The following is a 72089-nucleotide window of genomic DNA, read 5'->3' on the forward strand; positions in this document are numbered from 1 at the left end:
AAATAGGCAACCATTATTTCAAATAGCATACTAACTATGAGACTTTAGGGCACACATTCCAACAATCTCCCACTTGTACTAAAGCCAATGAGACATGTATCCTAGGACATACTTTATACCTAACATGCTCTCCCACTTACCCTAGCGCACTAGTGACATGCCTCGTAGTCCTAGACATTCTAGGAGATCATCTCACACTTTATCCTAGAGAATCCTTTTATATAATTTAACTGTTATGTCAATAAATATCATCTAGTCAATTTCGAATTGTGAAAATGAATGGATTATGAATATGAATGGACTTTCGATTCAAGTTGTTTTAATTAAATGACAGGTGATAAGAGAAATTTTAAAAACACGAGTACAAAGGAAGCCAAATTATTGTAACTGCAAGCAACTCGAAGTTGCCAATAGCCTATGTTGACAAAACTCTAATAATGCCTTATTCCAATTCCAATCGAGTGGAGTTGGAGAATGTATTTTATGTGCCTGGAATAAAAAAGAATTTAGTGTCAGTATCTCAATTGACATCAGCAGGTAACTTTTTCATGTTTGGACCTAATGGTTTCAAGGTGTATCAAGATCTCAATGTCAGTGGTGTTGGGATTGATGACCTAAATCTCTTTGTTTTTGTAGTTTTTAAACTTGTACAAACAAATTGTTATTAATAAAATATATGTTTTTTTTGTGCATTAACTCAATCTACTAAACTAAGATCCAAAGTTATTTTATGTAACTTAAACATGTATATGGTTGACATACAGGTGAATTCCAGCAGCTAAGGTGGCGTAGTGACAGGTGAGAACAATAACAACAGTATGTTTAAGAGATAACCTAAATGGTATGTAGTACATGGATAAGGTTGGGTGTCTTATCCTGGTGAATCTACAGATATGACCCACTTCGTAATTGTTAAAATTGTTGTAAAGTGTTACAAATGATTCGATCCTAATTGTTCATGTGGAGACATGTGAGTGGGGGTATCCTATACAAAAAGTTTGTAAAAGACCAGACTGTGAAATGTTTAGTCTCTCTTTATAATACCGTTACTTGAAGAAATTAGTATTTCAATAGGATGACCATAGGTGACTTGACCTTAATCCTGAGTGAGTTGTGAACTCCTGTCTATGAGGGCAATCCTTTGATTTATATGGGTGAGAGTGGCAAGTTTCGCCGACTCAATATACCTACAATTTTGAGGATTTGTCTGAGTAGGGAGCTAGGAACATAACTACACAAGATGAAATTGACTCATTCTTGGTTCTAGGGTAAGTAGATAAATTTCTCCCTTAACGAATGATTTTAAGTCTTGAACAATGAGAGCTCTCACCCTCTTTTGCCAGAGACGGGTCTAGTTTGTAGTTTGACTATAACTAATTATTCATTAGAAGAATCAGTGATACTTAAGGAGTTAGATGTAACTATAAGGGTAAAACGATAATTTGACCCGTTGTAGTTACGAGCAATTCGTGAAGGGTCGACTTATTGTTAATTGGTTATATTTGTAGATACAGAAATATATCTATAGTGCAAAAGTGCAGTTGTCGGTCTTTAATGGAGTGACGATAGTTAATGAATGTTTGTTAATTAATTGAAGAGTTTAATTCATTAATCTTATACCATTGGAGCTTTTAATTTGTAGGTCCATAAGGTCCCCTTGCTAGCTCACTAAAGATTAAAAAAAAAAAAGGATAATTGTTTTTGGAAGAAATCAAATTGATCAAATTATTTAAGGAAAATTTTATATTAATATGATTAATATAAAGTATAGTGTATATTAATACATTATAGTTAATTATGAATATGATGCATATTGGTACCTTATAGTTAATTATGAATATATTCATAATTAATAAGAAAGATAAATGTCACACCCGCACTGAGCCCACCTTCCGGACTCGAGGAGAGGCGTGAGGGATAGCAAATACCACCTTTTTGTGATACCTACCATCCATCTGAAACCCTTTACTATACTCAGTAAACTTCAAGCAAAAGATGTAATCAATAATTATTTGACTAACTCATTTTATTACCAATAGCACAACGTTTATACAACTCTCAAGTTTAACTACAAAGTTTACATTAACAAATCTAAAGCTCAGTGAGTGGGTGTTTTATACAAACATAGGTTTAATTTCAGAAATTCATTTTTGGGAATACAATTCCATAATAAAAAACAATCACATAACAAAATGTAATCTCCCTAGCCTGTCAGTTGGACAACCTTGGCATGATCATGTATCTTTCCCAGGTATTCTCCACGAATAACTCGCGATGACCAACGTGGACACAAGCTCAATACCCTATAACCCGCCGACTGTGCACATGTTGACATTTCTTGTTAGACATGTTTAGGTATGCTGGCAATCCCAACCAGATGCTCTGACAATCCCAACCAAGCGTCCACCAAGCATGCTATGCTCTCATTTCTTGATGCAAATATACATGCATTGTGACAACAATAATCAAATCTAGATAAAACACATTTCTCGATCATGCCAATATTTCAAATACAACCTATATATATAGTCATATATATATAGAAATCAATCATACAAACGATGGAACAACCACTCACCTTGGTTGGTTAGGAACTTTCCTCTCCAAAGTACCTCAGGTTTCCTTGGTTTCCCTCTTTGGACCCTAAATTTCAGATTCAATTATAAGCTTAGATTACTCATAGTTCCAGATCTTATTTTAAGATAATTCCTTTTGTAAACATGTTCCAAATTGTCTTAGGAAGCTTACCTTAAAATATTAGCTCAGAAATCTTTGTCATTTGGCCGAAATTCTCAAATTATTAAGACTGGCCCAAGCTTACTCGAGAGCTCAACCATTCTATCTTTTCCTGACTCTCCAGCCCGATTCCTTGGAGTTTATTCTTCGAAAGCCCTACCCTAAAAACTAGACTCTCAGATTTCCAGTGGCTTTAGAATAACTCCAAACGCACAAGTATTTTGGGAGAACTCCTCGTTCCAATTTGATGTTACTTCCAGACTTCATTGTCCGATAGCATCTCCTCCTCTTGGAATCTCTTGACCAACGCATGGTCTTGCTACCAATGCATAGTCTCCTCCCAATCAGCCCTTATACACTCTTGATAATGGATAGAAATGCACGTTATTACAACGCAAAGATATAAAACAATGTGGGAATGCGATGGTAAAATTATGCAAAATCGTGTCCAAAAGCATTAAGTTGAGAATATTGTGATCGCATGCATCCATCGCATTAAAGCAACTAATTTTCTTATTTTGTGCAGGAAAATGCAATGGCACAAAGTAAATTGCGATCCAAGAAATTGGCGCCCGGGCGCATTAGAAGATTGCAACTGCAAAGTTATGTGACTGTATGCACTCGCAAAGATCTGTTCAAGAAGGTGGCCGCATAAAGACGGCGCATCGAGGTGAAAGCTTAATAAATCATGACGGGACAGAAAGCTGATGATGATCGAATCAGAATTTAGTTGACAAGCCGTTAACGACACACTGTAGCAAGTACATTCAACTTTTCGGTGACCATTAATCGGCGCATCAGACAGAGATTTAATGGCCTCCCATCATTGCAATCATTTGAGAGAAAAGCTTTTTTACCTTGAAGCTCTATAAATATCGAAGGCCGCCACTGATAAACAAGTTCTAGTTTTTTCTAGTTCAAAATATACATAGTTCACCATATATAGAGAGATAGATCATAGATAGCCATAGTCTATAATTCTTATACTTAGAAGGCAGAGGCGAGCGAAGAGAGAAGATGACAAAAGACCATTCCTGGTTAGCTTGAGAGATTGTCGAAAATCACTGAGAATGGAGAGAAGGTTGACTCTTGCGAAAGCAAGAACATTCTTTTGGGCAGAGTAGAGTAAAACACAGTGTAAAAGCCTCGGGAAGCAAGACATTGTTACCAGGCTCCCTATCCCTACTTTCCATTGGCATTTTGTATTCTGATTTTATTTATAAAATGGAATTTACATCTTTACATCTATTCAATCTTTTCACATTACGCATGAGTAACTAAACTTCTAAATGGGTTGAGAAGCATTTAGCTAGCATGACCTAAGTTCTTCATTTTATGCGATCATCTTGTCTTATGTATGCGTCCATCACCCTTTAAGATACGTGAGAGAGTAATCTAAAGAAAGAACCTAGACTTGAGAGAGTTAGTTTAGAATCTAGGCTTGACAAAGTCAGATTAGAACCGCATAAGCAAAAGATAGAAACTTAGAGATAAGTTCTGTTTGCTATCATGCATCGCGTGAACCCTAGAAATAGGATATGATAGTATGTGGTCACCTTGTGTATGTGTGTATTATTCATCATCACATAGACAAGAATAGAGGCTTAGACATAAGTCTTACAGACATTATCGTATACATCGCATGCATCCTAAAATTAGGAACTATAACATTTGCATTGAGAGATGACATGCTATTGTATGTATGTAGCATGATCGCATAATTTGAATGCAATCTTAGGAAGTGTTAGTTAAATCCCTTCTCAACCCATTCCCTGCATACTCATTGTAACTTTCGCTGTCATTAACTCTTTACTCAACTCCGCCACATAGGATTCATACTGAACAAACATACCAGCCAACTTATTATTTTTGTCACCGCAAAGGAATCAAAACTTACCGTCGCATATTGTCTCAAGTAGTCCTTGTGTTCGACCCTGGACTTACCAGGCAACCTAGTAGGATTTATACTTGGATTATACTAGGAAAACTTGCATGTGCAGCGCATACATCGCCATCACAAAATACATCATTATTTCATCACATTCACAAAGCATCATGTTTTTGGCGTCGTTGTCGGGGACTACGACAGTACATATTGCGCTAATGGTAACTTTTTGATTTTCTTTGCAGCTTTCCATCTCTATGCACTGCCTCTCCTTTGGTAAAGGAAGAAGCGGGCATGGTATGAGCGAAGGACAAGTTCCGGAGCCCAATTACGGCCCAGAGATTGAGAGAAATTTCCAAAGAAGAAGATGAAACAACCACCGACAACAACAAGAGAGAAATCCCAACATGGCAGAACAACCAGAAGACAGAGCAGGAAATGCAAATAATATCATGGCGAACCCCATTCTCTTGGCGAACGATCGCAATAGGCCCATCATAAGGCCAGCCCTGGACAGATCAAGGTTTGAGATGAAACCGGTTATGTTGCAGATGATTCAATCTGCCGGACAGTTCGGCGGTAGGCGTGGCGAGGATTCGCACGCCCATCTCCGAAGTTTTATTGAAATCTGCAATACTATTATGTTTCCAAACATCTCTACTGAGGAGGTTCGACTAACACTGTTCCCATTTTCGCTGTGTGACCAAACACAAAAGTGGGCTTATTCTTTCGAACTAGGGGAGATCACATCGTGGGAACAGGTAGTTAAGAAGTTCATGAAGAAGTACTTCCCCTCGACAGAGAACGTAAGAAGGAGGAAGTTGATTACTAATTTTGAACAAGATATTGACGAATCGCTCAGTGACGCCTGGGTAAGGTTTAAAAGACTGGTGCGAGATTTTTCGCACAATGGCTTACCCGTTTGTCTCCAAATAAAAATTTTCTATCATGGTTTGAACCCTACATCGCAGGCGGCTGCCAATGCAGTAGCAATTGGAGGTCTGCTCAAGAAAACATATGACGAGGCTAAGAATATACTTGATCGCATTTCGAAGAATCACGAAGACTGGAGAGAAAGCGATCAACGACTGAGAATTAAAGATAGTGACGCAAGTAATGGGGCCATCACAAACCTACAAAACCAAATGAATGCGATGATGAATCTAATACAATGCATCACAATCAATAGCCCAGGAACGCATAGGGGGCAAGTTAACACAATCGATCAAACGAGCACAAGTTGTGCCACTTACGGAGAAGCCCATCCAATGGAAGAGTGTCCGAGGAATCCACAATCTGTTTACTTCGTAAAGAATAACCCTTTCTCTAATACTTACAACTCTGGGTGGAGAAACCACACCAATTTTGCGTGGAAAAATCAACAACAAATTTTGAATCGATGGCGCAAAAAGAAGGGCCACCAGGATTTTTCCCGTGAACAAACGGTCAATCACAAAATCAAGCTATCAGTTCGTAGGCGCCACAATGTTCATCTTTGGAGAGCTTACTAAAGTAGTATATTGAGAAGAACGAAATAGTACTCCATAATCAGGCGACATTAATCCGCAATCTCGAAATTCAGATAGGATAGCTTGCGGGCAAACTCAAAAGTAGACCGCAAGGGGCGTGCCGAGTTCAACTAAGCTCCCGTGCAACCCAGGGAGTACGGGAAAGGAGCAATGTCAAGTTGTGACTTTGCGAAGTGGAAAAACAGTGGCGAAAGAGAAGAAAAAGCCAAGTCGAACTATTCCAGTTGCCATGGAATCCCAGACCCCGTTGACTCAAGAGGAACCAGAAGAACAGGAGACGATGGAACCAAAAGTTGCGTCCACTTCTAAGTCTGTGGAATAGGGAACCGTGAAAATACAGCTGCCACCATTTCCTCAGAGACTTAAGAAAAAGAAAAATGATGAAGTGAAGTATCATCGCTTCATGGACATGCTGAAACAGTTACTTATCAACATCCCCTTCACTGAAGCAATTGAACAAATGCCAAAATATGCGAAGGTTTTGAAGGACATGGTGACGAAGAAAAGAAGCACAGGTAAGTTCGCAACGTGGCATTAACACAAAGTTCAAAAACCATAATTCCACCGAAAATGCGCGACCCCGGAAGTTTCACAATACCCTATTCAATTGGCGGGATATATATTGGTCAAGCGCTTTGCGATCTCGGGGCCAGTATCAACTTAATGCCCCTTTCAGTTTTTAAGCAGCCGAATGTGGGGTAGTGGCGCCCACGATGATGACTCTCTAGCTAACTGACAGGTCTCTTGTTCATTCAGAAGAGAAGGTGAAGGATGTCCTGGTCTCCATTGACAAATTTATCTTACCGGTGGACTTCATCATACTCGATTATGAAGCAGACAAGGATGTACCCATCATTTTGGGACGACCATTTTTATCCACTGGTCGCACTCAAATTGATGTGTACATGGGAGAGATCACACTAAGCGTGAATGGAAATAAGATCAGGTTTGATATTATCAGAGCCATGAAGTATCCAGAAGAAGAAGATCTAATAGATTCCGACAATGAACCCAGTTTGTATGAAGAAGAAAAGTCTGAAGATGAAGATGAAAGAGAGGATTCGACCGCATCAATAGTAACCTTCAATGCGAACGTGGAAAAATTAACCAATGAAGAAAAACTTGCGTTGAATGAAGAGAGAAAAACACAAAAACCATCCTTGGAACAACCACCTACAGTAGAATTGAAAACCTTGCCAAACCACCTGAAGTATGCTTTTCTGGGGCAAAATGAAACTTTACCAGTAATAATTTCCACTACGCTTCAAGAAGATCAAGAAAATGCGCTTGTGAGCATCCTGAAAAAGTACATAAAAGCAATAGGATGGATGCTAGCAGACATAGAGGAATCAGCCCCGTATATTGTATGCATAGGATACGTCTCGAGGAAAATAAAAAAGGATTGATCGAACAACAACGCAGGCTAAACCCTGCGATGAAGGAGGTCGTGAAAAAGAAGATAATCAAATGGTAGGATGCAGGCATTATCTATCCAATCGCCGACAGCACGTGGGTCAGCCCCGTGTAATGTGTGCCCAAGAAGGGAAGGATGACAGTAGTCCCAAATGCAAATAATGAATTAATACCAATAAGGACCGTCACTGGCTGGCGAATCTGCATGGACTACCGCAAACTGAATGTGGCGATGAAGAAGGATCATTTCCCTTTACTTTTTATTGATTAGATGCTAGATCGCCTAGCAGGAAATGATTACTTCTGCTTTTTGGATGGATATACAGGCTACAACCAAATCATGATTGCTCCTGAAGACCAAGAGAAAACCACATTCACCTGTGCCTACGAAACGTTTGCGTTTCGACGCATGCCGTTTGGCTTATGCAATGCGCCAAGCACATTCCAGAGGTGTATGATGGCCATCTTTTCTAAGTATCTTGAAGATTCAGTAGAAATTTTCATGGAAGACTTCTCAGTGTACGGGCAAAAATACGAAGTTTGTCTCAATAATCTAGAGAAGATACTAAGAAGATGTGAAGAGATGAACCTTATGCTAAACTGGGAGAAGTGCCACTTCATGGTGAAGGAAGGTATTGTGCTCGGGCACAAAGTCTCCAAGGATGGGCTGGAGGTGGATAAGGTGAAGATTGAGGCCATTGAAAAGCTCCTATCTCCAACAAATGTGAAGGCTATCAGAAGCTTTCTAGGGCATGCATGTCACACCCCGCAAGGAGCCCACACTCCTAAGCCCAAGGAGAGGCATGAGGGACTACAGATACCACCCTTTTGTGATACCTACTGTCCAACTGAACCTTTTTACTACACTCAATAAACTTTAAGTGAAGAAGATACCAACAACTGATTAAGTAGACCCATTTTATATTATAACAATATAGGATTAAGTAGGCCTATTTTATTACAACCCTGTAATGTTTATACAACTCCAAGACTTAATTACAAAGTTTACAACAACCATTCTTTAAACCCTCCGGAAGTGTAATTGTGGCTTATGGCAAACCTTGACCTTAGCAGCACCCTGGAACTCCTCATCTTCTGCTACTTGGGGGGGGGGGGGACATAAAACATAGAAAACATGAGCTACAAAGCTTAGTGAGTGGCAGCTTTAAACAAACATAAGTTTGATTTTAGAAATTCATCTTTGGGAAAACAATTCCACAATCAACAATAATCACATAGCAAAATGTAATCTTCCCAGCCTGTCAGCTGGACAATTCCTGGCATGATTATGCATTTTTTTCCTGGGTATTCTCCGCGAATGACCCATGATGACCAATGTGGACACAAGCTCAACACCCTAAGCATTCTAACAATATCTTCGGGTATGAATCCCATTTCCTAATGCAAATATACGTGCATTGTGACAACAATACAACAATCAAATCTAGGCAAAACACATTTTCCGGTCATGACAATATTTCAAATACAACCTATATACATAATCAATATATATAGAAATTAACCATACAAATGATGGAACAACCACTCACCTTGGTTGGTTAGGAACTTTCCTTTCCGAAGTTCCTTAGGTTTCCTTCGTTTCCCTTTTGAACCCTAAATTCCATATTCAATTATCAGCTTAGATTACTCATAGTTATAGAACTTATTTTAAGATACTTCCTTCCGAAAACATGTTCTAAAATGTCTCAAGAATCTTACCCTAAAATATTAGCTCAGAACTTTTCGTGATTTGGCCAGAATCATCAAAACATCAAGGCTAGCTCAAGCTTATCCGACAGCTCGAACCTTCTGTATTTTGCTCATTTTCCAGCCCGATTCCTTGGAGCTTCTTCATCGACAGCCATACCTTGAAAACTAGACTCTTAGAGTTTTCAGGTGGCTTTGGAATCATTCTAAATGCATGAGTATTCTGGGAGAACTTTTTGTCCCAAGTTGTTGTTACTTCCAGACCTTCCTGTCCGACAGCATCTCCTTCTCTTGGAATTTCATGACCGACGCATGGTTTTTGCTACCAACGCATGCGTTCTTCCATCAACGCATAGTTCCTCCGACTCGACGCTCGTACGCTCTTCCTAATGTCCTATGAAGAGAATTCGAGTTATCATCTGAAGTCCTTGGCCCTACTTATAAGCATCCAAAATCTCTCCAAGGCCGACACATCCTACATGGCCGTATATCCAAGTGTCCTTTCCTTACGCTATTAACGCAATCTTTACGTCATTGCAATCCAAGGTGTCTTCCTCCCCTTTTACCAACACATAGCCCTCAAATTCGCATGTCTTCTTGTGCATCCACCTCATTTGCTTAAGGTCTGAGATTTCTTCCCAACAAGCCACATGCCCAAATGAGACCTTGAATGCGATCATCCAATCTCATATGCGTCCATCTAACCACATTGTATCCATCTAACTTCATACACATCCATCCTTCGTATTTGTCCATCCCATCCTTGTGCCCTTGAGGTGTCTTTTTAACATAACACCTTTCAAGCCATTGCCGCCTAGTACCTTTCTCCATATGCGACCTACTAACCTTGAAAATGAGAAAGAGATACCCTCAACTTTTCAAATGACATATTAGGTAAAATTTCGAGGACGAAATTTCTTTTAAGGGGGGATGATTGTAAACCCCCGAACTTAGGTTCCCTAGATAAACATGTTTAGCCAACGGAATGTTATATTACATATTTATTAAATAGACATTCATGTTGTTTATAGGAATTATGAAGGAAAGGAAAAAAAATATATATCAAATGAAGAAACTCAATCATTAGTCTGCTGGAGACACTAAGTGTGGAGTGACGTGGCAATTAATTCTTTGAAATCAGGAAGCGGCAGAAAGATTAAAAAGGGAAGTGAAACTTCAATAGCATGATTTTGGAAATTGACAAGAGCAAATTTAGCGAATTCATTGCCATTTGAAAGCTGGGAGAATCTAGTTTTCAAGGTTATCCTGCTGGAGAAAGATTGCAAGAGGAGAAGAACAAAAGTGGAGAATTTGCATAAGAGGCAGAATCACAGATTAATCAAGGCCTGAGGTGAATTTTGGAAGTTCTAAGCCAAACTATAAGAAATTCTAGGCTGAAATTTTAAGATAAGGAAGTAACTCAAATCTAAACAAGTTTGTAGAAGGAAGTTTCTTGAAAAGAGCTCTGGATTTTGAGTTATGAATTTTTGAAGTTATAACAGGGAATTGGTGCATAAGCACACAGCTGCTTGTGAGGAACAAGGAAACAGTTCATCAGGGAGAATTATAGTGAGATTTGAGCATGAGGATCTCGTTTATAAAGGAAATCTCACTGATTTTGTAAGGAGGATGTCGCTCTAGGGGGAAACTCGCTAGGAATTGAGGTGAGTATCGCTAAGAATTTCACAGGAAAAGCTTGATCTCGCTCTAAAGGATCTCGCTGGTCTCGCTCTAGAAGATCTCACTAGCATCGCTCTAGAGGATCTCGCTAGCATCGCTCTAGAGGATCTCGCTAGCATCGCTCAGGGGGATCTCGTTGACCTCGCTCAGGGGGATCTCGCTAGTAAAGTTGTCTGTATTGATGGAAGTTCCTTTAATAAATGAATTATCCAAGATATTTTACTAGGAATTCTAAGTAGTTTAATCGGGAATTATATCTTTTTAGGGCAAGAAGAGCTAGGGGAAGCGTATAAACTAATAGGAGTCTGACGAACAGTGAGTGACTCAGTAAACTTAAGATTTCCAATACTCATGCATATATGATCAAGTAAAGCACAGTGACATTAATGATGTATTTAAATTTCCTCAAGCAACAAATGGTTGGAGAATAACTTAATGCATATTTCCCCGCTTGTATGTGTGTAACAGGCCAAGGTATGGTGTATAACCATTATAAAAGCTGTGTTTCTGATTTTGATATATGGTTCCTAGAGGAAGGCTATGAGAGAATGAGTTTTTGTGTAAATGAGTGGCAATGGAACAACTCTTGTGTAAATACTAGGAAATGGAACTTAATTTTGTGTTACAAAATACATATTTGATACCGAAGAACGTTAAAAAGGTATCTAACCAATTAGGTACTGAAGAACATTTGAGAAGGTACCTGGCCAATTTGATATTGAAGGACATTTGAGAAGGTATCTGGCCAATTTGATACCGAAGGACATATGAGAAGGTATCATAGTAGCTCGATAGTGAAGGAAAAATTTGAGAAGGTATCTGAGTGGAATACCTAAAATATGATGGTACTTAGTGTGACCACGTGCACGTAGGCAGTTATGAATGAGAAACCGAAGTATGGGTTTCTTGGTCGGTAAAAAAATGTTTGGGAGCTAGAGCGTTTAGGCTCGTTCTCAACTAGGGTATAATAATGTTTAATGATGTCTGAGAATGGTCTACAGCTACATATAGGCAAATGCTTGAGATTATGCATTGGTATATTTACATGTTTATAGTGATGCTACGCTTGTTGCTTTACGATTCTATAGTCACTCATTGAACTTTTAGCTCACATAATTTCTTTGTTTTCTCTTTTCAGGTACCAGTCAGTTTCCTCAAGATTGATCCTGCTGCTGCTTACCACCGAAAGACTTGGCTTATTAAAAGACTTAGGTTGATAATCCGTTTATGTACACATGTTTTGTGTGGGACTAGGGTGTCTGTAGAAATGTTTGGGCCACCTGTGAATATATATATTTTATTATAAAAGTGATGTCTTGGCTGTATGCTTGTAATTATGTAATATTTGTAAGAACTTAAGGGGGAGGTTAGCTATTTGCGTATATTACTAATAAAATGAACAGTTTGGTATCTAGATTAGAAGGCTTGGGTGGTGAGTGCTAGCAGTAGGGCTAGTAGCTACCACAGTCATATCCTCTTCCTGAATAAAAGGGTAATCTGGGAGGGGGTGTGACAAGTTGGTATCAGAGCATAAGGTTTTGGGAATGAGAGGGAAGTTTATGCATAAGTCTAAGTCCCTAAGTGTGAGTCCCTAACATGTGTACAATTTATTAGGTAAAATGCCGAGGCAACGTGGCAGACTGAGTAAACAGATAGGTGGCTGGAACATTGACCCTACCAATAGGGGCTCGGAGGTTGGGGAGAACCGACCGGATGGCAAAAAGAAGGTGAATGATCCAGTGGGTCAGGAGACGATGTCCGAGGGAGAGTCTAGTACTCCTCAAGCAAGGGCAAATTCGCAGCTAGAAGATACAGTGTTTGACAGGATAGTGCAGAGGTTAATAGCCAGTGTGGGCTCTACATGAGCCGACCCAGAAAAGAAATATGGTATTGAGAGGTTTAAAGCCCTAGGGGCTGTGACATTTGAAGGTACAACAGATCCAACTGAAGCTGAGTTGTGGCTGGATGTAGTTGAAAAATGTTTCAATGTTATAAGTTGTCCAAAGGATAGGAAAGTGGGATTAGGCACCTTTCTACTACAGAAAGAAGCAGAGAAATGGTGGAAAGTGATATCCGCCAGACGAGTCAATACAGATGTGATGTTATGGCCTGAGTTCAGGAAGGCCTTTTAAGATAAGTATTACCCCAACTCGTTTCGAGATGCAAAAAGGGATAAGTTTCTCAGATTAACACAGGGAACGATGTCGGAGGCAAAATATGAGTAGAAATTTACAGAGTTATCACAGTATGCCCCGCCGATTATTGCTGAGGAAAGAGATAGATGCAGGAAATTTGAACAAGGTTTGAGGAAGGAAATCAGAACTCCGGTGATGTCTATGGCTAATTGGCTAGATTTTAACCAGTTAGTAGAAACGGTAATACGAGTCGAGTAGAGTTTGGCAGATGTTGAGCAATTGCCAAGAGGCAGTGAGGTTGTAGTAGGGCCTAGAGACAGGGGATTCAGATCTCCAGTGGCAACCCAGACTAGTGGAAACCATTTTAAGGGAACCAATTGGCAGGGATCCAAGAAAAGGAAAACGAGACCTTCGGCCGGTGCAGTTAGTCGATCAGAGATGCCACAAGCTGGTGAGTCGGTAGCCAGCACAGACAGAAGACCGACATGCCCTAGTTGTGGCAAGAGGCATTTTGGGGCATGCTATAGTGGCAAAAGTGCATGTTTCCAATGCGGACAAACAGGGCTTTTCAAGAGGGACTGTCCTCAGATGAACAGGGACGTTACAACAGCACAACAACCGACCTCCCAGACAGTTAACCAACCAAAGAGTGCCGAAAATCGGGACGAAGGGTCAAGTGTTGTCAAGCAGAAGAATGTCGTAGGTCGACCCCAGTAGTAGGGGCGAGTGTATATCGTGACACACCAGGAGGCAGCGGAGTCTCTAGATATTGTGACCGGTAATGTTATGTTATGTGGGCAGTCTACTTATGTTTTATTTGATCCTAGTGCCACACATTCATTTATATCTAGCATGTATGCACTTAGTATAGATAGGTTGGTTAAACCTATGCCTGAAGAGTTATTTATCTCTACCCCTTTGGGAGATGTGATAGTAATAGATAGATGTTATAATCATTGTGAGATACTGATCAATGATCAAAACTTCTATGCTGATTTACTTACTTTAGAACTATTGGAGTTTGATGCTATCATGGGGATGGATTTTCTAAGTAAGTATCATGCTTCAGTAGACTGTTACAAGAATGAGGTAGTGCTCAGAAAAGTAAATGGCCAAGATGCAATGCTGACAGGAAGCAAACGATTGGTCGTGGGGAATTTGATATCGACAGTGAAAGTTCGGAAGCTATTGAGCAAGGGATATAAAGCCTATCTGGCTCATGTGATGGTTGTTCAAGGGAAAGAGCTGAACCCAGCAGATGTCCCAGTGGTAAATGAATTTTGGGATGTATTTCCTGAAAAATTATCGGGATTACCACCCGACAGGGAGGTGGAGTTTACTACTGACTTAATTCCAGGAACAACTCCTATATCGTAGGCACCGTATAGAATGACACCGACTGAGTTGAAAGAATTAAAGGCTTAGTTGCAAGAGTTAATTGACAAGGGATACATTTAACCTAGTGTATTGCCTTGGGGAGCTCTGGTATTATTTGTGAGGAAGAAAGACGGTACACTTAGATTGTGTATCGACTATAGGTAGCTAAAATTAAGGTAACGATTAAGAATAAATATCCATTACCACACATTGATGATTTGTTTGATCAACTATGAGGAACCACGGTGTTTTCAAAGATAGACCTGAGATTGGGTTATCATCAACTGAAAGTGAGAGAAGCCGATATCCCCAAAATCGTATTTAGAACGAGATATGGACATTATGAATTCCGGGTAATGCCTTTCGGATTGACAAATGCCCCTACGGTATTTATGGATCTCATGAACATGATATTTCATCCCTACTTGGACCAGTTCGTAATAGTATTCATTGATGATATACTGGTGTATTCTGGTAGTAGGGAGGATCATATTACCCACCTGAGGATAGTATTGCAGACGTTGCGAGATAGGTAGTTGTATGCTAAATTCAGTAAATGCGATTTTTGGCTAGATTGGGTAGTATTTCTTGGGCATGTTGTTTCAGCAAGGGGCATTAGTGTAGATACCCAGAAGATGGAAGCAATACTTACTTGGGAACGACCCACAACCATTTCAGAAATACGCAGTTTCCTAGGGTTGGCAGGTTATTATCGAAGGTTTGTGGAGTGTTTCTCTAAGAAAGCCCTTCTATTGACGAACCTGAACAAGAAAGGCGTGAGGTTTGAATAGTCGTTGGAGTGTGAACATAGTTTCCAGGAGCTGAAACTGAAACTAGTATCAGCACCAGTGCTTACTTTGCCTATTCCAGGTAAGAAATTTGAGATTTATTGTGACGCATCCCGACAAGGATTAGGATGTGTGTTGATGTAGGATGGGAAGGTGATTGCATCTGCCTCTCGTCAACTTAAGAAACACGAGGGCATTTATCCCACGCATGATCTGGAATTGGGAGCAGTTGTTTTAGCTCTGAAGTTGTGGAGACATTACCTATTTGGAGAGCACTGCAGGATATTTACAGATAACAAAAGCTTAAAATATATCTTTGATAAAAAAGAGTTGAATCTGGACAACGAAGATGGATTGAATTGATTAAAGATTATGACTGTTCCATCGAATATCACCCTGGTAAGGCTAATGTTGTGGCAGATGCACTAAGTAGAAAATCCTCGGGACCCAAGGCCATTATTTTTTCAATAAGAGGAATGCTATTGCAGGAGTTCAGGAATTCCAGAACCGCCTTATCAGTGGAACCGTCAGGAGAATTGATAGCTACTTTTCAGATAAGGTCGACCTTAGTAGAAAACCTTAAGCGGGATCAGTTGAAAGACCCTGATTTGCAAAAGATTGCTGATGACGTGAGTAAGGGCATCAGGGTTGACTTCCAACTGAGGGTAGATATTGTGCTAGAAAAGGAGGGGAGAATGTTTGTGCCTAACAAGCTACAGCTTAAACAAGCCATTTTAGAGGAAACACATGGTTTCGCTTATGCCATGCATCAAGGTAGCACCAAGATGTATAAAACTTTGAAGAAATCTTACTAGTGGCCTGGGATGAAGAGAGATATAGTAGAATATGTGGGTCGATGTATAGTCTGTCAACAAGTAAAACCTGAGAGACAAAGACCAGCAGGATTACTCAATCCACTTCCCGTGCCTGAGTGGAAGTGGGAGCATGTGACAATGGACTTCCTTTTTGGTTTGCTTGAGACACCCTTAGGTTTTGATGGCATTTGGGTAATAGTCGATAGACTAACTAAGACTGCCAAGTTCATACCAGTAAAAGTTACTTTTACACTAGATCATCTAGCTAAGATTTATGTGTATAAATAATCAGTCAATATGGAGCCCCAGTGTTGATAGTGTCGGATCGGGATTTGAGGTTCACTTCAAAATTTTGGCCTAGTTTACAGAAGGCTATGGGCAATAAATTGCATTTCAGTATGGCTTTTCATCTGCAAATAGGTGGACAGTCGGAAAGAACTATACAGACACTGGAAGATATGCTAAGAGCTTGTGTACTACAATTCAAAGGATGTTGGGATACACACTTATCGTTGATTGAATTTGCCTACAACAATAGCTACCATTCTATTATCGGAATGGCTCCCTATGAAGCATTACGACCTTGCAGGACTCTAGTATGCTGGAACGAAGTTAGAGAACGATAATTACTGGGTCCAGAGTTAGTTCAACAAACAACAGAGAATGTGAAACTTATCAGGGATAATCTTAAGGCGGCTCGCGATAGACAAAAGAGCTACGCCGATAAACGAAGAAGAGAACTAGAATTTGGAGTCAGAGAACAGATATTTCTCCGGCTATTCTCATGGAAAGGAATTCTCCAGTTTGGGAGAAAGGGAAGTTAAGTCCACGATACATTGGACCATATGAAATTGTGGAACGAGTTGGTTCAGCAGCTTATAGGTTGCAATTGCTGATGGAGCTAGCTCGTATACGCGACGTATTTCATGTGTCGATGCTAAGGAAATACGTGCTTGATCTTATGCACATACTGATAACACAACTGGTGCAGCTCAAAGAAGATTTATCTTATGAGGAAGAGGCCATCGAAATTTTGGACAAGAAAGATCAAGTACTCAGAACTAAGACGATTCCTTTGCTGAAAGTGTTATGGCGTAATCATGGGATCGAGGAAACAACCTAGGAACCTGGAGAGAAAATGAGAAAGAGATACCCTCAACTTTTCAAATGACATATTAGGTAAAATTTCGAGGACGAAATTTCTTTTAAGGGGGGATGATTGTAAACCCCCGAACTTAGGTTCCCTAGATAAACATGTTTAGCCAACGGAATGTTATATTACATATTTATTAAATAGACATTCATGTTGTTTATAGGAATTATGAAGGAAAGGAAAAAAATATATATCAAATGAAGAAACTCAATCATTAGTCTGCTGGAGACACTAAGTGTGGAGTGACGTGGCAATTAATTCTTTGAACTCACGAAGCGGCAGAAAGATTAAAAAGGGAAGTGAAACTTCAAAAGTATGGTTTTGGCAATTGACAAGAGCAAATTTAGCGAATTTAGTGCCATTTGAAAGCTGGGAGAATCTAGTTTTCAAGGTTGTCCTGCTAGAGAACGATTGCAAAAGGAGAAGAACAAAAGTAGAGAAATTGCAGAAGAGGCAGAAGCACAGATTAATCAGGGCTCGAGGTGAAGTTTGCAAGTTCCAAGCCAAACTATAAGGAATTTTGAGTTGAAATTTTAAGGTAAGGAAGTTAATCAAATCTAAACATGTTTGTAGAAGGAAGTTTCTTGAAAAGAGCTCTGGATTTTGAGTTATGAATTTTTGAATTTATAACAGGGAATTGGTGCATAAGCACACAGCTGCTTGTGAGAAACAAGCAAGCAGATCATCAGGGAGAATTATAGCGAGATTTGGGCATGAGGATCTCGTTTATAAAGGAAATCTTGCTGATTTTGTAAGGAGGATGTCGCTCTAGGGGGAAATCTCGCTAGGAATTGAGGTGAGTATCGCTAAAAATTTCACAGGAAAAGCTTGATCTCGCTGATCTCGCTCTAGAGGATCTCCCTGGTCTCACTCTAGAGGATCTCGCTAGCATCGCTCAGGTGATCTCACTGACCTCGCTCAGGGGGATCTTGCCAGTAAAGTTGTTTGTATTGGTGGAAGTTCCTTTAATAAATGAATTATTTGAGATATTTTACTAGGAATTCTAAGTAGTTTAATCGGGAATTATATCTTTTCAGGCCAAGAAGAGCTAGGGGAAGCGTATAAACCAATAAGAGCCTGACGAACAGTGAGCAACTCTTAAGGTTTCCAATACTCATGCATATATGATCAAGTAAAGCACAGTGACATTAATGATGTATTTAAATTTCCTCAAGCAATAAATGGTTAGAGAATAACTTAATGCATGTTTCCCAGCTTGTATGTGTGTAACACAGACCAAGGTATGTTGTATAACCATTACAAAAGCTATGTCTCTGATTTTGATTTATGGTTCCTAGAGGAAGGCTATGAGAGAATGAGTTTTTGTGTAAATGAGTGGCAATGGAACAACTCTTGTGTAAATACTAGGCAATGGAACTTAATTTGGTGTTACAAAATACACATAATTTGGTGTTACAAAATACACATTTGATATTGAAGGATGTTGAGAAGGTATCTAACCAATTAGGTACCGAAGGACATTTGAGAAGGTAGCTGGCCAATTTGATACCGGAGTATATTTGAGAAGGTATCTGGCCAATTTGATACCGAAGGACATATGAGAAGGTATCATAGTAGCTCGATACTGAAAGACAAATTTGAGAAAGTATCTGAGCGGAAGTACCTAAAATATGATGGTACTTAGTGTGGCCACGTGCACGTAGGTAGTTATGAATGAGAAACCGAAGTATGGGTTTCTTGGTCGGTAAAAAAATGTTTGGGAGTTAGAGCATTTAGGCTTGTTCTCAACTAGGGTATAATAATGTTTAATGATGCCTGAGAATGGTTTATAGCTACATATAGAGGCAAATGCCTGAGTTTATGCATTGGTATATTTACATGTTTATAGTGATGCTAGGCTTGTTGCTTTACGATTCTATAGTCATTCACTGAGCTTTTGGCTCACATAATTTATGTGTTTTCTCTTTTCAGGTAGCAGTCAGTTTCCTCAAGGTTGATCCTACTGCTGCTTGCCACCGAAAGAATCAGCTTATTAAAAGACTTAGGTCGATAATCCATTTATGTACATGTTTTGTTAAGGACTAGGGTTTCTGTAGAAATGTTTGGGCCACCTGTGAATATATATATATATATATATATATATATATTTTACAAAAGTGATGTCTTGGCTGTATGCTTGTAATTATGTAATCTTCGTAAGAACTTAAGGGGGAGGTTAGTTGTTTGCGTATATTACTAATAAAATGAATAGGTTGGTATCTAGATTAGAAGGCTTGGGTGGTGAGTGCTGGCAGTAGGGCTAGTAGCTACCACGGTCATATCCTCTTCCAAAATAAAAGGGTAATTTGGGAGGGGGTGTGACAACGACCAACCCTCTTCAATGCATACTATTTGCTCAAGCCTTGTCCTATGCGCCCACATGCCCTCGGATGTCCAACGCATATAGCACATCTCCAACGCATGTCAACCCTTGAGTCAAGCTAAGTCTCAGCTCAACGCCTCATGGTATAACTTACCATCGCCTAGCCTATTGCCAACGCATCCCTCATGACCATCGCATGTATGTGTAACACCCGGATCCTTAAACCTTATGATCCGACTGCTACGACATGCATACTTAGACTTTTCTATCATGAGATGAGTTTTGGTTGAAATTTCAAAGAACATATCTAAATTTTATTAATTAGATAGAAAAACTATATAGAAATTTATTTATCAAAACACCAGGATCCATAAAACATTAGCGTGGTGGTACAAAATGCATGTGCCTATAATAGTGAGTTTGATGGTTGGCCATTTGAGTGACGTCCAACTCTGCCCTCTACGCTGTGTTCTTAACTAAAAAGTCTGTAAAAATATAGGATGAGTACATAATATACCCAGTAAGTAGTTCTCACGTAGGGTAGTGACCAAATGCACAATCACAAGCAACATGTCATGAAAACATATGATTGGGACCGAAAACGTATAATAACATGTGGTGGTCGGTTATGCTTCCAACATAAATCTCTCCGCCCGGATAGGAAGATGAGGACCTAAGCGAAACTAACCCATCTGATGATTAGCGGGTCATGCAGTCAGTAAGGCCAGAGTCGCATCCAACATCAACCATTAGCATAAACATTATGCTTCCAACACAAATCTTTCCGCCCTGATAGGAAGATGAGGACTTAAGCGGAAACTAACCTATTTGATGATTAGCGGGTCATGCAGACAGTAGGGCCAGAGTCGCATCCAACATCAACCATTAGCATAAACATTATGCTTCCAACATAAATCTCTCCGCCTTGATAGGAAGATGAGGACTTAAGCGGAAACTAACCCATCTAATGATTAGCGGGTCATGCAGTCAGTAGGGCCAGAGTCATATCCAACATCAACCATTAGCATAAACGTTATGCTTCCAACATAAATCTCTCCGCCCTGATAGGAAGGTGAGGACTTAAGTGGAAATTAACCCATCTGATGATTAGCGGGTCATGTAGTCAGTAGGGCCAAAATCGCATCCAACATCAACCATTAACATAACCATAAGATTAGACTGGAAGCATAACTTACACCTAATTAAAACTTGGTTTTAACGTAATCGTGAACAAATATAATGCATGGGGTCCCTTGTAGAGAAACGTGTTCTAAACATGTAATGCAATTTAACAATTAACATAACCATGCAACATAATAAAGGTACACTACCATAGAACATTTAAAGAGAGGGTGAGATAAACTACTTACCTTGACTGTGATCTAATTATTCCTTATTATTCTTTATGATTTTATCAGCAGAGTTTTCCCTTTTTAAATCAAAAGAAGAAATTTGGGCAGCACTTTACCCGAGCTTTTCTCTTCTTCACAGAACTTCCTCACTCACACTTACTTTTTCACACGATACTATGTTACTGAGATTTGTTTGAGAATGGGTTAAATCTTCGGCAAAGGGTCCTATTTATAGTAGTTTTCAGCTCTTCTCAGTGTGACAAATCATCGTACAGGTGGCTTCTTTAAAATTACTTATGGTTTATGGATTCCTCTCAATAAGACACCTAATTTTGGCTAATGTTTGCCCTTACGTCATCATTCTTTGTTTGTATTCAATTTTAGGGTTTTTCCATGTATAATCTATAAGATTGTGGCCAAATTCAACGCATAATTCGCGCTTCTGTCCAAATCTCGCTCACTCTGCTCTTAAAATCTCGCTCTCTCCCGTTTTCTCGCTAGGAATTTACTCTGGAGCTTTCTTGCTAAAATTCTTGCTCTCTCCACTCTCGCTCTCAAATTTTCTCTTCCGTCTCGCTCTCGCTCTTTCCAGCTTTCTGGTTCTTGCTCTCGCTCCCGCTTCCGCTCTCACTCTCGCTCTCGCTCCCGCTCTCGCTCTCTCGCTCCCGCTCCCGCTCGCTCCCGCTCTTTCCTACTGTCTCGCTAAGAATAGCTCTCTTTACTCTCGCTCTCTCCAAGTTTCCTTCAATCTCGCTCTCCAATTCTTCCTTCGATCACGCAGCTCCCTTCTCAGAATCTCGTTTTCTCCAGTTTTCTCGCTGGTGTGGCTCTCGCTCTCTTATTCATTATCTTTTGGATAATGAATAAGTTTCCAATTTCCAATTTATTTATTATTATTATTATTATTTTTATTTTTTCTAAATTTCCACCCCTTTAAATAAAATTTCATCCTGCTTATTATTTGATATTTAATTTCCTGTATGCATACAGCTCTGGGTCGTTACAGTATGTCCTTGTTGCTTGTCAACGTCCTTAGTCTCTTGCTCAAGACCAATGCAACTAACCTTATAAACCTTATGTACCCAAGCCTTAGCAACGCAAGATGTTTCACTATGCGTCCACCATGGCTTGTCTCATCACCGCATAGCTCATCATCTAGTACTACTGCCGCATAGCACCATTGCATAACATTGCTGCATAGCACCATTGCATAGTGTTGCCGCATAGTACCATCGCATAGTGTTGTTGCATAGCACCATCACATAGTGTTGTCGCATAACTCTTGCTCATCGTGTAGCGCTGATGCCCATCGTCTAGCGAAGCTCGACTATTGTCTAGTGCTATCGTTTAGCGCTATCTCCTAGCTTCCACGCTTATCGTCAAGTGCATACACTGATCGTTTAGTACTTTGTCTATCATATAGCCCGATTGTCCAGTGCCCGCCTATAAGATCGCCGACCTCATCGTGTAGCTCCCCGCTTTACTACACGATCGTCTAGTGCCGCCTACACGATCGCCTACCTCATCTTGTAGCTCCATTCACTTACTAAATGATCCTATTCCTCATCGTGTAGCGCTGCTCATTTGATACATGATCATATACTTCATCGTGTATCACTGCTTATTTGTTACACGATCAACCAGTGCACGCCACTCCAACGCCCAGTGCCCATGTCTGTGCAACTTGAGGCTGCCGCATGCTTTGTTAAACTTTCAAGGCATTTGCTGCCGCATGCTTGTCAACACTTAGCCTTCCTCTAGGCCATACTTTAGCCTCTTTCAACGCCCAAATAACCTCTCAAATATTCATGGCCAATGCATGGCATAACACCAACGCTTAACACAAGTGCGACGCATTGTCTAATACTTAACTACTTTTCCTAGCCTCCAACGCATAGTTCTGTTTTGATTCATACTTTACCAAATTTTCACTAGTTAGGGCTTATTTCAAAGCTACTAAATTTTCACTAGTTAAGACTTATTTCAAAGCTACTAAAGAAATCTATTTTAACACTTAGAAATTTCCTTCACTTCAACATAGGATTTAACTTTCATTTAGTTAATCCCTTTTATTTCCTGCTTAAGTAGGGAAAATGGATATTCAGGTTTCACAATGCAGGATTTTATCGACGTTTTGTGAAGGACTTTTCGAAGATTGCGCGACCATTGAATGCATTGCTAGAGGCAGAAAGAATGTTTGACTTTGATGAACAATGCCTCAACGCATTCAAGACACTAAAGAACACATTAATAATAGCACTGTGTTAGTCACACCAAACTGGACGAAGCCATTTGAATTGATGTGCGACGCAAGCGGTTATGCGATGGGGGCGGTGCTGGCACAAAAGAAGAAAACAATGCTACACCTCATCGCATATGCAAGTAGAACCTTGAACCCTGCCCAAACAAATTATACTACCATAGAAAAATAACTGCTTACGGTGATCTTTGCGCTGGAGAAATTCAAAGCTTACTTGCTGGGATCCAAAGTGATCGTTCACACTGACCACTCGACAACCAAATATTTGATGACAAAGAAAGATGCAATGCCAAGGTTAATTCGATGGGTTCTCCTCCTTCAAGAATTCAACATGGAAATCATTGATCGCATGGGGACGGAGAACCAGGTTGTAGACTATTTATCAAGATTAGAAAATCCGAAAGTCAATCGCAACCAGTCCGAGGTGAACGCAACTTTCCCATATGAACAGTTTTTTAAAATTGAAGAGCTACCATGGTATGCAGACGTGGTCAATTTTCTGGTTTATGAACAATTTCTTGAGAACTACACAACCCACTAAAAGAGGTAGCTCAGAACGAATGTAAATCAAATTATTGGGACGAGCCAAATCTTTACAAGAGTGGGTCTGATCAGATTTTGCGCTTATGCTTACTAGAAGCTGCTCACCAGCGCATACTATCTCAATGCCATGACTCGCCATATGGTGGACATTTTGGAGGCCAACGCACAGCAGCAAAGGTGTTGCAAAGTGGATATTTTTGGCCAACTTTATTCAAGGACACAAGAGACTACTCAATGAAATGCGACCGGTGCCAACGCACGGGCAACATTTCATGGAAGAATGCGATGCCCATGAATATCATCTTAGAATTGGAGCTATTCGACGTATGGGGCATAGACTTTATGGGACCATTTCCACCATCCAATGGTCACAAATACATTCTATTAGCTATCAATTATGTTTCAAAATGGGTAGAAGTGGTATCGTGCGTCGCAAGCGATGCGGCAATAGTCTTCAAGTTCTTGAGGAAAAATATTTTCACTCGTTTTGGCACTCCACGTGCCATAATAAGTGATGAAGGCTCTCACTTTGTTAATAACATCATCAACAAATTGCTGCTCAAGTATAATATCCACCATAAGGTAGCCACCGCATACCATCCACAAATAAATGGTCAAGTTGAAGTGTCCAATAGGGAAATCAAGCTGATATTAGAGAAGGTGGTGAAGCCTTCATGCAAGGATTAGGCAATGAAGCTGAACGATGCCTTGTGGGCATACAGGACCACCTATAAAACACCTATAGGCATGTCCTTGTATGCGCTGGTGTTTGGAAAGGCATGCCACTTATCGCTTGAATTGGAGCATAAAGCAATGTGGGTAGTGAAAAAGCTCAATTTTGATTTAAAGATCGCAGGGGAGGCAAGGAAACTTCAGTTGGTCAAGCTTGATGAATGGAGAACTCAAGCATATGAGAATGCCAAAATCTACAAGAAACGCGCAAAACGTTGGCATGACAAACAACTATGCTAGAAGAATCTCCAAGTCGGACAGAAGGTCTTGTTGTGCAATTCTCGGCTACAACTTTTTCCCAGAAAGTTAAAATCACGATGGTCTGGTCCATTTATAATCAAAGAGGTATTCCCGCATAGAGCGTTTGAGTTATCTAATGAGGACGGGACCAACACATTCAAAGTCAATTGGAAAAGAGTCAAAATATATCACGGAGAAGACTTGCATCGCGAGAAAACCTCTGTGGACCTGAGGAATTTCGACTAAAGAAGAAGTGGGTAGTCCCTGCACAATCTTACAATTCAAACTCATTAGGGACGCAATATTTTTGAAGTATCCTTTGAAATCTTCAGTTCATGAACTCAATCTACCTTTTGATATCCTTTATCATTTTTATATTCTTTTTGCATAAACAAATAATAAAAAAGTAAAAAAAAAAATTACTCTGTCTTTTATATTTTTTACCCTTTCGATGTTTTTTTGCAACGATCGTGGTGAACGATTGTGGGGGAGCTAGATAACTGAAAAATGCGACTAGTTCATTCCGCTATCATAATCGAAGAAATTGGCTCACCGCAAAGAAGGATGCGATCATAGATGATGTGGGCAACAGAGCAAATTTGGGGGTTGTATCTTTCCTTGACTCTGTTTATTCCAAATTTTGCATTCTTGTATCTCATTTTTAACTTTGATAATTTTATCATCGCATCTCTTTAGTTGGTGCAATCATTAAATATTGATTACTTTTGTTAGTCACCGCACCGTTTTTCGTACCAATTATGATTCCAATGATGAAACACATGCCTTTATTTCTCATCACATGTACTAGAACCAACTTAATTTTAGGACAGTCAATTCATGAAATATTTCTAGAAGTTAGTGGTCCACCAACTTTCTTTCAAACTAACTTTTACGAAACTTCCTCAGAGCATCGCATGAATTCTTTCAGTCTTTCAAGAATGAGAACATTGCTGTGTTTAAATTTGAGGGTGACGGTATTTATTTTCAACCTTGCTTGCCTTAGAAATTTCTAAAAAAAAAAATACCATAATGTTGAGATCGGATCCTACTCGTAGTTGGATGTCCGCATGACACCCGTGGAGACAAACCAAAACGAAGGTAGGAATCGTGATCAACGCATAAATAAAGTGATCGCAACTCCGCTGCCAAATAGGCATGAGTCTAGACTGAGAAAGAGTGCCTTGCTCGTAGTTGGATGCTGGCACGACACCCGTGGGGGCAAGCCAAAACGAAGGCTATGCACTTTAATTAGTGCAAGGTCATAGAAAGAATATCTAAACTACGCAAGGATAAAAATCATTTGGAAACACCCTAGTTAAAAAAGTTTTTGAAATAAATCATGCGATGTCCTAGAAACAAGTAAGGTCTTTTTGAAGGTTAAACTTGTGGCTCCTAAGTTTTAGAAATATTTAAGAAGAGACCAGGATAGAAATTAAGGGGATTTTGGTTCATAAGATTTGAATAAGGCACCTCGAGAAATCTAGGTAAGAAAAAGTTGGCTGACTCTCTAAGGGAAAATCTTTAGTTTATGCTTGAGAACATGCATTGTTTTAAATTTAGGGGTGTGATAACGGGCAAAAAATGCACGTTATTAAAATGCAAAGATATAAAACAATGTGGGAATGCGACGATAAAATTTTGCAAAATCGTGTCCAAAAGCATTAAGTTGAGAATATTGCGATCGTATGCACCCATCGCATTAAAGAAACTAATTTTCTTATTTTGTGTAGGAAAATGCATTGGTGCAAAGCAAATTGCGATCCATGAAATTCGGTGCCCGGGCACATTAGAAAATTGCAACCGCAAAGTTATGCGATTGTATGCGCTCGCAAAGATTTGTTCAAGAAGGTGGCCGCATAAAGACGGCACATCGAGGTGAAAGTTTAATAAATCATGATGGGACAGAAAGCTGATGACGATCGAATCTGAATTTAGTTGACAAGCCATTAATGACACACTGTAGCAAGTACATTCAACTTTTCGATGACCATTAATCGGCGCATCAGACAGAGATTTAATGACCTCCCATCATTGCAATCATTTGAGAGAAAAGCTTCTTTACCTTGAACCTCTATAAATACCAAAGGCCGCCATTGATAAACGACTTCTAGTTCCAGTTTTTGCTAGTTCGAAATATACATAGTTCACCATATATAGAGAGATAGATCATAGATAGCCATAGTCTGTAATTCTTATACTTAGAAGGCGGAGGCGAGCGAAGAGAGAAGATGCCGAAAGACCATTCCTGTTAGCTCGAGAGACTGTCGGGAAGCGTTGAGAACGGAGAGAGGGTCGACTCTTGCGAAAGCAAGAACATTCTTTTGGGTAGAGTAGAGTAAAACACAATGTAAAAGCCTCGGGAAGCAAGACATTGCTACCAGGCTCCCTATCCCTACTTTCCATTGGCATTCTTTATTCTAATTTTATTTATAAAATGGAATTTGCATCTCTACATCTGTTCAATCTCTTCACATTATGCATGAGTAACTAAACTTCTGAATGGGTTGAGAAGCACTTAGGTAGCATGACCTAAGATCTTCATTTTATGCGATCATCTTGTCTTATGCATGCGTCCATCACCCTTTAGAGATACTTGAAAGAGTAGTCTAAAGAAAGAACCTAGACTTGAGAAAGTTAGGTTAGAATCTAGGCTTGAGAAAGTCAGATTAGAACCGCATAAGCAAGAGATATAAACTTAGAGATAAGTTCTATTTGCTATCATGCATGGCATGCACCCTAAACATAGGATATGATAGTATGTGGTCGCCTGTGTATGTGTGTATTATTCATCATTGCATGGACAAGAATAGAGGCTTAGATATAAGTCCTACAGACATTATCGTATAGATCGCATGCATCCTAAAATTAGGAACTATAGCATTTGCATTGGGAGATGACATGCTGTTGTATGTGTGTAGCATGATCGCATAACTTGAACGCAATCTTAGGAAGTGTTAGCTAACTCCCTTCTCAACTCGTTCCCCGCATACTCATTGTAACTTCGCTGTCATCAACTCTTTACTCAACTCCATCGCATAGGATTCATACTCTAAACAAACATACCAACCAACTTATTGTTTTTGTCACCGCAAAGGAATCAAAACTTACCGTCGTATATTGTCTCAAGTAGCCCCTGTGTTCGACCCTGGACTTACCAGGAAACCTAGTAGGATTTATACTTGGATTATGCTAGGAAAACTTGCATGTGCAGCGCATACGCCATCATCACAAAATACATCATTATTTCATCACATTCACAAAGCATCAACTCTTCCTAATGTTCTTTGAAGAGATTTCGAGTTATGATCTAAAGAGAAGTCCTTGGCCCTATTTATAGGCATCCAAAGTCTCTCCAAGGCCGACACCTCCTACTTGGCTGCATGTCCAGGTGTCCCCTCTTCCTTATGCCAACATAGCTTCTCTGCCATATCCATCTTGAAGTGTTAGCTTCTCCTTCATCCAGCTCAACCTAATTGGTTTGCAAGCTCCTTAGTGCATCCACCTCCTACTTTGAGTTGTCCTCCTCATGCACACTTCCTTTGCATGAAGTCCACCTCTTACTAACTTAAACTTAACCCTTTCTCGGTTAGCCATCATCAACCCATGGCTTTCTCATCAACGCATTACTTGAGTCATACTAAACTCAAGACATTGTAAGTCCTTGGCCGCATATCCTTCTCTTTCGCATGGCTTACCTTTGGCTCATGCGCTCAACTAGGATTATGACCAACACTCTTCCAATGCATACTATTTGCTCAAGCCTTGTCCTATGCGCCCACATGCCCTCAGATGTCCCTAGCACATAGCACTTCACTAACGTATAACAACCCTTGGGTTAAGCTAGGTCTCAACTCAACGCCTCATGGTGTATCTTACCATCGCCTAGCCTCTTGCTAATGCATCCCTTATGACTAACACTAGTATGTCCTTGTTGCTTGTCAATGCCCTTAGTCTCTTGCTCAAAACAAACACACACTAACCTCATAAGCCTTATGTACTGCTAGCCTTAGTAACACATAGACACTCCACCATGCGCCCACCATGGCTTGTCCTGTCGACTAGCTCATCGCTTAGCTCTTCTGCTCATCGCCTAGCTCATCGTCTAATATTTCAGTCGCTCATCATCCAACGCACAACCATTGCATAGCACCTGCGCCTATCGCATAACACACTACCTACCGCACAACTCTTGCTCCTCGTGTAGATCTCGTTAATGCCCAGAGTGTAGTGCTGACACCCATCATCTAGCACATCACAACTATCATCTAGTGCCCATGCCCATCGTGTAGTGCCAACACCCATCGTCATCGTCTAACACTGATGCCGATCGTGCAGTGCCAACGCTCCATCGCTTAACACTATTGCCCACTGCATAGTACTATCGTTTAGTGCGAGTCTCTGCATCGTCTAGCATCGTATCTTGTTGCACGATCGCTTTCCGCATCGCTGAGCTCCGCGCCTTTGCTACACAATTTCCTACCCCATCGCTTAGCTCTGTGCATTGCCACACGATCGCCTACCTCATCATGTAGCACCGCTCATTTGCTACACGATCGACTACCTCATTATGTAGCGCCACTCATTTGCTACAGGATTATCGAGCATGCACAACCCCAACGCCCAATGCCCATGCTTGCACACACTTGAGGCTGCCGCATGCTTTGCTAACCTTTCAAGACTTTGGCTACCGCATGCTTGTTCACGCATAGCCTTTCCTCTCGGCAACACTTTGGCTTCCTTCAATGCCTAAATAACCTCACAAATGAGCATGGCTAACGCATGGCAACACTAACGCTTAGCACAAGGCCAACACATTGACAAATACTTAGCCATTTTTCTAGCTTCCAATGCATGTGTTATGCTTAGCCAAACTTTTACTAGTTAAGGCTTATCTCAAAGCTACCAAACAATCTATTTAAACATTTAGAATTTCCTTCTTTTTAACATGGGATTTAACTTACACTTAGTTAATTCCCTTAGCAACCTTATTAAGAAGGGAAATTGAAATCCAGGTTTCACAATAAATATTTGAATAAGATTCAATGAGAGTACAAGGTGATGGAGATGAACAGAACGTGAAAATTCAAGAGAAAAATTCTCTCAATCTTTTTCAATTTTCTTTGTACTCCCTCTGCTAAAAACGTTTTGGAGCCCACACATTCATCTCGTCTCTGAAGGAAATCTAAACAGAGATCTCCATGAGCAGTGGAAGTGGATCGTTCCAAATCCCATTGAGAATTAACACAAAAAAATTACAGTCTTAAATGGAAACGAATAGGTTATGCATAAATAGAAATTACAGCATGCTGCAAGAAGATACAAGAGATAGAGTATGTATACCTTTGGAGAACTCTTCTTCAAGTATCCCTCGATCGATTTCCAATGCGTCCAAGCACTCGAATGCAACAAACGGAAAAGCCAACAACACAAACAACTAGATGCACCTCGAACCTAATCGAGTCCAACTCGATCCATGAACTGAACAGGAACACCACTACAAGTATTACCTTTGTATTCTCGGTGTGAGAATCCATGAGTTGTGGGCTCTGTATGATCTTGGATTGAGGAAACCAGGAGGTAGACAATCAAGCAAGTGGGAGAAGAACACGGTCTATCGTATAAACAATGTACTCGATCGTTTAGAAGATGAAGCCTATCGTATAGACTTTGCTACTCGATCGTGTAGCAGCGATCAATGAGTAACTATCATATAGTCAACTCATAGCTTGATTGTGTATGCTCTGAATGCTATCGTTTAGTAAAAACACTTTTTACATGATAGTCTTTTCCGTGAGATTTTTCTGTCACACCCCCTCCCAGATTACCCTTTTATTCTGGAAGAGGATATGACCATGGTAGTTACTAGCCCTACTGCCAGCACCCACCTCCCAAGCCTTCTAATCTAAATACCAACCTGATGAAAACATTAGTAATATATGCATACAATAAACCTCCCTTAAAGTTCTACAAAGATTACATAAATACATGCATACAGCCAAGACATTACATTTACAGAAAAATATTCACAGATGGACCAAACATTCCTAAAGAAGCCCTAGTCCCTCTCGAAACATGTGTACATAAACAGATCATCAACCTAAGTCTTCTTAATAAGCCGAGTCTTTCAGTGGCAAGCAGTAGCAGGAATCAACCTTGAGGAAACTGATCACTACCTGAGAAGAAAAAACACAGAGGTTTCGTGAGCTTAAAGCCCAGTGAGTGACTATAAAATCGTATAACATTATGCATCACATTATTATAAACATGTAAATATATTAATGAGTGTTTCAAGAAATTGTCTCTAAATTTAGCTTTAAACCATTCTTAGATATCATCAAACATCATTATTCCCTAGTTGAGAACAAGCCTAAATGCTCTAGCTCCCAAGGTTTATTACTGACCAAGAGACCCATATTTCGGCCTCTCATTCAGAACTGCCTACGTGCACGTGGCCATACTAAGTACCGTCATACCTTAGGTACTTCCGCTCAGATACCTTCTCAAATCTGTCCTTCAGTATCGAGCTACTAAGATACCTTCTCAAATGTCCTTCGGTATCAAGTTTGTAGGTACCTTCTCAAATGTCCTTCGGTACTGGGGTATTTGGTATCATTAAGTTAAGTTCTGTTGCCTACCATCTACACAAGAACTCATTCTCTCATTGCCTTCCTAGAATTTAACACTAGAACTTAACTGTTGAAATGACTAAATAACATACCTTGGCCCGTGCTACGCATATACAAGCCGTGGAACATGCATTAAGTTATTCTCCATCTATTTGTTGCTTGAGGAAGTATAAATTCATCACTAATGTCACTGTAACTTACTTGATCTTATAAGCATAGGTACTGGAGACATTAATTCACTTAGTCACTCACTGTTCATCAAGCTCTTAATGGTTTATACGCCTCTCCTAGTTCTTCTTGGCCTGAAAGGACATAATTTCCGGTTAAACTACTTAGAATTCTTAGTAAAATACCTTAATTAATTCATTTATTAAAGGAACTTTCATCCACACAGACAGCTTTACTGGCGAGATCCTCCTGAGCGAGGTTAGTGAGATCCTCTAGAGCGATGCTAGCGAGATCCTCTAGAGCGATACCAGCGAGATCCTCTAGAGCGAGATCAAGCTTTTCCTGGCAAATTTTCATCCTAGCGATACTCACCCCAATTCCTGGCGAGATTTTCTTTTAGAGTGAGATTGGCATGATCCTCTAGAGCGAGATCAGCGAGATTTCCTCTATAGGTGAGATCCTCATCCCCACATCTCGCTATAACTCCCACGGTGAACTGGTTGTTTGTTCAACCCAAGCAGCTGTCTGCTTATGCACCGTTTCCCTGCTACAACTTTAAAAATTCATAACTCGAAATTTAGATCTTTTTTCAAGAAACTTCCTTCTACAAAATTTTTAGAATTGAGTCAGCTTTCTTACCTTAAAATTTCAGCCAAGAATACGTTATGCCTCCTCTCCCAAGGTTCTGCCTCCTCTATTCTTTCATCACTTCTTGTTCTTCTCCTTGTGCAACCTTCCTCTGGCAAGACAACCTCGCAAACTAGCTTCTCTCAGTTTTCGAATGGCACTGATTTCACTAAATTTGCTCATGTCAATTGCGGAAACCACGCTTTTGAAGTTCTTTTTCCAAAAACTTCCCACCACCTCCAGAGTTCAAGGATTAACTGCCACGTCACCCCTCATTTAGTATGTTTTTCCTTCCCTTCCATCATAACTCCTATAGACAAACAAGAATTGCTACTTAATAAATTTATAATATGACATTCCTTTGGCTAAACATGCTTATCTAGGAAACCTAGAGTTCGGGGTTTACAATCATTCCCCCTAAAAGAAATTTCGTCCTCGAAATTTACCTGATATGTCATTTGAAAAGTTGAGGATATCTCTTTCTCATTTGCTCTTCAGGTTCCCAGTTAGCTTCCTCAATTCCATGGTTATGCCATAGCACCTTTACCAAAGGAATCGTCTTATTTCTGAGTACCTGGTCTTTCCTGTACAAAATCTCGATGGCCTCTTCCTCGTAAGATAAATCTTCTTTGAGCTGTACCGGTTGTGTTACTAGTATGTGCATAGAATCAGGCACATATTTCCTTAGCATCGACATATGAAATACGTCGTGAATACGAGCTAGCTCCATCGGCAACTGCAACCTATAAGCTACTGGACCAACCCGTTCCACAATTTCATATGGTTCGATATATCGTGGACATAACTTCCCTTTTCTCCCAAACCGAAGAATTCCTTTCCATGGGGATAGCCGAAAAAATACCCATTCTCCGACTTCAAATTCTAGTTCTCTTTTTCGCTTATCAGCGTAGCTCTTCTGTCTATCGCGAGCCACCTTAAGATTATCCCTGATAAGTTTCACATTCTCTATTGTTTGTTGAACTAATTCTGGACCCAATAATTGTCGTTCTCCGACTTCGTTCCAGCATACTGGGGTCCTGCAAGGTCGACCGTACAATGCTTTATAGGGAGCCATTCTGATACTAGAATAGTAGCTATTGTTGTAGGAAAATTCAATCAACGATAAGTGTGTATCCTAACTTCCTTTGAATTGTAGTACACAAGCTCCTGGTGAAAGATGCCTCTTCTTTTCATTTATTACGGTTCTTTTTTCACGAGTATTGTAATTTGAATAGTCTTAGTACTTCAAAAAAATTGATTTCTTTTTTTTTCAAAAAGAAATCGAAGATTAGTCTTGTTCCTATACAATTCTTATGTATGTGAATACGAATCCATTTTCCTTTTTCTACGTAATCAATCTTCTCATATACGATTAACTTCTTATAGGGACCTTTTTTAGCGAATATATTTCTATGGAAAAATAGAACATCTTGTCAAAGTGTTTGCTAATTATTTTTCGTCTATCTTACGGGTCTTCAAGGATCCTTTCATGCATTATGTTCGATATCAAGGAAAATCTATTCTGGTTTCAAAAGATACAATCTTCCAGTGTCTGTATAGTTCTTTCCGACTGTCCATCTATTTGTGGATGAAAAGCCGTACTGAAATGCAATTTAGTGCCCATAGCCTTTTGTAAATTAGGCCAAAATTTTGATGTAAACTCCGAGTCTCGATCTGACACTATTGACACTGGGGCTCCATATTGACTGATTATTCTATCCACATAAATCTTAGCTAGACGGTCTAGTGTAAAAGTAACTTTTACTGTATGAACTTGGCCGTTTTGGTTAGTCTATCGACTATTACCCAAATGCTATCAAATCCTGAGGGTGTCTTAGGCAATCCAAATAGAAAGTCCATTGTCACATGCTCCCACTTCCACTCAGGCACTGGAAGTGGATTGAGTAATCCTGCTGGTCTTTGTCTCTCAGGTTTTACTTGTTGACAGAATATACACCGATCCACATATTCTTCATCCCAGGCCACCAGTAAGATTTCTTCAAATTTCTATACATCTTGGTGCAATATCCGGTCCACATATTTTTACTTGATAGTCTTTTTCGTGATATTTTTCTGTCACACCCCCTCCCAGATTACCTTTTTATTCTAGAAGAGGATATGACCGTGGTAGTTACTAGCCCTACTACCAGCACCCACCTCCCAAGCCTTCTAATCTAAATACCAACCTGATGAAAACATTAGTAATATATGCATACAACAAACCTCCCTTAAGGTTCTACAAAGATTACATAAATACATGCATACAACCAAGACATTACATTTACAGAAAAATATTCACAGATGGCCCAAACATTCCTAAGGAAGCTCTAGTCCCTCTCGAAACATGTGTACATAAACAGATCATCAACCTAAGTCTTCTTAATAAGCCGAGTCTTTCAGTGGCAAGCAGTAGCAGGAATCAACCTTGAGGAAACTGACCGCTACCTAAGAAGGGAAAACACAGAGGTTAAAGCCCAGTGAGTGACTATAAAATCGTATAATATTATGCACCACATTACTATAAACATGTAAATATATTAATGAGTGTTTCAAGCAATTGTTTTTAAATGTAGCTTTAAACCATTCTTAAATATCATCAAATATCATTATTCCCTAGTTGAGAACAAGCCTAAATACTCTAGCTCCCAACGCTTATTACTGACCAAGAGACCCATATTTCGGCCTCTCATTCAGAACTGCCTACATGCACATGGCCATACTAAGTACTGTCATACCTTTGGTACTTCTGCTTAGATACCTTTTCAAATATGTCCTTCAATATCAAGCTACTAAGATACCTTCTCAAATGTCCTTCGGTATCAAGTTGGTAGGTACCTTCTTAAATGTCCTTCGGTACCGAGGTATTTGGTATCATTAAGTTAAGTTCTGTTGCCTACCATCTACACAAGAACTCATTCTCTCATTGCCTTCCTTTAGGAAGAATATTTAACACTAGAGCGAGATTGACAAGATTCTCTAGAGCGAGATCAGCGAGATTTCCTCTATAGGCGAGATCCTCATCCCCACATCTTGCTATAACTCCCACGGTGAACTGGTTCTTTGTTCAACCCAAGCAGCTGTCTGCTTATGCACTGTTTCCCTGTTACAATTTTAAAAATTCATAACTCGAAATTCATAGCTCTTTTCAAGAAACTTCCTTCTACAAACTTATTTAGAATTGAGTCACTTTCTTTCCTTAAAGTTTCAGCCAAGAATTTCTTCTAGTTTTGCTTGGAACTTCCAATCTTCACCTCGGGCCTTGATTAACCCAAGGTTCTGCCTCCTCTATCTTTTCTTCACTTCTTATTCTTCTCCTTGTGCAATCTTCCTCCGACAAGACAACCTCGCAAACTAGCTTCTCTCAGTTTTCGAATGTCACTGATTTCACTAAATTTGCTCATGTCAATTGCCGAAACTACGATTTTGAATTTCATCTTCCAAAAACTTCCCGCCGCCTTCAGAGTTCAAGGATTAACTGCCGCGTCACCCCTCATTTAGTATGTTTTTTCTTCCCTTCCATCATAACTCCTATAGATAAACATGAATTGCTACTTAATAAATTTATAATATGACATTCTTTTGGCTAAACATGCTTATCTAGGAAACCTAGAATTCAGAGTTTACATTTTCGAATGAATCAACTTCTAATTTTGGAAAATAATTTTCTTTTTTATCTCACGGTTACCATAAAACTTCTAATAACCTCCCACTCAATCGAGTTATTAGAGAAAAAGAATAAATTATCATATAATTAATATATTATAAATAAATATGATACAAACTTATCATATTATATTTATAATCTATAGTTTTAATATTTCATCATATGAAACATATAAACCATAGTTCTTTTTGTATTTTATGATATTTAATATGAATCATATTTATATTAATTCCTCTAATTAATGTATCTAATACATCATATCAATTATATCACATATAATTGAATTTTCTCTTGTTAATTTGAGCACTTCAAATCAACCCAAAATCAAATTCTCAACTTGAACCCATTGAGCTACCAAAGGGACCTCATGGACCTCTAGAAAAGTGAGTGAGTGTTAGAGAATAAAAAGTGTTCATCTTTATTCTTTCTTCAATAAAATTTTATTTCTTCCAAGATTGTCTCTCTTCCTTCTGTACCAAATTCTTCAACAGAGAATTGATGTTAGTGTAATATGGAGTATGCGACCAACTTTGGTTCACTGCCAAAGGAGCATTTCATTTCCATTCCATTGAACTCATTGACAAATGGTCTAGTAGGGAATGATTCGTGTATATAATAATACATTTTGATGTGGCATGCAGAACATGATCATCATTGTTGGTTTTGATGGATGATTGGGTTCTCATTGGGATACATTTTGGCTATGTTACATGGTTTTTGTTACAGAAAGAACTGAAGACAAGAATCGAAGTTGCAGGCAGTTGAATGTTGTCGTCTTCTTTCTGTTATGTTGTTGTAACCACCAGAGCTTCTTCGTTGACCATGAGTGCCTGTATAAAAAGAAAACGAATGTGAGAATAACATACGAGAGAGAGAAAAGGCATTTGTTCTATAATAAGTTTGAAGAAGAACTAATAAAAGAGACCCTCCCGATTTGCACAGTAGATGTAAGCCTTTGGTCGAACCACTTAAATACTTGTGTTCTTTCTTTCTTACTCTACGATCGTCTTGCATTTACTTAAGTATCGTGTATACGATCATTCAGTTCCTATCATATTGTTTACACGATCGTTTAGCTCTGCATCGCATCGTCTATACGATTGTCTAGTTTCTAAGCTATCATCTATACAATCGTTTAACTCCACTCAATTGTCGTCTGAGACAACAGTTTAGAGTATTATTATAAATCCTTTGTGTTCTTAGGCCATCGCTATTTATGAGAGCCTTCGCTTGGTGAATGATTGAAGCTACCTCGGGTTTTAGTACGTCGGATTCTTTGGTTGTAATTTAGATGATTAATGGCACTACTAATTCTCATGTGGAAGTGGCTAATGTTAGGAAGATGGTTCACTCGGTCACTTTTCAGTATGTGCCTCGTTCGCAGCCCATGTTAGCTGGCGTGGAATTTCCAAATTGAGTGTGTTGTGACTTAATTGTTTCCCTCCTTGGGTTGCCTTGTGGTTGTTGTTAATGTTCACTTGTTCTAAGAGAAAAGAAAAACTCTGACTTTTAGTGTACACTAATTATAGTTCTGATATCCATAAAATATTTAGCATCTAAAATCAACATGGATATCATTAAAAGCTAAGGGCCCTTTGATAAATTCCTATCTCTTGTTTTCTAGTTTTTAAGAACTACAAACAGGAATACGTTTGATAAATATTTTTATTTTTCGTTTCTTAGAAAACGAAACAAAAACAGAAACTTGTTTGATAATCATTTCTTTTTTCTCGATTCTTGTATTTTTGTCCATAAATTTTCTCATATTTTATAGTTTAAATATAATTTAATTATATAAAATAAAATATTATAGCATATATTAAAATATAAAAAATAATTATAAAACATTTACATTATTTTTTAAAAAAATAAAATATTTACATTATTAAATACACATAAGTCCCAATGAAAAATTAATAAGTATAATACAATTGTTTTCATCATTCATATGTCGCCAAAATTTAACCGATTTCAAATGTACTAAAAATAATAATTTAAAATTTAAAATAATATATGTACATTCATATTGTAAAATTTAAAATTCAAAATTCAAAATTTAAAAAGTATAAAATAATAATTTGTTGGTGTAAATATTGAAAAATTAAAAATTTAAAGAAGTAACTTATAAACGTCTTTAAAAAAGGAAAATAAAAAGAAAGAAATTGTGGTAAAAGAAAGAAAATATACCACAGTTTATATAGAAAAGAAAGAAATAGAAAAAAATGACTTACCTAAGATTCTAACACAAGACAAGAAGGATATGGATATCCAATGGTGCACATGTACATCAACAAGCCAAGCCATAGTTTTGATTTTAAGAAGAAACCAAATGAATATAATAGAAGAATAAACTAAAATAATTATAAAATATAGCAAAATTTTAGAAATATCAATGATAGATGTTGATAGACACCGATAGACTTCCATTAGTGTCTATTCCATTAGTGTCTATCAAGATAGACACTAATGGAAGTCTATCAATGTCTATCAATGTCTATCATTGATAGTTCTAAAATTTTGCTATATCTTGTAAATTTTTTCAACACTTGTACCATTTGAAATAATTTTCCTTTTTGTAATTCCTCAAATTTCACTCCATTTTTAGAAACGTGTCTCAAATTTTAGAAACGAGGAACGATTATCAAACATGTCAGTTTTTTAAGGAAATGAAAAATAGAAACATGAAACAAAAAAATGAGAATGTTATCAGATACGTCCTAATATGCTTAATTTTGTTTTAAAATTTATCTTAGAATTCAAATGTATTTTTAAGCAAAATAAGAAGCATACAAAAAAAATTATTTTTTGAGGCAATAAGTATAGTTTTCATAAATAGAAAGCCAAAAACAAAATGATTATTAGGTGAGACCTAAAATATTTGTTGGTTGAATTAGTTGAGTGAGTTTTTTTTATTTTATATAGATGTGGTGCTCTTTTCCTTAATACAATTTCACAATTGTATATTGGATAATCAATATTGAGAAAGGAGGAAAAAAAAACTATTATTGAGTAATTAGTTTTTGAAAGACATTTTGCTTATATGTACAACAGTTAAATTAGAAGAAAATTTAAATTAGGCTTTGATGGGCTGCGTAGTAAGACCATGTCCAAATGGGAAAAGAGGATCATAGTGTGAATCTCCAAAGTTCATTGGCAATTGATCAACAGTCTTGAACCATGTTTGTGAAAGCTTGCCAGTAAAACCATAGTCCCCGAATAATACATCAGTAATGCCTTTGCCCTCAGTTCCTGGAAGCCAAGCAGCAACAAGTGCATCTATTGAATCAATATAAGGTTGGATCACTATTGGTCGTCCTGAAATTATTACAACTACACACTTCATAGCTCCACAAACATTTGTGATCGTGCTTGGACCAGGGTGGGGGATTGTCAAATTCAAGCTATCACCATTAGTTTCTGCATATGGGTATTCTCCAACTACAACAATGGCATAAGAAAATGTATGTGATTGGAGAAACTCTTGATCTGGATTCTCGTTGAAGACAACATCAGTTTTAGGATCAACGGTATCTTTTATAGCTTCAAGCACCATTGTACCTAAAAGAAAAGAGGTTGATATAAATACTACAAGGTTAGATCATAATGTTAAAAATAATTCGTAACTAGAAATAATCTATAACAAAATACTAATTTACAAGAAAATATAGTATTATTTTTCATACCACTAGTAAGATTATTGCCACTGAGTCCTTGCCATTCCATAGTCCAACCACCACATTGATATCCAAGGTTATATGCATGGCTACCAGAAACAAGTATTTTTTCTGCCTTCTTTTGAAGGGGAAGCAATGGTTCAGCAGCTGATTTTCCATTCTTTAATAATACTAGTGATTTTCTTACTGCTTCTCTAGCTAGTTCTCTATGCTCCTATATATTGTGATAAAAGAAACAAAAATTAAGATTTTTTTTTTTTTTTTTTTTTTTTTTGGATTTGAGAGTATTGAAGAAATTTCATTTTATTATTACCTGTTTACCAAGTTCGTTAACTAAGCTTAGGTCAGCTAACGGATTCTCAAATAAACCCATGACGAATTTGACTCGTAGTATTCTCTTCACTGCATCATCAATTCGACTAATAGGAATTATATTGTTTTTCACCAAGTAGGTAAGACCGTCGATAAATTCAGTGTAGTTGAATGGTACCATTATCTGAAGCAAAAGGTTAAATTAGAAATATTTTTTATTGCAATATTTTTTAATTATTCACCATAATACTAACCATATCAACACCAGCAGTAACACTTGCTAAAATAGAATGTGTATAATTCGCATGCGGGGGAGTTGTAATCCTATCAATACCCTGCCAATCTGAGATGACGAAACCCTAGAAAAGACATACACTATTAAAAAAATCTTTTCAAAATGATCAAATATCAAAGTTATTAAGTGACACCCTCAAAATGTAATAATAAAGTTATATTACCTTAAAACGAAGAGTGTTCTTAAGAAAGTCAGTAACAAGATTTTTGTTAGCATGCATCTTCACTCCATTCCAACTTGAGTAAGATACCATTATGGTTGCAACTCCCTTAATGATTGAGTTATAGTAACCCGGCATGTGGATGCTAAGTAAGCCGTTAAAATCTATTACTGTGTCGTTCTCGTTGATACCTTTAATTGTTCCACCATCACCCACAAAGTGCTTCGCACAAGCTGCCACATTTTCTCTATATAAACAATTTAGAAAATGGCTTATTAGTAACTAACTGCATTAGGATACTATAATTATATTGGTCAAATAAAACATCGTCAAATCAACCATGTGGGGTTTCATCTAGGTGGCAAGTAGTTTGATATAGTGATCACCTAGGGATTTGAAAATTTTAAGGAATAAGTATAGTTTTCAAACATGAAGATAGGATAATATAGAATATTAAAAATTTCAATCAATGTTACTTAATTTTAAGGAATTTGAAAATTCAATATGATCGGAGACCAGAACAATGGACACTATTGGTAAAACATTTATTTTAGGTTTAATAATTATGTATTTCAATATTATTTTTTAGAATATTCTTTTAATGCTCAAGTTGCTTTTAATGACTCACGTTCCGGCGACATACGGAACACCTTTGCGAGAATTAGGTGGGATCTCTCCTTGTAAACCGGGTATAATCTCAGTCATCTCTTGAACAATTTTATGGTCTTCACCATAACTTTCATAGCATCGACCCCATCGTGGATCCCTACAAACCTAATTAAAAAAAAAAAACCATAATAATAAATCACATCAAATAATAAACAACTTATATACATATGTAACACTTGAAAGATTAAGATACTTCTTATCAGTTCAAATATAGAGTTGATTACCGCTATACAAGGTGCAAAAGCATAAGGAATGCCAGTAGCTCTAATTTCAAGTGCAGTAGCAACTCCAATTTTCCTCAGAAGTTGAGGATCCCTATATAATTTAAAGAAATTAAAATTTCCCATCTTTTGAATTTTGAAAGTTATTAATTAAATTTTAACTTATAGTTTGTAAGTTGAGGCTAATGATGGGTATATTTTAAAATGGTATATTTCAATTTTAATAACGCTATATGTTATTGCGAAAGAAATGAAGCAAGTATCTTGCCTTGTAGCTCCAAGCCCAATATTGTGAGGGAAAATTGTCGCATTATAGACATTGTTATGTCCATGTACAACATCAATTCCATATATCATTGGAATTCCAAGTCTAGTCGATAAAGCCCCTTCTTGAATTTCGTTAACCATATGGATCCAATCCTTGGCAGAAGCTTTTTTTGATGGAGCGCTACCTCCACCACTTAGTACACTCCCTACAAAATAAGAATATTAATATGTTACTTTTCTTGATACAAGACATAGTATTTGCAATCTTATTGTTTTAAATATTCCTTAAGAAAAGGAGAGAATTAAAGCTAAGTAAGAGATATTTACCTATGAAATACTTTTTCATAACCTCGGCTGAAGCATTAACTCTTTCAATTTGCACCATTTGACCTATTTTTTCCTCGAGAGTCATGCGACCAAGCAGGTCTTTGATTCGAACATTTAATGGTTGTGTTCGATCTTTGTATTTCAAATATTCAGCTTCCGAAATTTCAGAGAAACAAATGAACAAAAGTCCCAATAAAATGATGAGAACTTTGGCCATCTTGCATCCTAATAAAAGGCCGACCAAATAAAACAAAAGTAAGTTTAATAATGGTTTAGTACTATATAAATGATAACTAAATTTAAAACTTGAATGGATGGAAAATCTATTTTTGCTAACTAAATTTAAAATTTGAATGGATGGAAAATCTATCTTTGCTTTTATATAATTCGGGAGGAAAAATGATGGAGAAAATACTTTGAAAGGATGGAGAAACAAAACTAAAGTCATAAAAAAGGAAATGCATGTAAAAAGGAAATATATAATTATAGTAACTTTTCACCCATCTTTGTTAAAACAAAACAAAAGGATCAATCTTTTTCAATGAAAGAAAGAATATATTTACGTAAATAGTGAAGGCAATTCAAATTGATTTTTAAAAAGTGCCAAAAATGATTAGGTTTAAGTACATTATAAATTTAATCTGTAATGGAATAGCATAAAGTACTATATATTAAAAGTCGAATATTTTCCATATAAACAAACAAAATACGTAGTATATTGAGATGTCCATGGAGCATGGTTTTGTTGGGGATGTCTTTCTAGTTCCCCGTCCCCTATTTCATTCGTCGTTCCCGTCTTATTTAACGTTTGAGAAAATTTTCCCCCACTCTCTTCTCATTTCCCGCCTATACAGGGAATCGACATATCTCTAGTAGTACGATGATAATAATTCACCACATAACAAATAAATGAACAAAAGAGATGACGTAAAATGGCGTAATAACAAATGGAGAGAAAACTTACTAAAGGAGAAGATAAAGAGAATTGAAGACGAAACAATTCGTACTACCTTCTCAATCAAAGAGTTGCAAAGAAGAACTTATTAATGGGAATATGATTTTTGAGGTATTTATAAAAGAAAGTTGTTAAAGAGATTACTATTTTTTATCCTCCTAAATTTAATTAGTTACAAAAAAGATGTGGTTTTTACATTTTCTTTTAAGGTCGTTTGTGTTTATCACAAAAGATCACAATGCTTATTTGGATGAAATTGGTTACACACCTTTATTCAATCTTAACCTCTTCTCTCTTGTGGAGTAAGTCCTATCAACAATACTCCTTACATTCTTAATTGTTTTTTTTTTTTTAATTCACACCTCTGTAACCTCTTTTCTCTTGTGGAGTAAGTTCTATCTACAATACTCATTACATTCTTAATTGGTTTTTTTTTTTTAATTCAAACCTCTATATTTTTTTTTTTGATATATGCCTTGATAAGTTAGATAATAATTACACAATACCAAGAATAATGCTAACATGAAATAAGAAAAGAAATTTCAATTTATATTTTTACTTAAGGCTATTTGAAATGGCTGGAGAAAAAAGTATTCTTATCAAAAATTAATTTTAATTTAAACTCTTGTGATAAAAACTGTTTGAAATAAGCTTCGAAAGTAGTTGCTAAATACTCTTTTGAGTAGGCGTTGCCGCGTGTGCGTCTCCTCCTTTCATTCGCCAATGTTCATAATGTCACGACGCTATCTGAAAATGGTGCATTCTACCTTTTGGGTCATGCAACAGCATTATGGCATTCTCATCGTTCCCCAGGGGTAATTTTGTAAATTTTCATGTCTTTTTCCTTGGTTGGTACTTCGGAGCTTCATTTTAGTTCGTTTGGACCCGGTTCCCATACAGAAGGTCAATTTTATCCTCTAAGTGCTTAATACCTACAAAATCAATGAAGAAACAACTAAAATCATAGAACGAGCTTGAATTAAGTGAAATAAGATAGTACCTTTCGATAGCTATGAATTGAAAGAGGAAATCAATCCATAATTCCCCAGGAAAGTAAATTATCCATCCATAGTATCAAAGAAAAGTCTCAAGAATGTGTCAATCTACATAATTCCCCAAGAAAAAGGTTTACCTACTCATGGATGTTGAAATTCTTCAACAAATCCATTGATAGTTGTATAATTGGTACAAGGATTGAATATAAATTGATTGAATCTCTCCAAAATTTACAAGAATAACTTTGTAAATTCATAGTCTCTCTCTAAAAGTTTAAGTTTTCTTCCATCTCTCGCTGAAAATGCAACAACCAAATTTATATCAGCAGGCGTAGCGCCGCGATCCCAAGGCTAGCGTTGCAACACTAAATCAACGATGCATGATGACATGCAGAAATACATGTCATCTTAGGCCTTTTACTTAGAATTATGAAGGTTGTTAGACAGAATATGCGTCAATCATGATACGAATTCACGAGAAAGTGAGCTTGCGTCGATCAGCATGTGGAATCTCAGGTAACCCGTTATTTTGCGTTAATTATGCGTTCAATGTTCTATTTTTGTAGCTAATGCAAGAAATGAATGCAAACGCGGAAACCGGACCACTGCGTAGACGACCGCATATGGAGAAACTCTCCATCGCAAAGGCAAACGCATCGATCAACGCATGGATGTTGTGGTAATCAGCCGTATGCATCCATCGCATGGGAGTTGCACTCATCAAGCGATTGCGGTCTCATGTAGAGTTGCGGTATTAAGTGAATGCGCTCATTGAATGATTGCGGCTACGTGAAAATGCATACTAATGGGATCAACGCAAGGTAGGTGGAATGAACGCATCAACTCATCTACCTCGAGAAAAACCAAAAGATGATGCTGACTTTTCACCTACCATGCCGTTAGTAGCAAAATTTCAGAAATGACTAACGCGCCGAATGTCAGACTCAGAGTAGTCCGATTAATGCTGTCAGCGACCCAAGCTCTATTAATAGAAGCCGATGAGCTGAAATTCAAGTTACCTTGTGAACCGGGGATTTTCCCCGTGATCCAGACAAACTGCGTGAGAAGATGGCTGAAAGGTCTTCATCTCCTTCATCCATTCCGAGTGACGACCGGAGCTAGATCTCGAGAGAGTCAGCTTCTCCACCCATCCATGGCACCACTGGTAGCCTTGACGCACAACCGCTGGAAGCAAAGTCATTCCATTTCTATTTCTTTTCTTATATTGTATTATATGACATTTTGTGCTTAAGGAATTAAGACAATTTGTTTTTAATGCATTTCTCTGGCTCCTTCGACTCCTTCTCCATCTTCTTTACTTAGCATCGTTATTTTCATTGCAACACTTAGTGGGATTGATTGGGTATCGCATACTTAGTCATGTGGATTAGGGATATGAAGCATGTAGCAACCCACGGAGAGGTATGCATTGCGCGAGTGTATGAGTAATCTTATTTGCTTAGTGTGAAGCTAGGACAACGCCTGTCTATAGGCTAATGCATTGCTTGTCTATGAGTAAAGTTAGCAACAATCAACTGCCCGGGAGGGTTATGGTTGGTCGCATTAAGCAATGTATGCATTGTTCACTAGGGATAGTAACAATCTTAGGTCAGCAAAGTTCATGTGGTTACCTTGTCCTATGAGCGCTTCATTCATCATTTACGCATACTTAGAAGAGTAGTCCAAAACACAAATCTAAGACTCGGGAGAGCGAATTTGAACGTATAGGCAAGAATGGGGATCTTAGAGATATGCTCTATTTGCTTCACACAGCGTATGCACCCTACAGAATGGATTTGCATGCGTCCAGGAAATAGGATAAGGGGTTATGCGATAGCCACGTTCATGCGATGAGAGCTAGTGAGCTGGTTATGGAGGTCTAGGCAGGCATAGGCTTCTCGGCAATATTGCAGATACACCGCATACGTCCTAGAGTTAGGTTCACGTGTGTGTAGCATGATTGCATGGCTTGTGTTGACTGAGGTTACCCTTGCGGTCACTCTTAAGGGTTTCAATGAAATCATCTCCGCCTTTTATTCATTTTCCCATACATTTATTTCATGCCAAGTGTTGTCGTATTTCTACCTCTCATGCATATTCTAACTGCGTTGTCTGTTAGATAGGAATAGGAGTAGGATTAACTTAGCAACCTCTCTTCCATTCTTTTATTTAAATCGCCACATACATATACTGCATACATATAACTACAAGTCCCTGTGTTCGACCTCAGATTACCCGAAAAACTTGCATTTGCTTTATACTTGGCATGAGCGTAAGAAAACTTGTGACAGGACACATGGTCATCACATACATTCATTAACGCATTATCAGTTCAACGCATGATCATCGATGTATGACTATCAATGCATATCTTAAGAACATGCATCACATACCGCGTCCACGGGATTTTAGTTGTCGAGTAAAATTAACTTCTAATTTCCCACCATCAATGCATTCTGTCTTGAAGCATCGAGCTAGCATCAGGCTCAGTGTTGTAAGGAGCGTCGCGACGCTAGGAGCATTGCTGAAGTGTGTTCATTTGTTCCTCTTGAGGGGCAAAGTAGTAGTTCATCATGGATCTTCTTGTTAAGTGATCTTTTGGTTTCATTTGGCTTGAATTAGCTCCAAATCTTTCGAAATAGCTTTGTTGAGTCAGGATTGGAATTTACCTACAAACATAGACATTTTAAGCAAACAATTATTATAGAATTTAGGGGTTTATCATAGAAAAGATAGTCTTTTACAAGACCTATCAATCTGTAGGTCCAATAGGCCCCCCTACTAGCTTACAAACATAACAAGCCTTAGAATAGCGTAATAAATTAATTTAAATCGTTCAAATTTGAATTAATGAAATTAGTAATTGTATGTGATATAATTACACGTTTAATTATGAACTAAGTGAAATAGGAGAATCAATTGATATTTAAATATGATTTAAATATTAATTTCATGAATAGGGATTCATGGTGATGGAATTGGTGACAAATTAATTTAATATTTGATATTAAATTAATACAATTAATTAAACTATTTAATTAATTATTAATTATTAATTTTATTAGAAAATTAATTATTGAATTGATTTTTGTAAAATTAATAAAAGTTCGGTTTTAATTAAAGAATTAAAACTGAAAATTAGTTTTATTTTGAAAATTAGTTTCAAAATGAAAAAAGAGAAAAAGTAATTGAAAAATGGAAAAATCCCAAATGTGGGATTTCCCACTTTGAAGACCTAGCATCTTAGTCATCTTTCACCATTAATTTCCACCTCAAAATTCAAGTAGGAGGTGTAGATTAAAGAGGCAATATGATTGCATGGTAAAGCTACATAAAACACTCAATTTTTTAGTGGAAAAAATCATGCAAATACTCTAATTTTTGCTGAGAAGTCCGGAGGTTGAAAAAGAGTCTTCAATATAGGGAAGCTCTAGTGGTGGTTCACGACCAGAAGAAGGGAGAATTGTAGCAAAATTTCGAGTTTGAAATAGATCTTCAAAGGTATGTATGAAACCCTCTTAATATTTCATGAACATGCTTATTTTGAAGCCAAAATTGATTAATTAGAATGCTTCATGATCACGTTTTCTTCCGCTGTGTGTTTTCTTAAACTAACACAAACATCGCATAGCCTTAGCCTTGCATCCAAGAGCTCTTTTTGCTGCTCGCATCGCCTACTATTCAGTGCATACATTGGTGTCCTTTGCACCATCCCTTAGGCCACACACCATTGCACGGTCTTGCCTACCCGTGCAACTCATCCGGCCAACGCACGCTGCCTTCCTAGCCAATGTACATCGCAACCCATTGTCTAAATGTCCTTGCCATGTCGCGCACATTCTATGCCCTTCTAACCTCACAAGGCCTTTGATTGGCACATTGCCTTTGCTTCAATGCATGGCTTCACTCTTTGTCACATTTATCCTTATGGCCAATGCCTCCCATGCACCTAACTAACCTCCATGAACATGGCTGCCACACTCTAGGCCACATCCTTCAACGCATGGCTTCAATGCATGGACAATTTTTACTTCCACACTTAGCCACATTTTTCTTTCTAAATGCCTTTGCTACCTTGCTACCCTAGAGCCTTCAATCACCATACTTAGATATTTTCTTCTTCTTTGTCGTCCTCAAGCCTTTTCCTACAACATTATATCAACTTGTACTTAAATTTAATTAACATACTAATTATCATAATTAAGTAGGAAAAATAGGGTTCGGGGTTTACATATAAGATTGGGTACGTGCCTTATCTTGGTTAATCTACAAATACGAATCACTCCGTAATTGTTACAATTGTTGTGAAGTGTTATAAATGATTTGAGCCTAATTTTTCATTTGTATTCTGTACAAAGAGTTTGTATAAGACCGGATAACGAAATTTTTAGTCTCTCTTTATAATATCGTTACTTGGAGAGATTAGGATTTCAATAGGATGACCGTCAGTGACTCGACCTTAATCCTTAATGAGTTGTGAACTTCTGTCTGAGGGCAATCCTTTTATCTATATGGGTGAGAGTGGCCAATTTTGCCGACTCAATATGCCTACAATTTTTGGGGATTTTTCCAAGTATGGAGCTAGGAACAGAACTACACAAGATGAAATTTACTCATTCCTAGTTCTAGGGTAAGTAGATGAATTTCTCCCTTAAGGACTGATTTCAAGTCTTGAACAATGAGGGCTCTCACCCTCTCTTGCCAAAGAGGGATCTAGTTTATAGTTCGACTATAGCTAATTGTTTATTAGAAGGATCAATGGTACTTAAGGAGTTAGATGTAACTACAAGGATAAGATGATAATTTTCCCTATATGTAGTTACGAGCAATTCGTGAAGGATCGACTTATTGTTGATTGGTTATATCCGTAGATACAAAAATATATCTATAATACAAAGAGTGCAATTGTCGGTCTTTAATAGAGTGACAACAGTTAATGAAGATTTATTAATTAATTAAAGAGTTTAATTAATTAATCTTGTATTATTTGAGCTTATAATTTGTCCATAAGGTCCCCTTTCTAGCTCACTAAAGATAAAGCAGGGGATAATTATTTTTGGAAGAATTCGAATCGATCAAATTATTTAAGAGAAATTTTATATTAATATGATTAATAAAAAGTATAGTGTATATTAATACATTATAGTTAATTATGAATATGATTTACAATTAATTAATAAGTGAATTAATATGATGTATATTGATACATTATAGTCAATTATGAATATAATTCATAATTAATAATAAAGATAAATATTTGAATTAGATTCAAACTAATATAATGTATATTGAAAATAAGAAGTGATGGGGATGAACAGAACATGAAAATTCAAGAGAAAAATTCTCTCAATCTCTTTCAATTTTCTTTGTATTCCCTCGGATAAAAACGTTTTGAAGCCCACATATCCATCTTGTCTCTTGTCCGAAGAATAGCAAAGGCTCCGAGTGGTGGTGTCGTAGGAAGCTCGATCAGTGTATTATCTTGTTCAAGGGAAGAATCTTTGTCCGTTGAGCTCGTGGGAAGAGATCATGTCGTTCGTGACTTGGAGAGGAAATATCATGAAGAGGAGTCTTCAAGTGTAAGTTCCTCGTGATCTCTTCTTCGTCGTTTAGTAGTATGCTAAGCATAACATGTTTCTTCTGTTTAATTTCTTTGTATTTCATGTTTTCAAATTTGAACTCCAAAAACACGCCATTCAAATGCTTCCATAAGGAATTTGATTCCTTCAAGTGGTTATTAATGGAAGATAAGGAATGGACTCCATCTATGTCATGTTAGTAGAGGGTGCCTACGTTAATAAGCAAATACACCTAAGAGTAGAGTGCGCTGGTTCTGTCAGTGAACAATACTATACATCAAGAAATGTTATAGTTAATGATACATCATTATAGAACGCACCTGAATTAGATAAGAAACCTAAGGATGAGAGGTCATTTGAAGAAGGGTCCAAAGAAGAGAGAAGTCAAATGCAACGGTCTCCGATAGAAGGAAGAAAAGAAAACGACGCAGACAATGAAGACCAATTAAGGACACAAAGTGCTTGTCAAAGTGGAGGAGATAATCAATAGCCACAGTTACAGAGATCAACAAGAAAAAAAATAAAAAATTCCAGGTATGTAAATACAACATTTGCAACAACGTATAAGGAAGCGTCACAGAACATTGAATCAAAGACCATGGAAGAATAAGTGGATGCATTAAGAAGAAATCGAAGTTGGGACTTAGTGCCAAAAGGCCAAGAGCATCCGAGCATGAAAAGTTCCAAATACAACTTGAAATGATGGAAAGAGATAGAATAATTAGCATTGAGGGGAGTGTCGAAGTAGAAGAAACACTAACTATTTTATAAGCTTTTTGGAGTATCGACCATAGATTTATTTAGAATTATGTTGAAGATACATGTAAAAGAGTATTCTGTCAAAAGTGTTCATCTTTGTTTTTCTTCAATATAAATTTTATTTCTTCCAAGATTGTCTCTCTTCCTTCTGTACCAATTTCTTCAACAGAGAATTGATGTTAGTGTAATATGGAGTATGCGACCAACTTTGGTTCACTGCCAAAGGAGCATTTCATTTCCATTCCATTGAACTCATTGACATATGGTCTAGTAGGGAATGATTTGTGTATATAATAATACATTTTGATGTGGCTTGCAGAACATGATCATCATTGTTGGTTTTGGTGGATGATTGGTCCTCATTGGGATACATTTTGGCTATGTTACATGGTTTTTGTTACAGAAAGAACTGAAGACAAGAATCGAAGTTGCAGGCAGTTGAATGTTGTCGTCTTCTTTTTGTTATGTTGTTGTAACCACCAGAGCTTCTTCTTTGACTATGAGTGCCTGTATAAAAAGAAAACGAATGTGAGAATAACATACGAGAGAGAGCAAAGGCATTCGTTCTATAATAAGTTTGAAGAAGAACTAATAAAAGAGACGCTCCCGATTTGCACAGTGGATGTAAGCCTTTGGTCGAACCACTTAAATACTTGTGTTCTTTCTTTCTTACTGTACGATCGTCTTGCATTTACTTAAGTATCGTGTATACGATCATTTAGTTCCTATCGTATTGTTTACACGATCGTTTAGCTCCGCATCGCATCGTCTATACGATTGTCTAGTTTCTAAGTTGTCATCTATACGATCGTTTAACTCCACTCAATTGTCGTCTGAGACAACAGTTTAGAGTATTATTATAAATCCTTTGTGTTCTTAGGCCATCGCTATTTATGAGAGCCTTCGCTTGGTGAATGATTGAAGCTACCTCGGGTTTTAGTACGTCGGATTCTTTGGTTGTAATTCAGATGATTAATGGCACTACTAATTCTCATGTGGAAGTGGCTAATGTTAGGAAGATGGTTCACTCGGTCACTTTTCAGTATGTGCCTCGTTCGCAGCCCATGTTAGCTGGCGTGGAATTTCCAAATTGAGTGTGTTCTGACTTAATTGTTTCCCTCCTTGGGTTGCCTTGTAGTTGTTGTTAATGTTCACTTGTTCCAAGAGAAGAAAAAATCTGACTTTTAGTGTACACTAATTATAGTTCTGATATCCATAAAATATTTAGCATCTAAAATCAACATGGATATCATTAAAAGCTAAGGGCCCTTGGATAAATTCCTATCTCTTGTTTTCTAGTTTTTAAGAACTACAAACAGGAATACGTTTGATAAATATTTTTATTTTTCGTTTCTTAGAAAACGAAACAAAAACAGAAACTTGTTTGATAATCATTTCTTGTTTCTCGATTCTCGTATTTTTGTCCATAAATTTTCTCATATTTTATAGTTTAAATATAATTTAATTATATAAAATAAAATGTATATAGCATATATTAAAATATAAAAAATAATTATAAAACATTTACATTATTTTTTTAAAAATAAAATATTTACATTATTAAATACACATAAGTCCCAATGAAAAATTAATAAGTATAATACAATTGTTTTCATCATTCATATGTCGCCAAAATTTTAACCGATTTCAAATGTACTAAAAATAATAATTTAAAATTTAAAATAATATATATACATTCATATTGTAAAATTTAAAATTCAAAATTCAAAATTTAAAAAGTATAAAATAATAATTTGTTGGTGTAAATATTGAAAAATTAAAAATTTAAAGAAGTAACATACAAACGTCTTTAAAAAAGGAAAATAAAAAGAAAGAAATATACCACAGTTTATATAGAAAAGAAAGAAATAGAAAAAAGTGACTTAACTAAGATTCTAACACAAGGCAAGAAGGACAAGGATGTCCAATGGTGCACATGTACATCAACAAGCCAACCCATAGTTTTGATTTTAAGAAGAAACCAAATGAATATAATAGAAAAATAAACTAAAATATTTATAAAATATAGCAAAATTTTAGAAATATCAATGATAGATGTTGATAGACACCGATAGACTTTCATTAGTGTCTATTCCATTAGTGTCTATCAAGATAGACACTAATGGAAGTCTATCAATGTCTATCAATGTCTATCATTGATAGTTCTAAAATTTTGCTATATCTTGTAAATTTTTTCAACACTTGTACCATTTGAAATAATTTTCCTTTTTGTAATTCCTCAAATTTCACTCCATTTTTAGAAACGTGTCTCAAATTTTAGAAACGAGGAACGATTATCAAACATGTCAGTTTTTTAAGGAAATGAAAAATAGAAACATGAAACAAAAAAATGAGAATGTTATCAGATACGTCCTAATATGCTTAATTTTGTTTTAAAATTTATCTTAGAATTCAAATGTATTTTTAAGCAAAATAAGAAGCATACAAAAAAAATTATTTTTTGAGGCAATAAGTATAGTTTTCATAAATAGAAAGCCAAAAACAAAATGATTATTAGGTGAGACCTAAAATATTTGTTGGTTGAATTAGTTGAGTGAGTTTTTTTTATTTTATATAGATGTGGTGCTCTTTTCCTTAATACAATTTCACAATTGTATATTGGATAATCAATATTGAGAAAGGAGGAAAAAAAAACTATTATTGAGTAATTAGTTTTTGAAAGACATTTTGCTTATATGTACAACAGTTAAATTAGAAGAAAATTTAAATTAGGCTTTGATGGGCTGCGTAGTAAGACCATGTCCAAATGGGAAAAGAGGATCATAGTGTGAATCTCCAAAGTTCATTGGCAATTGATCAACAGTCTTGAACCATGTTTGTGAAAGCTTGCCAGTAAAACCATAGTCCCCGAATAATACATCAGTAATGCCTTTGCCCTCAGTTCCTGGAAGCCAAGCAGCAACAAGTGCATCTATTGAATCAATATAAGGTTGGATCACTATTGGTCGTCCTGAAATTATTACAACTACACACTTCATAGCTCCACAAACATTTGTGATCGTGCTTGGACCAGGGTGGGGGATTGTCAAATTCAAGCTATCACCATTAGTTTCTGCATATGGGTATTCTCCAACTACAACAATGGCATAAGAAAATGTATGTGATTGGAGAAACTCTTGATCTGGATTCTCGTTGAAGACAACATCAGTTTTAGGATCAACGGTATCTTTTATAGCTTCAAGCACCATTGTACCTAAAAGAAAAGAGGTTGATATAAATACTACAAGGTTAGATCATAATGTTAAAAATAATTCGTAACTAGAAATAATCTATAACAAAATACTAATTTACAAGAAAATATAGTATTATTTTTCATACCACTAGTAAGATTATTGCCACTGAGTCCTTGCCATTCCATAGTCCAACCACCACATTGATATCCAAGGTTATATGCATGGCTACCAGAAACAAGTATTTTTTCTGCCTTCTTTTGAAGGGGAAGCAATGGTTCAGCAGCTGATTTTCCATTCTTTAATAATACTAGTGATTTTCTTACTGCTTCTCTAGCTAGTTCTCTATGCTCCTATATATTGTGATAAAAGAAACAAAAATTAAGATTTTTTTTTTTTTTTTTTTTTTTTTTGGATTTGAGAGTATTGAAGAAATTTCATTTTATTATTACCTGTTTACCAAGTTCGTTAACTAAGCTTAGGTCAGCTAACGGATTCTCAAATAAACCCATGACGAATTTGACTCGTAGTATTCTCTTCACTGCATCATCAATTCGACTAATAGGAATTATATTGTTTTTCACCAAGTAGGTAAGACCGTCGATAAATTCAGTGTAGTTGAATGGTACCATTATCTGAAGCAAAAGGTTAAATTAGAAATATTTTTTATTGCAATATTTTTTAATTATTCACCATAATACTAACCATATCAACACCAGCAGTAACACTTGCTAAAATAGAATGTGTATAATTCGCATGCGGGGGAGTTGTAATCCTATCAATACCCTGCCAATCTGAGATGACGAAACCCTAGAAAAGACATACACTATTAAAAAAATCTTTTCAAAATGATCAAATATCAAAGTTATTAAGTGACACCCTCAAAATGTAATAATAAAGTTATATTACCTTAAAACGAAGAGTGTTCTTAAGAAAGTCAGTAACAAGATTTTTGTTAGCATGCATCTTCACTCCATTCCAACTTGAGTAAGATACCATTATGGTTGCAACTCCCTTAATGATTGAGTTATAGTAACCCGGCATGTGGATGCTAAGTAAGCCGTGAAAATCTATTACTGTGTCGTTCTCGTTGATACCTTTAATTGTTCCACCATCACCCACAAAGTGCTTCGCACAAGCTGCCACATTTTCTCTATATAAACAATTTAGAAAATGGCTTATTAGTAACTAACTGCATTAGGATACTATAATTATATTGGTCAAATAAAACATCGTCAAATCAACCATGTGGGGTTTCATCTAGGTGGCAAGTAGTTTGATATAGTGATCACCTAGGGATTTGAAAATTTTAAGGAATAAGTATAGTTTTCAAACATGAAGATAGGATAATATAGAATATTAAAAATTTCAATCAATGTTACTTAATTTTAAGGAATTTGAAAATTCAATATGATCGGAGACCAGAACAATGGACACTATTGGTAAAACATTTATTTTAGGTTTAATAATTATGTATTTCAATATTATTTTTTAGAATATTCTTTTAATGCTCAAGTTGCTTTTAATGACTCACGTTCCGGCGACATACGGAACACCTTTGCGAGAATTAGGTGGGATCTCTCCTTGTAAACCGGGTATAATCTCAGTCATCTCTTGAACAATTTTATGGTCTTCACCATAACTTTCATAGCATCGACCCCATCGTGGATCCCTACAAACCTAATTAAAAAAAAAAAAAAACCATAATAATAAATCACATCAAATAATAAACAACTTATATACATATGTAACACTTGAAAGATTAAGATACTTCTTATCAGTTCAAATATAGAGTTGATTACCGCTATACAAGGTGCAAAAGCATAAGGAATGCCAGTAGCTCTAATTTCAAGTGCAGTAGCAACTCCAATTTTCCTCAGAAGTTGAGGATCCCTATATAATTTAAAGAAATTAAAATTTCCCATCTTTTGAATTTTGAAAGTTATTAATTAAATTTTAACTTATAGTTTGTAAGTTGAGGCTAATGATGGGTATATTTTAAAATGGTATATTTCAATTTTAATAACGCTATATGTTATTGCGAAAGAAATGAAGCAAGTATCTTGCCTTGTAGCTCCAAGCCCAATATTGTGAGGGAAAATTGTCGCATTATAGACATTGTTATGTCCATGTACAGCATCAATTCCATATATCATTGGAATTCCAAGTCTAGTCGATAAAGCCCCTTCTTGAATTTCGTTAACCATATGGATCCAATCCTTGGCAGAAGCTTTTTTTGATGGAGCGCTACCTCCACCACTTAGTACACTCCCTACAAAATAAGAATATTAATATGTTACTTTTCTTGATACAAGACATAGTATTTGCAATCTTATTGTTTTAAATATTCCTTAAGAAAAGGAGAGAATTAAAGCTAAGTAAGAGATATTTACCTATGAAATACTTTTTCATAACCTCGGCTGAAGCATTAACTCTTTCAATTTGCACCATTTGACCTATTTTTTCCTCGAGAGTCATGCGACCAAGCAAGTCTTTGATTCGAACATTTAATGGTTGTGTTCGATCTTTGTATTTCAAATATTCAGCTTCCGAAATTTCAGAGAAACAAATGAACAAAAGTCCCAATAAAATGATGAGAACTTTGGCCATCTTGCATCCTAATAAAAGGCCGACCAAATAAAACAAAAGTAAGTTTAATAATGGTTTAGTACTATATAAATGATAACTAAATTTAAAACTTGAATGGATGGAAAATCTATTTTTGCTAACTAAATTTAAAATTTGAATGGATGGAAAATCTATCTTTGCTTTTATATAATTCGGGAGGAAAAATGATGGAGAAAATACTTTGAAAGGATGGAGAAACAAACTAAAGTCATAAAAAAGGAAATGCATGTAAAAAGGAAATATATAATTATAGTAACTTTTCACCCATCTTCGTTAAAACAAAACAAAAGGACCAATCTTTTTCAATGAAAGAAAGAATATATTTACGTAAATAGTGAAGGCAATTCAAAATGATTTTTAAAAAGTGCCAAAAATGATTAGGTTTAAGTACATTATAAATTTAATCTGTAATGGAATAGCATAAAGTATTATATATTAAAAGTCGAATATTTTCCATATAAACAAACAAAATACGTAGTACATTGAGATGTCCATGGAGCATGGTTTGGTTGGGGATGTCTTTCTAGTTCCCCGTCCCCTATTTCATTCGTCGTTCCCGTCTTATTTAACTTTCGAGAAAATTTTCCCCCACTCTCTTCTCATTTCCCGCCTATACAGGGAATCGACATATCTCTAGTAGTACGATGATAATAATTCACCACATAACAAATAAATGAACAAAAGAGATGACGTAAAATGGCGTAATAACAAATGGAGAGAAAACTTACTAAAGGAGAAGATAAAGAGAATTGAAGACGAAACAATTCGTACTGCCTTCTCAATCAAAGAGTTGCAAAGAAGAACTTATTAATGGGAATATGATTTTTTAGGTATTTATAAAAGAAAGTTGTTAAAGAGATTACTATTTTTTATCCTTCTAAATTTAATTAGTTACAAAAAAGGTGTGGTTTTTACATTTTCTTTTAAGGTCCTTTGTGTTTATCACAAAAGATCACAATGCTTATTTGGATGAAATTGGTTACACACCTTTATTCAATCTTAACCTCTTCTCTCTTGTGGAGTAAGTCCTATCAACAATACTCCTTACATTCTTAATTGTTTTTTTTTTTTTTAATTCACACCTCTGTAACCTCTTCTCTCTTGTGGAGTAAGTTCTATCTAGAATACTCATTACATTCTTAATTGGTTTTTTTTTTTTTAATTCAAACCTCTATATTTTTTTTTTTTGATATATGCCTTGATAAGTTAGATAATAATTACACAATACCAAGAATAATGCTAACATGAAATAAGAAAAGAAATTTCAATTTATATTATTACTTAAGGCTATTTGAAATGGCTAGAGAAAAAAGTATTCTTATAAAAAATTAATTTTAATTTAAACTCTTGTGATAAAAACTGTTTGAAATAAGCTTCGAAAGTAGTTGCTAAATACTCTTTTGAGTAGGCGTTGCCGCGTGTGCGTCTCCTCCTTTCATTCGCCAATGTTCATAAAGTCACGACGCTATCTGAAAATGGTGCATTCTACCTTTTGGGTCATGCAACAGCATTATGGCATTCTCATCGTTCCCCAGGGGTAATTTTGTAAATTTTCATGTCTTTTTCCTTGGTTTGGTACTTCGGAGCTTCATTTTAGTTCGTTTGGACCCGGTTCCCATACAGAAGGTCAATTTTATCCTCTAAGTGCTTAATACCTACAAAATCAATGAAGAAACAACTAAAATCATAGAACGAGCTTGAATTAAGTGAAATAAGATAGTACCTTTCGATAGCTATGAATTGAAAGAGGAAATCAATCCATAATTCCCCAGGAAAGTAAATTATCCATCCATAGTATCAAAGAAAAGTCTCAAGAATGTGTCAATCTACATAATTCCCCAAGAAAAAGGTTTACCTACTCATGGATGTTGAAATTCTTCAACAAATCCATTGATAGTTGTATAATTGGTACAAGGATTGAATATAAATTGATTGAATCTCTCCAAAATTTACAAGAATAACTTTGTAAATTCATAGTCTCTCTCTAAAAGTTTAAGTTTTCTTCCATCTCTCGCTGAAAATGCAACAACCAAATTTATATCAGCAGGCGTAGCGCCGCGATCCCAAGGCTAGCGTTGCAACACTAAATCAACGATGCATGATGACATGCAGAAATACATGTCATCTTAGGCCTTTTACTTAGAATTATGAAGGTTGTTAGACAGAATATGCGTCAATCATGATACGAATTCACGAGAAAGTGAGCTTGCGTCGATCAGCATGTGGAATCTCAGGTAACCCGTTATTTTGCGTTAATTATGCGTTCAATGTTCTATTTTTGTAGCTAATGCAAGAAATGAATGCAAACGCGGAAACCGGACCACTGCGTAGACGACCGCATATGGAGAAACTCTCCATCGCAAAGGCAAACGCATCGATCAACGCATGGATGTTGTGGTAATCAGCCGTATGCATCCATCGCATGGGAGTTGCACTCGTCAAGCGATTGCGGTCTCATGTAGAGTTGCGGTATTAAGTGAATGCGCTCATTGAATGATTGCGGCTACGTGAAAATGCATACTAATGGGATCAACGCAAGGTAGGTGGAATGAACGCATCAACTCATCTACCTCGAGAAAAACCAAAAGATGATGCTGACTTTTCACCTACCATGCCGTTAGTAGCAAAATTTCAGAAATGACTAACGCGCCGAATGTCAGACTCAGAGCAGTCCGATTAATGCTGTCAGCGACCCAAGCTCTATTAATAGAAGCCGATGAGCTGAAATTCAAGTTACCTTGTGAACCGGGGATTTTCCCCGTGATCCAGACAAACTGCGTGAGAAGATGGCTGAAAGGTCTTCATCTCCTTCATCCATTCCGAGTGACGACCGGAGCTAGATCTCGAGAGAGTCAGCTTCTCCACCCATCCATGGCACCACTGGTAGCCTTGACGCACAACCGCTGGAAGCAAAGTCATTCCATTTCTATTTCTTTTCTTATATTGTATTATATGACATTTTGTGCTTAAGGAATTAAGACAATTTGTTTTTAATGCATTTCTCTGGCTCCTTCGACTCCTTCTCCATCTTCTTTACTTAGCATCGTTATTTTCATTGCAACACTTAGTGGGATTGATTGGGTATCGCATACTTAGTCATGTGGATTAGGGATATGAAGCATGTAGCAACCCACGGAGAGGTATGCATTGCGCGAGTGTATGAGTAATCTTATTTGCTTAGTGTGAAGCTAGGACAACGCCTGTCTATAGGCTAATGCATTGCTTGTCTATGAGTAAAGTTAGCAACAATCAACTGCCCGGGAGGGTTATGGTTGGTCGCATTAAGCAATGTATGCATTGTTCACTAGGGATAGTAACAATCTTAGGTCAGCAAAGTTCATGTGGTTACCTTGTCCTATGAGCGCTTCATTCATCATTTACGCATACTTAGAAGAGTAGTCCAAAACACAAATCTAAGACTCGGGAGAGCGAATTTGAACGTATAGTCATGAATGAGGATCTTAGAGATAAACTCTGTTTGCTTCACACAGCGTATGCACCCTACAGAATAGATTTACATGTATCCAGGAAGTAGGATAAGGGGTTACGAGGCAGCCATGCTCATGCAGTGAGAGCTAGTGAGCTGGTTATGGAGGTCTAGGCAGGCATAGGCTTCTCGGCCATATCGCAGATACACCGCATACATCCTAGAGTTAGGTTCACGAGTGTGTAGCATGATTGCATGGCTTGCGTTGACTAAGGTTGCCCTTGCGGTCACTCTTAAGAATTGCAATGCAAACATCTACGCATTTTATCTATTTTCCCATTCATTTATTCATGTCAAGAATTGTCGTGTCTCTACCTCTCATGCATATTCTCATTACGTTGTCTGTTAGATAGGAGTAAAAGTAAGGTTAACTTAGCAACCTCTCTTCCATTCTTTTATTTAAATCGCCACATACATATACTGCATACATATAACTACAAGTCCCTGTGTTCGACCTCAGATTACCCGAAAAACTTGCATTTGCTTTATACTTGGCATGAGCGTAAGAAAACTTGTGACAGGACACATGGTCATCACATACATTCATTAACGCATTATCAGTTCAACGCATGATCATCGATGTATGACTATCAATGCATATCTTAAGAACATGCATCACATACCGCGTCCACGGGATTTTAGTTGTCGAGTAAAATTAACTTCTAATTTCCCACCATCAATGCATTCTGTCTTGAAGCATCGAGCTAGCATCAGGCTCAGTGTTGTAAGGAGCGTCGCGACGCTAGGAGCATTGCTGAAGTGTGTTCATTTGTTCCTCTTGAGGGGCAAAGTAGTAGTTCATCATGGATCTTCTTGTTAAGTGATCTTTTGGTTTCATTTGGCTTGAATTAGCTCCAAATCTTTCGAAATAGCTTTGTTGAGTCAGGATTGGAATTTACCTACAAACATAGACATTTTAAGCAAACAATTATTATAGAATTTAGGGGTTTATCATAGAAAAGATAGTCTTTTACAAGACCTATCAATCTGTAGGTCCAATAGGCACCCCTACTAGCTTACAAACATAACAAGCCTTAGAATAGCGTAATAAATTAATTTAAATCGTTCAAATTTGAATTAATGAAATTAGTAATTGTATGTGATATAATTACACGTTTAATTATGAACTAAGTGAAATAGGAGAATCAATTGATATTTAAATATGATTTAAATATTAATTTCATGAATAGGGATTCATGGTGATGGAATTGGTGACAAATTAATTTAATATTTGATATTAAATTAATACAATTAATTAAACTATTTAATTAATTATTAATTATTAATTTTATTAGAAAATTAATTATTGAATTGATTTTTGTAAAATTAATAAAAGTTCGGTTTTAATTAAAGAATTAAAACTGAAAATTAGTTTTATTTTGAAAATTAGTTTCAAAATGAAAAAAGAGAAAAAGTAATTGAAAAATGGAAAAATCCCAAATGTGGGATTTCCCACTTTGAAGACCTAGCATCTTAGTCATCTTTCACCATTAATTTCCACCTCAAAATTCAAGTAGGAGGTGTAGATTAAAGAGGCAATATGATTGCATGGTAAAGCTACATAAAACACTCAATTTTTTAGTGGAAAAAATCATGCAAATACTCTAATTTTTGCTGAGAAGTCCGGAGGTTGAAAAAGAGTCTTCAATATAGGGAAGCTCTAGTGGTGGTTCACGACCAGAAGAAGGGAGAATTGTAGCAAAATTTCGAGTTTGAAATAGATCTTCAAAGGTATGTATGAAACCCTCTTAATATTTCATGAACATGCTTATTTTGAAGCCAAAATTGATTAATTAGAATGCTTCATGATCACGTTTTCTTCCGCTGTGTGTTTTCTTAAACTAACACAAACATCGCATAGCCTTAGCCTTGCATCCAAGAGCTCTTTTTGCTGCTCGCATCGCCTATTATTCAGTGCATACATTGGTGTCCTTTGCACCATCGCTTAGGCCACACACCATTGCACGGTCTTGCCTACCCGTGCAACTCATCCGGCCAACGCACGCTGCCTTCCTAGCCAATGTACATCGCAACCCATTGTCTAAATGTCCTTGCCATGTCGCGCACATTCTATGCCCTTCTAACCTCACAAGGCCTTTGATTGGCACATTGCCTTTGCTTCAATGCATGGCTTCACTCTTTGTCACATTTATCCTTATGGCCAATGCCTCCCATGCACCTAACTAACCTCCATGAACATGGCTGCCACACTCTAGGCCACATCCTTCAACGCATGGCTTCAATGCATGGACAATTTTTACTTCCACACTTAGCCACATTTTTCTTTCTAAATGCCTTTGCTACCTTGCTACCCTAGAGCCTTCAATCACCATACTTAGATATTTTCTTCTTCTTTGTCGTCCTCAAGCCTTTTCCTACAACATTATATCAACTTGTACTTAAATTTAATTAACATACTAATTATCATAATTAAGTAGGAAAAATAGGGTTCGGGGTTTACATATAAGATTGGGTACGTGCCTTATCTTGGTTAATCTACAAATACGAATCACTCCGTAATTGTTACAATTGTTGTGAAGTGTTATAAATGATTTGAGCCTAATTTTTCATTTGTATTCTGTACAAAGAGTTTGTATAAGACCGGATAACGAAATTTTTAGTCTCTCTTTATAATATCGTTACTTGGAGAGATTAGGATTTCAATAGGATGACCGTCAGTGACTCGACCTTAATCCTTAATGAGTTGTGAACTTCTGTCTGAGGGCAATCCTTTTATCTATATGGGTGAGAGTGGCCAATTTTGCCGACTCAATATGCCTACAATTTTTGGGGATTTTTCCAAGTATGGAGCTAGGAACAGAACTACACAAGATGAAATTTACTCATTCCTAGTTCTAGGGTAAGTAGATGAATTTCTCCCTTAAGGACTGATTTCAAGTCTTGAACAATGAGGGCTCTCACCCTCTCTTGCCAAAGAGGGATCTAGTTTATAGTTCGACTATAGCTAATTGTTTATTAGAAGGATCAATGGTACTTAAGGAGTTAGATGTAACTACAAGGATAAGATGATAATTTTCCCTATATGTAGTTACGAGCAATTCGTGAAGGATCGACTTATTGTTGATTGGTTATATCCGTAGATACAAAAATATATCTATAATACAAAGAGTGCAATTGTCGGTCTTTAATAGAGTGACAACAGTTAATGAAGATTTATTAATTAATTAAAGAGTTTAATTAATTAATCTTGTATTATTTGAGCTTATAATTTGTCCATAAGGTCCCCTTTCTAGCTCACTAAAGATTAAGCAGGGGATAATTATTTTTGGAAGAATTCGAATCGATCAAATTATTTAAGAGAAATTTTATATTAATATGATTAATAAAAAGTATAGTGCATATTAATACATTATAGTTAATTATGAATATGATTTACAATTAATTAATAAGTGAATTAATATGATGTATATTGGTACATTATAGTCAATTATGAATATAATTCATAATTAATAATAAAGATAAATATTTGAATTAGATTCAAACTAATATAATGTATATTGAAAATAAGAAGTGATGGGGATGAACAGAACATGAAAATTCAAGAGAAAAATTCTCTCAATCTCTTTCAATTTTCTTTGTATTCCCTCGGATAAAAACGTTTTGAAGCCCACATATCCATCTTGTCTCTTGTCCGAAGAATAGCAAAGGCTCCGAGTGGTGGTGTCGTAGGAAGCTCGATCAGTGTATTATCTTGTTCAAGGGAAGAATCTTTGTCCGTTGAGCTCGTGGGAAGAGATCATGTCGTTCGTGACTTGGAGAGGAAATATCATGAAAAGGAGTCTTCAAGTGTAAGTTCCTCGTGATCTCTTCTTCGTCGTTTAGTAGTATGCTAAGCATAACATGTTTCTTCTGTTTAATTTCTTTGTATTTCATGTTTTCAAATTTGAACTCCAAAAACACGCCATTCAAATGCTTCCATAAGGAATTTGATTCCTTCAAGTGGTTATTAATGGAAGATAAGGAATGGACTCCATCTATGTCATGTTAGTAGAGGGTGCCTACGTTAATAAGCAAATACACCTAAGAGTAGAGTGCGCTGGTTCTGTCAGTGAACAATACTATACATCAAGAAATGTTATAGTTAATGATACATCATTATAGAACGCACCTGAATTAGATAAGAAACCTAAGGATGAGAGGTCATTTGAAGAAGGGTCCAAAGAAGAGAGAAGTCAAATGCAACGGTCTCCGATAGAAGGAAGAAAAGAAAACGACGCAGACAATGAAGACCAATTAAGGACACAAAGTGCTTGTCAAAGTGGAGGAGATAATCAATAGCCACAGTTACAGAGATCAACAAGAAAAAAAATAAAAAATTCCAGGTATGTAAATACAACATTTGCAACAACGTATAAGGAAGCGTCACAGAACATTGAATCAAAGACCATGGAAGAATAAGTGGATGCATTAAGAAGAAATCGAAGTTGGGACTTAGTGCCAAAAGGCCAAGAGCATCCGAGCATGAAAAGTTCCAAATACAACTTGAAATGATGGAAAGAGATAGAATAATTAGCATTGAGGGGAGTGTCGAAGTAGAAGAAACACTAACTATTTTATAAGCTTTTTGGAGTATCGACCATAGATTTATTTAGAATTATGTTGAAGATACATGTAAAAGAGTATTCTGTCAAAAGTGTTCATCTTTGTTTTTCTTCAATATAAATTTTATTTCTTCCAAGATTGTCTCTCTTCCTTCTGTACCAATTTCTTCAACAGAGAATTGATGTTAGTGTAATATGGAGTATGCGACCAACTTTGGTTCACTGCCAAAGGAGCATTTCATTTCCATTCCATTGAACTCATTGACATATGGTCTAGTAGGGAATGATTTGTGTATATAATAATACATTTTGATGTGGCTTGCAGAACATGATCATCATTGTTGGTTTTGGTGGATGATTGGTCCTCATTGGGATACATTTTGGCTATGTTACATGGTTTTTGTTACAGAAAGAACTGAAGACAAGAATCGAAGTTGCAGGCAGTTGAATGTTGTCGTCTTCTTTTTGTTATGTTGTTGTAACCACCAGAGCTTCTTCTTTGACTATGAGTGCCTGTATAAAAAGAAAACGAATGTGAGAATAACATACGAGAGAGAGCAAAGGCATTCGTTCTATAATAAGTTTGAAGAAGAACTAATAAAAGAGACGCTCCCGATTTGCACAGTGGATGTAAGCCTTTGGTCGAACCACTTAAATACTTGTGTTCTTTCTTTCTTACTGTACGATCGTCTTGCATTTACTTAAGTATCGTGTATACGATCATTTAGTTCCTATCGTATTGTTTACACGATCGTTTAGCTCCGCATCGCATCGTCTATACGTTGTGTCTAGTTCACTAAGTTTTTGTCATCTATACGATCGATTAACTCCACACAATTAATTGTCGTCTGAGACAACAGTTTAGAGTATTATTATAAAATCCTATGTGTTCTTAGGCCATCGCTATTTATTAGAGCCTTCGCTCTGGTGAATGATTGAAGCTACCATCGGAGGTTTTAGTACGTCCGGATTCTTTGGTTGTAATTCAGATGATTAATGGCACTACTAAATCTCATGTGTGGTAAGTGTCTAATTTAAGGAAGATGGTTCACGACGGTCACTTTCAGTAGTATGTGCCTCGTTCGCAGCCCATGTTAGCTGGCGTGGAATTTCCAAATTGAGTTGTGTAGGTATTCTAACTTAATTTGTATCCCTCCTTGGATGCCTTTGTATTTGTTTGTTAATGTTCACTGTTCCAAGAGGGAGAAAAAATCTGACTTTTAGGGTTGCCTTGTAGTTGTTGTTAATGTTCACTTGTTCCAAGAGAAGAAAAAATCTGACTTTTAGTGTACACTAATTATAGTTCTGATATCCATAAAATATTTAGCATCTAAAATCAACATGGATATCATTAAAAGCTAAGGGCCCTTGGATAAATTCCTATCTCTTGTTTTCTAGTTTTTAAGAACTACAAACAGGAATACGTTTGATAAATATTTTTATTTTTCGTTTCTTAGAAAACGAAACAAAAACAGAAACTTGTTTGATAATCATTTCTTGTTTCTCGATTCTCGTATTTTTGTCCATAAATTTTCTCATATTTTATAGTTTAAATATAATTTAATTATATAAAATAAAATGTATATAGCATATATTAAAATATAAAAAATAATTATAAAACATTTACATTATTTTTTTAAAAATAAAATATTTACATTATTAAATACACATAAGTCCCAATGAAAAATTAATAAGTATAATACAATTGTTTTCATCATTCATATGTCGCCAAAATTTTAACCGATTTCAAATGTACTAAAAATAATAATTTAAAATTTAAAATAATATATATACATTCATATTGTAAAATTTAAAATTCAAAATTCAAAATTTAAAAAGTATAAAATAATAATTTGTTGGTGTAAATATTGAAAAATTAAAAATTTAAAGAAGTAACATACAAACGTCTTTAAAAAAGGAAAATAAAAAGAAAGAAATATACCACAGTTTATATAGAAAAGAAAGAAATAGAAAAAAGTGACTTAACTAAGATTCTAAAACAAGGCAAGAAGGACAAGGATGTCCAATGGTGCACATGTACATCAACAAGCCAACCCATAGTTTTGATTTTAAGAAGAAACCAAATGAATATAATAGAAAAATAAACTAAAATATTTATAAAATATAGCAAAATTTTAGAAATATCAATGATAGATGTTGATAGACACCGATAGACTTTCATTAGTGTCTATTCCATTAGTGTCTATCAAGATAGACACTAATGGAAGTCTATCAATGTCTATCAATGTCTATCATTGATAGTTCTAAAATTTTGCTATATCTTGTAAATTTTTTCAACACTTGTACCATTTGAAATAATTTTCCTTTTTGTAATTCCTCAAATTTCACTCCATTTTTAGAAACGTGTCTCAAATTTTAGAAACGAGGAACGATTATCAAACATGTCAGTTTTTTAAGGAAATGAAAAATAGAAACATGAAACAAAAAAATGAGAATGTTATCAGATACGTCCTAATATGCTTAATTTTGTTTTAAAATTTATCTTAGAATTCAAATGTATTTTTAAGCAAAATAAGAAGCATACAAAAAAAATTATTTTTTGAGGCAATAAGTATAGTTTTCATAAATAGAAAGCCAAAAACAAAATGATTATTAGGTGAGACCTAAAATATTTGTTGGTTGAATTAGTTGAGTGAGTTTTTTTTATTTTATATAGATGTGGTGCTCTTTTCCTTAATACAATTTCACAATTGTATATTGGATAATCAATATTGAGAAAGGAGGAAAAAAAAACTATTATTGAGTAATTAGTTTTTGAAAGACATTTTGCTTATATGTACAACAGTTAAATTAGAAGAAAATTTAAATTAGGCTTTGATGGGCTGCGTAGTAAGACCATGTCCAAATGGGAAAAGAGGATCATAGTGTGAATCTCCAAAGTTCATTGGCAATTGATCAACAGTCTTGAACCATGTTTGTGAAAGCTTGCCAGTAAAACCATAGTCCCCGAATAATACATCAGTAATGCCTTTGCCCTCAGTTCCTGGAAGCCAAGCAGCAACAAGTGCATCTATTGAATCAATATAAGGTTGGATCACTATTGGTCGTCCTGAAATTATTACAACTACACACTTCATAGCTCCACAAACATTTGTGATCGTGCTTGGACCAGGGTGGGGGATTGTCAAATTCAAGCTATCACCATTAGTTTCTGCATATGGGTATTCTCCAACTACAACAATGGCATAAGAAAATGTATGTGATTGGAGAAACTCTTGATCTGGATTCTCGTTGAAGACAACATCAGTTTTAGGATCAACGGTATCTTTTATAGCTTCAAGCACCATTGTACCTAAAAGAAAAGAGGTTGATATAAATACTACAAGGTTAGATCATAATGTTAAAAATAATTCGTAACTAGAAATAATCTATAACAAAATACTAATTTACAAGAAAATATAGTATTATTTTTCATACCACTAGTAAGATTATTGCCACTGAGTCCTTGCCATTCCATAGTCCAACCACCACATTGATATCCAAGGTTATATGCATGGCTACCAGAAACAAGTATTTTTTCTGCCTTCTTTTGAAGGGGAAGCAATGGTTCAGCAGCTGATTTTCCATTCTTTAATAATACTAGTGATTTTCTTACTGCTTCTCTAGCTAGTTCTCTATGCTCCTATATATTGTGATAAAAGAAACAAAAATTAAGATTTTTTTTTTTTTTTTTTTTTTTTTTGGATTTGAGAGTATTGAAGAAATTTCATTTTATTATTACCTGTTTACCAAGTTCGTTAACTAAGCTTAGGTCAGCTAACGGATTCTCAAATAAACCCATGACGAATTTGACTCGTAGTATTCTCTTCACTGCATCATCAATTCGACTAATAGGAATTATATTGTTTTTCACCAAGTAGGTAAGACCGTCGATAAATTCAGTGTAGTTGAATGGTACCATTATCTGAAGCAAAAGGTTAAATTAGAAATATTTTTTATTGCAATATTTTTTAATTATTCACCATAATACTAACCATATCAACACCAGCAGTAACACTTGCTAAAATAGAATGTGTATAATTCGCATGCGGGGGAGTTGTAATCCTATCAATACCCTGCCAATCTGAGATGACGAAACCCTAGAAAAGACATACACTATTAAAAAAATCTTTTCAAAATGATCAAATATCAAAGTTATTAAGTGACACCCTCAAAATGTAATAATAAAGTTATATTACCTTAAAACGAAGAGTAATGTTCTTGAAGAAAGTCAGTAACAAGATTTTTGTTAGAGAAACAGATTGCGATCTTCACTCCAGTTCCAGGACTTTTGAGTAAGATACCATAAATTCAATATGGTTGCAACTCCCTGGAGATGATAAAATTGAGAATTTTTAGTTAACCCGGCCATGTAAATGATGCTAAATAAGCCGTGAAAATACTAAAAAGTTACTGTGTCGATTCTCGTCATGAATACCTTTTAACTTGTTCCACCATCACAAATTTTCTCAAAGTGCTTAATTAAAATACAAGCTAAGCCATATTTTAAAATATTTCAATTTAATAATACAAAATTTAGCTAAATGTTGCCTTGTAGCTTAGCAATATAACTGCATTTATGTTGATAATTCCATATATATTCTAGTCGAAATAATCAACATCGTCAAATCAACCATGTGTTTTTGATTTACATCATAGGCAATACTTATTGGCAAGAATTAAGTTATACTATAATCGGCTGAGCACCATGATTTTTTCCTCGAGAGTCATGGACCTTGTCTTTGATTAAATTTAATGGTTGTGTTCGATCTTTGTATTTCAAATATAAATTTCAAGAAACAAATGAACAAAAGTCTAAAATGAAACATCCTAATAAAGGCCGACCAAATAAAACAAAAGTGTTTAATATTTAGTATTAAAAATTGAATGGATGGAAAATCAATTAAACTACTGGATGGAAAATTTTTATAAATTCGGGAGGAAAAATGATGTTACTTTGAAAGTGCTAAAGTCATAAAAAAGGAAATGCATGTAAAAGGAAATATATAATTAATTTTCGTTAAAAAAAACAAACGCTTTTTCAATGAAAGAAAGAATTTATTTACGTAAATAGTGAAGGCAATTCAAAATGATTTTGTACGACGTCGAATATTTTCCATAAAAACCAAATACTGGAGCATGGTTTGGTTGGGTGTCTTTCTAGTTCCCATTGGTTCCCGTCTTACCTATTTTGGAATCGACATATCTCTAGTAGCACATAACTCTCTTGTGGAGTAAGTCCTATCAACAATACTCCTTACATTCTTAATTGTTTTTTTTTTTTTTTAATTCACACCTCTGTAACCTCTTCTCTCTTGTGGAGTAAGTTCTATCTAGAATACTCATTACATTCTTAATTGGTTTTTTTTTTTTTAATTCAAACCTCTATATTTTTTTTTTTTGATATATGCCTTGATAAGTTAGATAATAATTACACAATACCAAGAATAATGCTAACATGAAATAAGAAAAGAAATTTCAATTTATATTATTACTTAAGGCTATTTGAAATGGCTAGAGAAAAAAGTATTCTTATAAAAAATTAATTTTAATTTAAACTCTTGTGATAAAAACTGTTTGAAATAAGCTTCGAAAGTAGTTGCTAAATACTCTTTTGAGTAGGCGTTGCCGCGTGTGCGTCTCCTCCTTTCATTCGCCAATGTTCATAAAGTCACGACGCTATCTGAAAATGGTGCATTCTACCTTTTGGGTCATGCAACAGCATTATGGCATTCTCATCGTTCCCCAGGGGTAATTTTGTAAATTTTCATGTCTTTTTCCTTGGTTGGTACTTCGGAGCTTCATTTTAGTTCGTTTGGACCCGGTTCCCATACAGAAGGTCAATTTTATCCTCTAAGTGCTTAATACCTACAAAATCAATGAAGAAACAACTAAAATCATAGAACGAGCTTGAATTAAGTGAAATAAGATAGTACCTTTCGATAGCTATGAATTGAAAGAGGAAATCCATCCATAATTCCCTAGGAAAGTAAATTATCCATCCATAGTATCAAAGAAAAGTCTCAAGAATGTGTCAATCTACATAATTCCCCAAGAAAAAGGTTTACCTACTCATGGATGTTGAAATTCTTCAACAAATCCATTGATAGTTGTATAATTGGTACAAGGATTGAATATAAATTGATTGAATCTCTCCAAAATTTACAAGAATAACTTTGTAAATTCATAGTCTCTCTCTAAAAGTTTAAGTTTTCTTCCATCTCTCGCTGAAAATGCAACAACCAAATTTATATCAGCAGGCGTAGCGCCGCGATCCCAAGGCTAGCGTTGCAACACTAAATCAACGATGCATGATGACATGCAGAAATACATGTCATCTTAGGCCTTTTACTTAGAATTATGAAGGTTGTTAGACAGAATATGCGTCAATCATGATACGAATTCACGAGAAAGTGAGCTTGCGTCGATCAGCATGTGGAATCTCAGGTAACCCGTTATTTTGCGTTAATTATGCGTTCAATGTTCTATTTTTGTAGCTAATGCAAGAAATGAATGCAAACGCGGAAACCAGACCACTGCGTAGACGACCGCATATGGAGAAACTCTCCATCGCAAAGGCAAACGCATCGATCAACGCATGGATGTTGTGGTAATCAGCCGTATGCATCCATCGCATGGGAGTTGCACTCGTCAAGCGATTGCGGTCTCATGTAGAGTTGCGGTATTAAGTGAATGCGCTCATTGAATGATTGCGGCTACGTGAAAATGCATACTAATGGGATCAACGCAAGGTAGGTGGAATGAACGCATCAACTCATCTACCTCGAGAAAAACCAAAAGATAATGCTGACTTTTCACCTACCATGCCGTTAGTAGCAAAATTTCAGAAATGACTAACGCGCCGAATGTCAGACTCAGAGCAGTCCGATTAATGCTGTCAGCGACCCAAGCTCTATTAATAGAAACCGATGAGCTGAAATTCAAGTTACCTTGTGAACCGGGGATTTTCCCCGTGATCCAGACAAACTGCGTGAGAAGATGGCTGAAAGGTCTTCATCTCCTTCATCCATTCCGAGTGACGACCGGAGCTAGATCTCGAGAGAGTCAGCTTCTCCACCCATCCATGGCACCACTGGTAGCCTTGACGCACAACCGCTGGAAGCAAAGTCATTCCATTTCTATTTCTTTTCTTATATTGTATTATATGACATTTTGTGCTTAAGGAATTAAGACAATTTGTTTTTAATGCATTTCTCTGGCTCCTTCGACTCCTTCTCCATCTTCTTTACTTAGCATCGTTATTTTCATTGCAACACTTAGTGGGATTGATTGGGTATCGCATACTTAGTCATGTGGATTAGGGATATGAAGCATGTAGCAACCCACGGAGAGGTATGCATTGCGCGAGTGTATGAGTAATCTTATTTGCTTAGTGTGAAGCTAGGACAACGCCTGTCTATAGGCTAATGCATTGCTTGTCTATGAGTAAAGTTAGCAACAATCAACTGCCCGGGAGGGTTATGGTTGGTCGCATTAAGCAATGTATGCATTGTTCACTAGGGATAGTAACAATCTTAGGTCAGCAAAGTTCATGTGGTTACCTTGTCCTATGAGCGCTTCATTCATCATTTACGCATACTTAGAAGAGTAGTCCAAAACACAAATCTAAGACTCGGGAGAGCGAATTTGAACGTATAGGCAAGAATGGGGATCTTAGAGATATGCTCTATTTGCTTCACACAGCGTATGCACCCTACAGAATGGATTTGCATGCGTCCAGGAAATAGGATAAGGGGTTATGCGATAGCCACGTTCATGCGATGAGAGCTAGTGAGCTGGTTATGGAGGTCTAGGCAGGCATAGGCTTCTCGGCAATATTGCAGATACACCGCATACGTCCTAGAGTTAGGTTCACGTGTGTGTAGCATGATTGCATGGCTTGTGTTGACTGAGGTTACCCTTGCGGTCACTCTTAAGGGTTTCAATGAAATCATCTCCGCCTTTTATTCATTTTCCCATACATTTATTTCATGCCAAGTGTTGTCGTATTTCTACCTCTCATGCATATTCTAACTGCGTTGTCTGTTAGATAGGAATAGGAGTAGGATTAACTTAGCAACCTCTCTTCCATTCTTTTATTTAAATCGCCACATACATATACTGCATACATATAACTACAAGTCCCTGTGTTCGACCTCAGATTACCCGAAAAACTTGCATTTGCTTTATACTTGGCATGAGCGTAAGAAAACTTGTGACAGGACACATGGTCATCACATACATTCATTAACGCA

At 36.6% G+C, this 72089-nt stretch overlaps 2 protein-coding genes across 2 annotated transcripts; one reads left to right on the plus strand and one right to left on the minus strand.

Annotated features, from left to right (window-relative positions):
- The first annotated feature begins 13197 nt into the window (after window positions 1-13197).
- Window positions 13198-16691, plus strand: LOC150038072 (uncharacterized). Its single transcript, XM_090311129.1, has 9 exons — window positions 13198-13251; window positions 13344-13784; window positions 13887-14354; window positions 14720-14848; window positions 14944-14971; window positions 15069-15180; window positions 15274-15332; window positions 15620-16024; window positions 16486-16691. Exons 1-9 carry the CDS (start codon window positions 13198-13200, stop codon window positions 16689-16691), a joined length of 1902 nt encoding a protein of 633 aa, XP_090167255.1.
- A 15852-nt stretch (window positions 16692-32543) lies between these two features.
- On the minus strand, window positions 32544-33164 carry LOC150038073 (uncharacterized). Its single transcript, XM_090311130.1, has one exon. The coding sequence runs from the start codon at window positions 33162-33164 to the stop codon at window positions 32544-32546; it is 621 nt and encodes a 206-aa protein (XP_090167256.1).
- Between the last annotated feature and the right edge of the window lie 38925 nt (window positions 33165-72089).

This window comes from Benincasa hispida, chromosome 2, assembly GCF_027475165.1.
Source record: "Benincasa hispida cultivar pf3 chromosome 2, pf3_genome.v1.1, whole genome shotgun sequence".
Taxonomy (NCBI): domain Eukaryota; kingdom Viridiplantae; phylum Streptophyta; class Magnoliopsida; order Cucurbitales; family Cucurbitaceae; genus Benincasa; species Benincasa hispida.

What these genes read in the sequence shown, in the direction of transcription:
- LOC150038072 (XM_090311129.1), top strand. Translation starts at nt 13,198, where the DNA reads ATGCCCCGCCGATTATTGCTGAGGAAAGAGATAGATGCAGGAAATTTG. An exon ending in GATTGACAAATGCCCCTACG is followed by an intron (nt 14,849 to 14,943) that starts GTATTTATGGAT and finishes TTCTGGTAGTAG; the next exon opens with GGAGGATCATATTACCCACC. An exon ending in ATATTACCCACCTGAGGATA is followed by an intron (nt 14,972 to 15,068) that starts GTATTGCAGACG and finishes ATGTTGTTTCAG; the next exon opens with CAAGGGGCATTAGTGTAGAT.
- LOC150038073 (XM_090311130.1), bottom strand. Translation starts at nt 33,164, where the DNA reads ATGGCTCCCTATAAAGCATTGTACGGTCGACCTTGCAGGACCCCAGTA.